The sequence below is a fragment of the Schistocerca gregaria genome, chromosome 5 (assembly GCF_023897955.1).
Source record: "Schistocerca gregaria isolate iqSchGreg1 chromosome 5, iqSchGreg1.2, whole genome shotgun sequence".
Lineage (NCBI taxonomy): Eukaryota > Metazoa > Arthropoda > Insecta > Orthoptera > Acrididae > Schistocerca > Schistocerca gregaria.
Window position 1 is genome coordinate 449,773,973 of NC_064924.1, and position 72,089 is coordinate 449,846,061.

The following is a 72,089-nucleotide window of genomic DNA, read 5'->3' on the forward strand; positions in this document are numbered from 1 at the left end:
AGGGCGTAACTGCTTACAACTAAAAAAGCTAAATATTCATTCCCACGAACAGTTCCTTATTCGGAAGTACTCACTTTATGATCCTGTGCCACTTGTACAATTCTGACCTTGAAAGACTGCGATACCCCTCATAAACAACGACTTATGGGTTGTGGTTTTTAGTCCGAAGATTGGCTTGATGTAGGTTTCCACACTATATCCTACACATGGTTACTGAAACCGTATCCATTCGAAGCTGCTTACTATGGTCAAGTCTTGAAGTCGCTCAATAATTTTTATCCCCCCCCCCCCCCCAACCCAATCTCTCACAGCACACGTGTTGTGAGAGATTATATTACCCAACTGACGATTACAAAGTGACCATATTCCATATACCCACAAATCCACGACATATTGAAAATGAACATTTAATCTGAAACGCTGGTATCGCTTACAGATTATGTACATAGTTGTGATAGTGAAGAAAAACAATATATCTTCAAGTCGAACAGACCACTACCGACACCGTACGTTCGACTGAACATTAATAAAACTGGAAAACTGCAGGGAAGGATTCCTGACTGGAAATGGAGGAAAAACGGTCCTAGAAACATCTATCCGGAAATGCATCGGTGCCCTGGTAGATGGCGCAATGACAGTACCTCTGGACACATGCCGTGTGTTTCTTGTGTGCTGCAGGGTGCGTAACTGCTGCAGCGTCAAGTGAGCAACATAATGGTCCGGTATTCATGTCGCGAATAAGCCGAGATAGTGTTTGTGTACGGTCGAGCAGACGGAAAATATCTAGAGGCAGCACGGCTACACCGAAACAAGTACCCTCACAGACATTAACAACGTCACACATGTCAAGCAATTTTTGGGCGTTTGTGTGATCACGGGTCCTCTCAGAAACACGAACGTATCGAGAGCCGGCGGAATCTGTGTTCCCCATATTTGGAGGACCGGGTTCTACAGGATCTGGAGACGAATCCTTGTAGAAGCTCCAGGCAAGTAGCCCACCAACATGATGTAAACCAAAATACGGTTATTTGTATTTTGCATGACAACCGCTACTCTTATCACCTGAAATCCAACGGAGACCACTTTGAACATCTGCTCTGACGTGGATGCGATGCAGCTCTGTACTGTGTTCCGGGACGGTATGTTGTCGTTGCACACACACCGTCCACTTCCGTACACATGTTCAAAAATGGTTCATACGGCTCTAATCACTATTGGACTTAACATCTGAGGTCATCAGTCCCCTAGACTTAGAACTGCTTAAACCTGACTAACCTAAGGACATCACACAGAGCCATGCCCGAGGCAGGATTCGAACCTGCGACCGTAGCAGTCGCACGGTTCCGGATTGAAGCGCCTAGAACCGTTCGGCCTCAGAGGCCGGCAGACATGTTCACAGAACCTTTTTCCTGCATTTCCAGTCAGGAATTCGTCCCTGGAGTTGGTCAATGTTATTGAAGTTTACCCTGTTTACTTGAACGAGCGACACGTAGCCGACCGGCGTGGCCGTGCGGTTCTAGGCGCTACAGTCTGGAGCCGAGCGACCGCTACGCTCGCAGGTTCGAATCCTGCCTCGGGCATGGATGTGTGTGATATCCTTAGGTTAGTTAGGTTCAAGCAGTTGTAGTTATAAGTTCTAGGGAACTAACGACCTCAGATGTTAAGTCCGATAGTGCTCAGAGCCATTTTCAATCATATCCAGGAACAGTCGAACGATAAACGGAGTCTCGATTGCCGCTATCGAATTCCGACACGTGGTGTTACACGTTTCTCCTACTTGGACGAGACGTAACACAGTCTTATCACATAAAACCAAAATTAAATCAAAATTTCTGAATGAGAAACTCGCTGCATTTTCTTTTCTTATGTACAACATGTTATGTAATGGTATACCAGTTTGACGTTTGTTGTACGCCGCCTACGTAATGGTATGTGACGGGGCTGTAGGATCACGCATGGCCGCCTTCGTAATGTTTACATGACCAGTATTGTACATACCTGTTTTGTAGTATCTTGGCATAAGGCACTGTTTGTAGGCAGGACTGGTCAGACAGCACTTCAGAGGCGTATGCACTCTAGCCTAGTGGTGCGAGCACACTTCTGGTCAGAGATGAGGGGGGGGGGGGGGGGGAGGAGGAGTAGGAAAGCTGCTCACACGGGCACGACTAGAGCAGTACAGAACTCGCACACAACCCACGAAAAGCGGAGTGCTTAGGGAACCTCGAGCATCAGCCAGACATGGCTGCGTACCTGGTGAGCTTGCAAAGGGGTCACTCAAACCTTCATCATCTTCTTCTTTATTGCCTCTACAGGTCATTGTGAGCCTTGGCCACTTGAACAATCTCAACTCGGCCCGTTGCTAGAGTTCTCCAATTTCTGTAACATATTTTTCGGATAGCCTAAAGGAGGCCATCCTCCCATCTGATTCTCTTCCGACCACGCCCTCTTTGTCCTCCTGGATTTCCTTGTAAAATCTTTTTGGTACTTCCACATCACTCGTCCGTGATACATGCCCAGCCTACCTCAGTATGAACGATTTCACTGTTCTTCTGACAGGAGTTGTAACAGACATGAGTGTATCTTTTCCCGCAATTTACTCTTACATAAACTGGGCCGAAGATTCTCCGAAATTTTTTTCTTTCGAATGTGTTCACCGTTTCGATGTCTTTAGCTGTTAGGGACCAAGTTTAGGGGACATATGTGATCATGTTGCCATTGTAAATTTCTAATAAAAGGTCAAACCTTTATTTGCAGAGCTTAAATCTACTGCACTAGTAAGTGTTTTGTAGATGGGTAACTTAGTGGTATGGTTCAGAAGTCTTGACCTGGTTTATAGAGATCCGTTAGGGTAGTAGCATGTATAGGGGACTTTCCCTTCATTCCATCTTCCGAGTGAGTTGAAAATCAATTTCATAACTTTAATCCTTGCCTCACTGAGGCTAAAGGTTAGTAAAATCGTATTTTTTTGTATCAGCAGAAAATCACAATTTCGTCTGCATAAAATTGAAACCAGTAACGTTAGGAACATCATTTTTGTCTGATTCCATAGAATTTTCTTGCCTTGAAGTTTTCTTCTTATCCCGTTCTTGCGAAAACTTATAAATTTAATGCTATTTAACATTTTTCAGAAACGCAGTGACGAGATGACACATTGAAAACTAGGATTTTTTGAACGTTTCTTCATAAATGATTGGAATGTATCGTTATTGGCATTGAAGCAAAGCGAAACGCTTCGCAGACTTCTTGTTTATCTGAGAAACAATTACACGAATCTGGAAATCTACCAAACCAAGAGAACCAAGCGTGTTTAAAGACGTGGAAGAGTCAAATTACTACTAATAGCAGCAGAAATGATGTCAATAGTAAAAATGAAATGTCGTGTGGCTAGGGCCTCCCGTCGGGTAGACCGCTCGCCGGGTGCAAGTCTTTCGAGTTGACGCCACTTCGGCGACTTGCGCATCGATGGGGATGAAATGATGATGATTAGGACAATAGTAATGTCAACGGTAATATTACCGCGAATGTCGTACAACGGAACATTGCATCAGTGACCTAGGCTTTTCTGAGATGGTTTATTATTCGACACACTCTGTATTACATACAAATGCATCGCTGTGCAATTGAAAACTACACTGACGATAAAGTTTGCAGGGCAGCACAAGAAAGTTCCATTGATAAGCCACATGTTCCAGATTTTGATTGCAGAATTGAAGAGAGTTGGCTGGAGGGAAGGAAAATCAAGACAAAAAGGACAACAAAAGACTCACGCAAAATAAAGAGATAGAGTAACAGAAAAGGAAAATATAATGAAGGGAAATTTTCAGAAACGACCACTAATAGATGGCGCTGTTGAGATTAAATCTGCAATCATTTTAAAATTTGTCTTTTGTTATTGCTAAAATAGTTCATTAATTGTCCGAGTAGTTCGCTTACAGTGAATCTTTAACGAAATTTCGTAAACATTAATACCTGAACCACTTCTACAGGTACATCTAGATCTACATAATTACCTACTCCACAATACAGTGCATATCGGAGGTACGCGTGTTTGACAGAAGTATGACCGCGAGAAATCGATGCTTGAACATAATGCAGTTGCTACCCACGATTACAGGTTGCGCTATTGTATCTGACAACAAACGGCAAATCTGTAACGTCCTCAATACGTTGCAAGTGTCAGTCGTGGTCAAAACAGTGTTCTGCATATCTATGTTTGCATTATGTCGGAGCTAAGTGAATTTGAAGGTGGACAAATTGTTGGTGCTCTTATAGTAGGTGCTTCCGTAACAGAGATAGAGCTTTCTTAACCAAGAGAGTCGAAGTGTTTAGTGTTTCGAGAGACAAAGTATTGATGATTTATTTCGCATACAGGAAAAGCGGAAAAATATCATCCACAAAGTCACAACAAGGACGAAAGTCCAGAATGAAATTTCACTCTGCACGGAGTGTGCGCTGATATGAAACTTCCTGGCAGATTAAAACTGTGTGCCGGACCGAGACTCGAACTCGGGACCTTTACCTTTCCTAGCCAAGTGCTCTACCACCTGAGCTACCCAAGTACGACTCACACCCTGTGCTCACAGCTTTAATTCTGCCAGACGAGGGTCTCCTACCTTCCTGACTTCACAGAAGCTCTCCTGCGAACCTTGCAGAACTAGCACTCCTGAAAGGTCCCTAGTTCGAGTCTCGGTCGGGCAGGAAGTTTCATATCAGCGCACACTCCACTGCAGAGTGAAAATCTCATTCTGGAAAGAAGGTCATCTGTGACCTTCCCGGAACATGTGTAAATACACTCCTGGAAATTGAAATAAGAACACCGTGAATTCATTGTCCCAGGAAGGGGAAACTTTATTGACACATTCTTGGGGTCAGATACATCACATGATCTCACTGACAGAACCGCAGGCACATAGACACAGGCAACAGAGCATGCACAATGTCGGCACTAGTACAGTGTATATCCACCTTTCGCAGCAATGCAGGCTGCTATTCTCCCATGGAGACGATCGTAGAGATGCTGCATGTAGTCCTGTGGAACGGCTTGCCATGCCATTTCCACCTGGCGCCTCAGTTGGACCAGCGTTCGTGCTGGACGTGCAGACTGCGTGAGACGACGCTTCATCCAGTCCCAAACATGCTCAATGGGGGACAGATCCGGAGATCTTGCTGGCCAGGGTAGTTGACTTACACCTTCTAGAGCACGTTGGGTGGCACGGGATACATGCGGACGTGCATTGTCCTGTTGGAACAGCAAGTTCCCTTGCCGGTCTAGGAATGGTAGAACGATGGGTTCGATGACGGTTTGGATGTACCGTGCACTATTCAGTGTCCCCTCGACGATCACCAGAGGTGTACGGCCAGTGTAGGAGATCGCTCCGCACACCATGATGCCGGGTGTTGGCCCTGTGTGCCTCGGTCGTATGCAGTCCTGATTGTGGCGCTCACCTGCACGGCGCCAAACACGCATACGACCATCATTGGCACCAAGGCAGAAGCGACTCTCATCGCTGAAGACGACACGTCTCCATTCGTCCCTCCATTCACGCCTGTCGCGACACCACTGGAGGCGGGCTGCACGATGTTGGGGCGTGAGCGGAAGACGGCCTAACAGTGTGCGGAACCGTAGCCCAGCTTCATGGAGACGGTTGCGAATGGTCCTCGCCGATACCCCAGGAGCAACAGTGTCCCTAATTTGCTGGGAAGTGGCGGTGCGGTCCCCTACGGCACTGCGTAGGATCCTACGGTCTTGGCGTGAATCCGTGCGTCGCTGCGGTCCGGTCCCAGGTCGACGGGCACGTGCACCTTCCGCCGACCACTGGCGACAACATCGATGTACTGTGGAGACCTCACGCCCCACGTGTTGAGCAATTCGGCGGTACGTCCACCCGGCCTCCCGCATGCCCACTATACGCCCTCGCTCAAAGTCCGTCAACTGCACATACGGTTCACGTCCACGCTGTCGCGGCATGCTACCAGTGTTAAAGACTGCGATGGAGCTCCGTATGCCACGGCAAACTGGCTGACACTGACGGCGGCGGTGCACAAATGCTGCGCAGCTAGCGCCATTTGACGGCCAACACCGCGGTTCCTGGTGTGTCCGCTGTGCCGTGCGTGTGATCATGGCTTGTACAGCCCTCTCGCAGTGTCCGGAGCAAGTATGGTGGGTCTGACACACCGGTGTCAATGTGTTCTTTTTTCCATTTTCAGGCGTGTAGCTTTTGATTTCCTCGGCTCCAGTCGGACGACACAGTGCAAGAGCGGGTGTGGTTGCAGATCTCTCAGCGGCCGACCGCGTTCTACGAAACAGGTATTGATCGTCTCGTCTCCCAGAGGAATAAATTTCTTATGGTGTGTGGTGATTACTTTTGAATGAAACCATTCCACGGTCCCGTTGCGCCCGGTATTCGATTTTCGTTTGACTGACCCTTATATTTGTAGCCTACAGTCATTTCCGAAAATTATTAATTTTCCTGAACTGTTTTCGTATGCTCATGTGTTCTTGAGGCGGGAACCATTTACTAAAACTGTTCCCTTTCAGTAGAATCGTTTTCCAGATAAGCTTCCGTTCTTTGCATACATTTTACAGCAAGTATAAGTAAAATTAGATGTGCTAATTTTGAATACATTCGGAGAAACTATTGTAGATCATGCTCACTGTGGGTAGGTAAACCATACAAAGGTAGGTTTTGCGCCATCACTGAACGTATCCTCTCGATAACGGAGGATGTAGACGTACTTTCAGGAATTAGATTTTGTTGATCGTAATGTTAAATTCACTTAAAACACAAGTGCGCCTTAAATTACTCGCACTAAAGTCTTTATTAATTCTGAGTATATCAATAAAATAGGAGTCAGATCGCGTTAATATGTGCCAAAATTTTGTATAAAAGGGGGAATATTTTCAGCGCATTTTCAGTTTAGTTAAAAAACGGAGTAGGAGTCTTTCAAAGTTTGTTTTCGATTATTTTGACAAGCCATCCCTTTCATTCTCTCACGCACCTCTACGACGATAAGATAAATGTGAGGGAAATTCAGTATTTTTCTCCGTCAAATACTCTTTTGCCATGCTGTATAATAGCTGGCTTTGCCATGATGAAGAATTTTGCGAATTTTGTATTTGTTTTTTTCTGATTTCGTGTACGACTTGTGGCAAACAAATTGCTGTATTCCATTCAGTATTAACTGTTCCTCGATCCTCTAAAGCAATCATTAGTCGCGACGCGTCTAGAGTAGGCTAAGAGACAAGCGATCATTTTCTTGGAAGAGATTGGCAAAGGAACCACTGTTATTGGTTGCGTCCACCTGAAACATATCCAGATCCTGAATGACATTTTCACTCTGGAGCGGAGTGTGCGCTGATGTGAAACTTCCTGGCAGATTAAAACTGTGTGCCGGACCGAGACTCGAACTCGGGACCTTCGCCTTTCGCGGGCAAGTGCTCTACCATCTGAGCTACCGAAGCACGACTCACGCCCGGTACTCACAGCTTTACTTCTGGCAGTATCTCGTCTCCTACCTTCCAAACTCTCCTGCGAACCTTGTAGAACTAGCACTCGGTCGGGCACACAGTTTTAATCTGCCAGGAAGTTTCATATCAGCGCACACTCCGCTGCAGAGTGAAAATCTCATTCTGGAAACATCCCCCAGGCTGTGGCTAAGCCATATCCTTTCTTTCAGGAGTGCTAGTTCTGCAAGGTTCGGAGGAGAGCTTCTGCAAAGTTTGGAAGGTAGGAGACGAGATACTGGCAGAAGTAAAGCTGTGAGTACCGGGCGTGAGTCGTGCTTCGGTAGCTCAGATTTGTCAACATTTCCGACCATTGTGCATGTCAGTGTTACCTCAACTTACAACGCCAGGAAATATACCGCGGGAAAGGCTACTGGAAATTGAATGTCAGCCTTCTGCAGGATGCCCAACTTGATGAGGAGATGAACATAACGTGGCAACAGCTCCAGTGACACCGACGTCGTTACGCTAGCGTTCTACAGTGGTGGATTCAGTGTGCTAAGCCTAAATTACGCCTCACCCTCATGATCTACGCCCGACAAAAAAGCTTTTGGCAGAAACAGACTATTGAGTTTTATTATCGCTGTTTGAGAGAACTGTACAGTCGCACCAACAATCCTTCTCGTGATATCGACGTAAAGATCAAACGATATAAAGCGAAAATCACGGCGATACAACGCCAACGAATGCATGGCATCATCGTGCGAGCCCACCCCAAGGACGTTGCCGCCGAAGAACGGGCCTCTCTGTACCACATCCTGAGAACGACGAAACGGTGTAAAGCCATGTTGATTGAAGCCGTCGTTGATGATGATGAGAATGCCATCACGAAGCAACATGACATCATCTCGCACGTCTACGACTATTATAGTCAACTTTCACGAAGCAACCTGTTGATGAACACTCGTGCGACGATTTTCTTAGGACCTTGAGCTGTCGCTTGTCACAACAGGATAATGCAAAGCTGGAATCTGTTTTCACAGAGGACGAAATCCGACTGGCGGTCCACAGTGCAAAGAAAGGGAAATCACCAGGACGCGATGGTCTCAGCGCTGAGTTTTACCAGCGATACTGGAACCTCCTCGGTCCGACACTCATCGAGATAGCGAATGAACTCTGGCACCTGGAAGTCATACCCAAGGCATTTACGGAAGGTATCATCCTGCCCTTACCGAAAAAAGGGAACAGCAGGAAGGTCGAAAACATGCGACCCATCACACTCTTGAATGCCGATTTCAAAATCATCACCAGATCGATTAAGCTAAGGATGCAAACCGTTATGTACAAGGTTTTAAGCAGTTACCAGTACAGTGCAGTGCAAGGCCGAAGTGCAATCTCAGCTGCCTGCGATTTGAGGGACATAATCTGTTCATATGCTGAAACCAAAGGACAGGGCGCTCTGATCTTTCTAGATTTTGAGAAGGGTTATGACCGTGTACGTCATGATTTCCTCTTTCAAAGCATGACGATACTAGGATTTGGACCACATCTCATAGAATTAATTCGCAAACTTACTACAAACGCCTCTTCACGGATTCTCATTAATGGCCATTTGACAAAAGAAGTTTCCATTGAGCAATTCATCCGCCAAGGATGTCCTCTGTCAATGATTTTGTACGCCATTGCAGTAGAGCCGCTACTGAACAATTTAGCACATAGCGGGATCGGGCTTAGCGTCGAATCTGTCACTATCCCATGCGTTGCGTATGCTGACGATATATGCGTAACTGTGTCATCATCGCAACAACTTCTGTCAGCAGAAACTCTTCTTCAAACGTTCGCGTTTCTTTCAGGAGCAATACTCAATAGAACTAAAACCACAGCTTTGCAGATTGGTGGGGGTATCGGAGACATATCCCATGTTACCTGGTGCAAGGTAAAGGATTATCATACAACCCTCATGTTACCTTTGAGGCCAAACCAAACAAATTCCCGACGAAGAACTGGTCACACATGCTTAATAAATTATGTGCTGCTTTGATACTTCACTCCGACCGTAACTTGAACATCCTACAGAAAGTTAAGACCATCGAGATCGCCATTACGAGCCAGACGAATTATTTGGAGCAAATTCTTCCAATCTCCGACCATCTAGCCAAGAGTATACAACAAGCGTTATGGTGGTTTCTTTTTAGGGGGCATATTTTCAAAGTTCAATTCGATACCTTAAACTTACCTTCGTCCAAAGGTGGCCTTAACCTCATTAAAGTACACAAAAAATGTGTCACCCTGCTCCTAAATTGCATCAGGAAGGAGTTTCGTACCCGGAGGACCAGTATCATCAGAAACCTCATTCAGCCGTGGAAGCCTCATAGCTTTGACCCATCCGTTAATATCGCCGGCATTTCACTTTCTTACCGACATGTGCGACTGTGCTACATGGAAATGAGCTACATTCGACACAACATCATCGATAACGGAAGCCTGACGAACGGGAAGCTTTATGACCTTCTCATGACAACAAACCACAGGAATCATCTCGAAGAAAAACATCCACATACACATTGCAGTATAGCATGGCGGAATGTGCACAGCGACATGTTACCATCACGCGTCATACCCGACTGGTATCTCACAGTCAACGATAAAGTAGCAACGAATGAAAAGCTACATAAAATAGGCCTTCATCCAACACCCAACTGTGACGCATGCGGAAGAGTCTATCCGCTTATCCATAGGTTCACGTGCGGACATGCAGAAGAAATTACAACATTTCTCCTTCAACGATTGTCAGTGATAGACCGTACGTCGCCCAGTGGTGTAGACCTTTTAGAGATCATTCAGCCGCAAAAATTGAGATATCCACGAGCAAAAAACAACGCTGCAACCTGGATCATGGGCCACACAGCATCGTTTATTATGCAGAATAGGCCTGCTACTTTCCTAGACTATTATTCTAACATAGAAATTGAACACTTTAAAATAAGCCAACATTGTGACTACAGGAGGATCTTTGGAAATATGCTGAAAATCATAATTAACGGTTAAATGCCTCAAATACAATATTTTGGATAGTAGAGGTTGCCAGTTACCTGTATGTAGGTATGTATGAATCCTATTTGCTTCCTGGGACTTCAGTTTTTGTCGGAATTTTAAGATACTATTCCGATGCTCACCAATGGAGAAGGCATTTTTTCTTTCCCATTTTCGTCTTAACATTTTCCTTCTATCCTTCAACAATAAAGTGATAGTCTTTCGTGCACCATAAAATTTTCTGTTTACTACTTGGCAAAAAAAAAAAAAAAAAATGGTAGAGCACATGCCCGCGAAAGGCAAACGTCCCGAGTTCGAGTCTTGGTCGCGCACACAGTTTTAATCTCCCAGGAAGTTTCATATCAGCGCACACTCCACTGCAGAGTGAAAATCTCATTCTGGAAACGTCCCCCAGGCTGTGGCTAAGCCATGTCTCCGCTATATCCTTTCTTTCAGGAGTGCTAGTTCTGCAAGGTTCGCAGGAGAGCTTCTGCAAAGTTTGGAAGGTAGGAGACGAGATACTGGCAGAAGTAAAGCTGTGAGTAATGCTGAGCGCTTTGAAGGCACTTTGCAGAAACTGCCACACACCATAAAGTCATAACGCCCAGAAATGTTGTCAGACAGAGTCATCCAGTTGTATGACAACGCCCACCCCCAAACTGCAACGTCCTCCGTACAACACGAATCCTTCACCATGTGATTTTCACACCTTTGATGACCCGAAGAAAGTTGTGCGTGGAAGTCGGTTTCAGTCGGACGAGGAAGTATAAGAATGGCTGCGGTTGTGGATCCGTCAGATGCTGACTGCGTTCTACGAAACAGGAATTGTTCGTCTCGTTCCTCAATACATGTGGTGGTTAATTTTGAATGAAACCATTCCATGGTCCCGTTGTGGCGGGTGTTCGGTTTTCATTTGACTACTCTTTATAATTAAAGATAAATTTAGAATAACTGCGTATCGTTATTCAATAAACAAGACAGAAACTACAGAAGCGAAGTTACATTTGTTTTCTAACGGACCACGTCGAGAATAATTCCATAAGTCACTTGAATGAGAACAGAAAGGAACTCCATACAATCTTAAATTCCCTTAGCAGTACAAAACAAGTGGGACAGTAACGTATACTATGACCTACAGTCACGGATGAATAAATGAAATACCGATATTGATCCTTGAACAGGGAACGAAGCCTCTTGCTTTGAACAGTGGATTTAACCACGTACACACGATGGACACGCCTCTAAAGCTGAAAACTCTGTGAGTGAAATGTTACACCAATGCCTGTTTGCATGCTACGATCTCGCCATAAATTCCTGTATGTTGCAGCATAGAAATGACCATCAAAATGGAACATCGCAAAAAGTCATCGAATTAGAGAGACCAGCGTCCTCGTAATGATTCTAACTGCTACTACCCCAGAAACACAAGTGTGCTTTGTCTGCGGTCTGCACAGGTACACTGCTCAAGAATTCAGCAATACTGACACTAGATTGGTCAGACAGCTATTCGTCTAAAATATAGCGTACTGAAATACCTTATCTATGCGGCCAAAGACTGCGGCACTTGTAGCAGATGAAATCCATGCATAATGTGTTTTTGCACCTCGCCAGCATCTAGTATCGGTAACTCACGTAAAGATAAATTATTTGAAAGGCGTTTTCCAGCCCAGTTCAAAAGTAATAGCAGTGTGCATAGCTATAACACCAGGAGAAAGGATGATCTTCACTATGCAGGGTTAAATCTGACTTTGGCACAGAATGGGGTAAATTATGCTGCCACAAAAGTCTTTGGTCACCTACCAAACAGAATCAAAAGCCTGACAGATAGTCAACCAACATTTAAAAATAAATTAAAAGAATTTCTAGATGACAACTCCTTCTACTCATTGGCTGAATTTTTAGATATAAATTAAGGGAGGGAAAAAAACTAACTTAAGCATTAGTGTCATGCAATATTTTGTGTAATGTAATATCTTGTACAGACATCTTTCATTAACCTGACACGTTCCACATCATTACGAAGTGTCGTATTCATGATCTATGGAACAAGTATTAATCTAATCCAATGGACGGCCTTTCACTATATTGTTGGGAACCAAACTTTTTGGGTTGGCTCTGAGCACCATGGGACTTAACTTCTGAGGCCATCAGTCCAAAGTTTTTGGGGTTGCTGGGTTAACTGATGACAGTCTTGATGACACTTAACCCCTCAAAGGATGGAGATGGCTATAGGAACAACTAAAGACTTACTCTGGAAGTTTTGATGCAATACCAGCCCAACTTGACATATACATCACTTCAAAAGCAGTCATCAATCAGAAGATTGTTTTGAACACCACGATGCTTTTCTACTCTTGGAGGTGGTTTATCGTTGCCTTCTTCAGACTTTTGAACTAACTTAGGGTGACCTATAGCTTAACATGAATTCCGAACCACCTTGCAACACGTGATTTTTCTCATTAATAAACTTTTCCAGAGGTGAAAGACGTGAAGACGTGATAAGCGACTCGAATCTTTGGATTTGTAGTACAGCACTTTAACATTTTTTCCCTTCTTCTTCGTCCTTTCGAGCTGTTCCTTCGTGGTTTTTTTTAACACTGATTAGATGCGTATGTCGCATGAATCTCTCAAATTCTATCGATGAAAAACTTCAGTCTCTTTTATAATAGAGGATGCCCAGTCTGGGGGCCGAACACAATAGTCCATCGAGACACTCGCAAATAACTTGGTATCTAGAAGAAATACTGCAGGTCTGGGACAACCCTGGCACTCCTAAGGATACGAGAGGGGGCGTCCGAAGGAATGTGATCATAGCTCAAGAAGAATTTGAGAAATTTCAAGCTTAGTACACATATGGTTACAATCTAGAAAACACTATATGGATGTAGGACATTCGTATCTACATCTTCACGTACATTTATACTCTTTAAACCACTGTGAGGTGGATGGCACAGGGGACGTCAAATTTTACGTTATTAGTGTTTCTTCGCGTTCCATTCACGTGTGGAGCGCGGGAAGAGTGATTTTTGAATGCCTCCGTGCAAGCAATTATTAATCTGATATTATCATTACGGTCCCTATGTGAGCGGTACGTAGGAGATTGTAGTACATTCCTAGAGTCATCATTTACAGCCGGTTCTTGAAACTATGTTAATAGATTTTTTCTGGATAGTTTACGTCTATCTTCAAGAGTCTTCTAGTTTAGTTCCTTCAGTGTCTCTGCGACACCCTCCCACGGATCAGGCAAACCTGTGACAGTTCGTGCTACCCTTCTCTGTATACATTTAATATCCGTGTTAGTCCTACTTAGAACGGCTTCCACACACTTGAGCAATGTTCTAGAACCGATTGCACGAGTGCTTTGTAAGCAATCTTCTTTGCAGACTGATTGCACTTCCTCAGTATTATACCAATAAACCGAAGTCTGCCAGCTGCTTTACTCACAACTGAGCCTATGTGAGCATTCTGTGACCGCTATTTAATAAGGTCAGTTGGTGGGGGTAAGTGACATATAATCATAACTCAAGCATTACTTGGAACTTACATGACTTACTAAAAGATTAATTTTAACACCTGTGGATTACAAAATGTTTCAAATGGCCCTGAGCACTATGGGACTCAACTTCTGAGGTCATCAGTACCCTAGAACTTAGAACTACGTAAACCTAACTAACCTAAGGACATCACACAAATCCATGCCCACGGCAGGATTCGAACCTGTGGATTACAGACACATCACGCACTTAAAGATGTACTCGTGTTGTCATGTGAACTTTAATTGAATTACTACTAGTAATACGTTTCTAAAGACACGCTCGAAAGCGGAGATATTTCGTCACGGGACTGAACTATTGACATGTAAGTGTTGAAGATTGTTTGTGTTTTTAGAGTGGGACTACACACTCAATTATCGATTTAAAAACACGATGGAGTGTCGGAAATCATCTCAGAATGGTGGGGGAACAACAATAAGAATTAGCCGGTAGCAGTCCCAATCAATGAGTAGGATTGATGTGAACTGTTAATTCAGTAAATAACGTATTCCTCTAACCTTTTTCATTTTAGAAAACGGATACTTGTTAAGTTGCAATATGAGCTGTCTAAATAGTACGCACAACCCAATGTAGGACAACACTGTTGTTTAATATGCAACCAGATGTGATCCACAATCAGCTAGGCTCTGCCGACCAGGCAGTCCGATCCTTCCTTGCAACGGTGTAATCAGTAAATCGAATGACAGGTTTACCATTAACATCTATAAATCTTCACTGTGTCACTTCCCAGCAATATCATGACCCTTCCAAATAGTGCTACCATTTACAGCCCTCCCATCAGTAGTTCCTAAAGGGGAAAAACTAGAACAGGTGTTGGACAAAAATATGGAAACACCAAAACTACAACACATTACCACGCCTAATATGGCGCAGGAAAATCGTTGGAATTCAAAACAGCTTCCAGTTGTGTCGATATGGATAAATACAGGTCCTGTATGGTTTCAATTGGATCTCATAAATTCTTTCTGCAGAATAGTGGGAAGTTTAGGTAACGATGATGGGTGTGGACAGCGATCACGCAGCCTTCCCTCCAAAGTAGATCACAAAGGCTCAAAAATACTGAGACCTGGCGACAGTGGTGGCCAGGAAGATGCGACACTTCATCCTCATCCTCACAGGACCAGTCCTCGAGAATGCGAGCTGTGTGAACAGGGGGCATCACCACGGGAAAGTAAACATTGTGTCATGGGCTGCACCAGGGAGTAATACGACGTTGCAGAGTACCCATGGGCTCATGGAATACGACCATATGACTGCCCATATCATCACAGAACCACCCCCCCCCCCCCCACCATGTTTTACTCTTACGACACAAAATCGGCCATAAGTGGGAAACAGTGGGAAACAGGACTCATCCAACCGAATGACATTCTTCATCGCTCCATAGCACTGGAATTATTGCTGCAGCTTTTACCGTCATTTGCATTACTGATGAGCTATTTTGGAATTCCAGTTCGCCCTGTAGTTAGCTGGCTACGGAGCTCCTTTCGTGTTGTTTTGGTGCTGACGAAGACTCGTGAGTGCTACATCCAGTTCTGCAGCGACTTTTGCAGCTGCCAAGTAAGCTAGTAGATACACATTCGATAGACTCATCCACGATTTCAGCTTTCAGCAGGTAAGACCGTGGTGACGATCAACTGAATTACAAAGTAGTGATGATTAATACACTGGCGAAGTTTCATCTACATATGTCAAAGTAAATTCAGCGGCCGGCTGCTGTGGCCGAGCGGTTCTAGGCGCTACAGTCTGGAACCGCCCGATCGCTACGGTCGCAGGTTCAAATCCTGCCTCGGGCATGGATGTGTGTGATGTTCTTAGGTTAGTTAGGTTTAAGTAGTTCTAAGTTCTGGGGGACTAACGACCACAGCAGTTGAGTCCCATAGTGCTCAGAGCCATTTGAACCATTTGAAAAAATGACATTAGCGAAATTTCGAAAGGTTCTTGACCAATTTGCTTCAAATGTTAACACGATATTCTAATAAACATTCATGTTGTACAAAATTTCTTGTGTTGCATATTACTGACCTGGTAAATAACATTAATGACAAACTGGGACATTTCGCAAATTATGCAGTTATCTTTAACGAAAAAGCTGCACATACATTCAATCAGACCTTTGTAAGATTTCGAATGGAGCAAAAATTAACAACTGTATTTAAATGTCGAGAAACGAGAAATTGTGCACGTCACATAACGAAAGAAATATAATATCCTACGACTACAGTATCAATGAGTCATTAGTAGAACTCGTCAGGGAAAACAAATATCTAGCAGTAACAGTTTTTGGGTTTATGAAATTGAACGATCTGTAGAGTCAATCGTAGGTGAAACATTTGACGAACTTCGGTACTCTGGTAGGATATTGGGAAAATGTAATCTACAAGGGATATAGCTACCAAACGCACGTGAAGCCTATGCCACATTACCACTGAAATCTATGGGATCCTCACCAAATGCCTACTTACAACGTTTGAAGGGCCAGCTTCATGTGAAGAATACAGGACTACACAACAACAACTTACATATCGCTTCTGTAGGGATTGCGAGGACAATATTAGACTAATTACATTGCGAACAGAAGCATTTAAGCAATCAGTCTTCCCGCGCTCAGTACGTTAACGGGACGAGAAGCAGCGTAATAACTGGTACAATGGGACGTACTCTCCGTCTTCCGCTTCGTAGTGGTTGCCAGAATACTGATGTAAATGTTAAGTGCAACAGGCGGACAATGGCATGGGTCACCAGTCTCCCGTAAGACAGTGCTTCAGTCTAGTAAGGCTCCAAAACACTTTGCCAATATCGGGCTTGAGACCATATGATTTTCATCTTTACAATACAATCTCGTTTATGAATTGCATACCAATACCTTATTTCTCAAGTGGTGGCGTGATATCCAACTAACTTGAAAATATCCTCTAGATGTGTTAACCACAGTTACTGCCCGAAATGGTGCTTCAGTCTATGTTCTCTTGGACGAAATTCAGTGGTCACAAGAAATATGTTTTACCCCGGCAACGTCTGCGGTGGCTAGATCCTAAACGAAACAAATACTACCTGCTTTACCTCGAAGAAAACTTTGCATCTTATGATTATAAGGAGTTTCGCCTTACTGGGATGCAGAGCCATGAATGTGCTGATAGAAGGACGTGACACCGGCTTTTAGGGATTACTTTAGAGCCTGACCGGTTAAAAGCATCACTTTTCGGAATAGTCAGGTAGCAGGCGACAGGACCTTACATCTGTAAGTTATAAGAACCTCCGAATGAGTCTGCAGCTCGTGGTCGGGTTCGATTCCTGGCGGGGTCAGGGTTGTGTGATGTCCTTAGGTTAGTTAGGTTTAAGTAGTTCTAAGTTCTAGGGGACTGATGAACCATTTTGAACCTCCGAATGAGCTGTAAGTTTCCTGATTTTTCCGCTGAGGTCATTTCGTGAGACGTATGTGGGAGGAAGTAATATGTTGCCTGACTCTTCATTGAACATGCGCTCTAGGAGCTGTAACAGTAAATCTGTCCAAGATGCACTATGCATCAGTGGTGGAGTCCACTACTGGAGTCTGTTGAGCATGCCCGTTCCGCTTTCGCCCTGAGGGAATACGTAACGTAAGGCTAAACTGTTTGATGTATCTTCGCTACGTCTTGTCTACGTCCAACCCGCCAAGGTGTCCCAGACTGACGAGGAGTAATCAAGAAGAGGTAGGCTTGTGTGTTGTAGGGCACTTCTCTCCCTAAAATTGCGGCTAGAATCTTATTTTCTTACAGTTAATTTTATGCCGACGTACCACTTTATGTCGCTTCGGAGAGTCCCCATAGACATTTATTTCCAATGATTAATCACCATGCTGTAATCGAACAGTAATGTATCCTTCCGGCTATCTGTGCACGATACGTTATAATTTCATAGAAACTACCACCACTTTACAGAATTACTTGATGGTCGCCTTTTGTACTCTATGCCCTAATGTTCTGCTAATGGCACCACGGACAGCTTGAAATTTGTGTACACTGTAAGGGGGAAAAAAAGAAAAAATACGACGCATCACGAAGGAGCTGTTCTGAATGTGACACGCTGCGGCGCAACTTCACCGCCTCGCTGGCAAGGAAAGTAAACAGGTGACATGACGATACCAGGAAATAATATCTTTGAGAATTTCATTCAGTGCACACAGTTGAACAGAAAATATGCCTCGTAGATAGGCACGTGAACAGCATACGCAGACGTCAGCATTTGAGAGAGACCATGTAGTTGGGCTCAAAGAAGCTGGTTGACGTAATCAGCGAATCGCTCGACATTTGAATGGGATCGATGCCACTATTCTATTCGACGATATTAGCAGAAATGGGTGAACCATCGGCGAACACGGTCCACCTTGTGAAGCGACAGAAGGTGAGGACCGAGCAATCGCCAGAGTGGCACTCACAGCCTCGGATTCATTATTATCATAGATCCAAATTGCAACTAGAGCCTCAGCCTTCACAAGGACCATTAATAGGCGGCTCAGAGAAAGGGGACTAAGCTTTTGGCCCCCCTTTCGCCGACTAAAATTGACGCCGAACCTCGCTGACTGGAGCAGAATTATCTTCAGTGATTCCCTCTTCGAATTGAGCCCCGATGACCAGTAAAGACGCGTCTGGAGACGCCCTGGACTGCGGTGGGATACCAACCTGACTGTCGTCCGCCATACAACCTGACAACCAGGAGTGAAGGTCTGCGGTGCCATTTATTTTGATAGTAGGACCCGTTCGGTTGTCATCCGCGACACCCTTCAGCACAGCGGTACGTCGACGATATTCTGCACCTTTTTCGTTGCCCTTCATGGCAAGCCACCTTAGGTTTATACACTCCTGGAAATGGAAAAAAGAACACATTGACACCGGTGTGTCAGACCCACCATACTTGCTCCGGACACTGCGAGAGGGCTGAACAAGCAATGATCACACGCACGGCACAGAGGACACACCAGGAACCGCGGTGTTGGCCGTCGACTGGCGCTAGCTGCGCAGCATTTGTGCACCGCCGCCGTCAGTGTCAGCCAGTTTGCCGTGGCATACGGAGCTCCATCGCAGTCTTTAACACTGGTAGCATGCCGCGACAGCGTGGACGTGAACCGTATGTGCAGTTGACGGACTTTGAGCGAGGGCGTATAGTGGGCATGCGGGAGGCCGGGTGGATGTACCGCCGAATTGCTCAACACGTGGGGCGTGAGGTCTCCACAGTACATCGATGTTGTCGCCAGTGGTCGTCGGAAGGTGCACGTGCCCGTCGACCTGGGACCGGACCGCAGCGACGCACGGATGCACGCCAAGACCGTAGGATCCTACGCAGTGCCGTAGGGGACCGCACCGCCACTTCCCAGCAAATTAGGGACACTGTTGCTCCTGGGGTATCGGCGAGGACCATTCGCAACCGTCTCCATGAAGCTGTGCTACGATCCCGCACACCGTTAGGCCGTCTTCCGCTCACGCCCCAACATCGTGCAGCCCGCCTCCAGTGGTGTCGCGACAGGCGTGAATGGAGGGACGAATGAAGACGTGTCGTCTTCAGCGATGAGAGTCGCATCTGCCTTGGTGCAAATGATGGTCGTATGCGTGTTTGGCGCCGTGCAGGTGAGCGCCACAATCAGGACTGCATACGACCGAGGCACACAAGGCCAACACCCGGCATCATGGTGTGCGGAGCGATCTCCTACACTGGCCGTACACCTCTGGTGATCGTCGAGGGGACACTGAATAGTGCACGGTACATCCAAACCGTCATCGAACCCATCGTTCTACCATTCCTAGACCGGCAAGGGAACTTGCTGTTCCAACAGGACAATGCACGTCCGCATGTATCCCGTGCCACCCAACGTGCTCTAGAAGGTGTAAGTCAACTACCCTGGCCAGCAAGATCTCCGGATCTGTCCCCCATTGAGCATGTTTGGGACTGGATGAAGCGTCGTCTCACGCGGTCTGCACTTCCAGCACGAACGCTGGTCCAACTGAGGCGCCAGGTGGAAATGGCATGGCAAGCCGTTCCACAGGACTACATGCAGCATCTCTACGATCGTCTCCATGGGAGAATAGCAGCCTGCATTGCTGCGAAAGGTGGATATACACTGTACTAGTGCCGACATTGTGCATGCTCTGTTGCCTGTGTCTATGTGCCTGTGGTTCTGTCAGTGTGATCATGTGATGTATCTGATCCCAGGAATGTGTCAATAAAGTTTCCGCTTCCTGGGACAATGAATTCACGGTGTTCTTATTTCAATTTCCAGGAGTGTATTTCAGCAAGATAGTGTCCGCCCGCACACGGTGAGAGTTTCTGCTGCTTGTCTTCGTGCTTGAGAAACCCTACCTTGGTAGTAAGAACGCTGGATCTCTCCCCAGTTGAGAAAGCTTGGAGCATTATGGGCCGGGTCCTCCAACGTGCTCGAAATTTTGACGATCTAATGCACCAGTCGATAGAATTTGGGGCGGTATCCCTCAGAAGGACATCCAGTAATTCTGTCAATGTCATTTAGAATAACTGCTCGGATATGAGCCATAGGTTATTGATTTGCTGAATTAATCTGTTGTGTCCGGCCGATCGGTTCTAGGCGCTTCAATCTGGAACCGCGCTGCTGCTACGGTCCCAGGTTCGAATCCTGCCTAGGGCATGGATGTGTATGATGTCCTTAGGTTAGTTAGGTTTAAGTAGTTCTAAGTCTAGGAGACTGATGACCTCAGGCATTAAGTTCCATAGTGCTTAGAGCCATTTGAACCATTATGTTGTGTCCGACTTCTTGGCACTGAGGTGGTTAGTAATAGTTCAGTTAATTAGAACGCTCTGAATAAGTAATACTTTATTAATTGTAATAAAACTTATCTTTACTCGCCAGCCTTGGCTGTAGCTACGAAACTGCACACTTGAACTTGAGGTTCGGAACACACTAACTGAGCTACTATTACTGAGTGGCGAACTGATGCAATTTCAGAATGTCCGTACCGTCGCTTAAGTACAGTCCCTAGAAGACTCGAGTTCGTAGACACTTGTGTACACAGTTCTGCTAGCGTTGGTGCCTAGGCATAGTTCACAAGAGACGGAAGTCTCTTCACTTCCCGACGCTTGCACGGGCTATGTCACGGCGCTTAGGCACCACGGCGACGTTACTCCGACAGGAACTTCCTGGAATTGGGCACGATCCGTCCTCGAACAGAACTGCCCTCCTGGCCTCTGGCGACGCTATTTCATGGCAGAGGCGCGGCGGTGACGTCTCGGAATTATGCGAGGCACGACTTCTTCCTAGCATCTCACTGGCGCTCCGTGATACCGCTTTGCCGTGTAGCATCTCTGCAGTGGTCGATACTTGTTGCGCCGCTCACGATACTCGAGTTTTCTGAAATTGTAATCACTGATTGTCTTTACATGTACATCGCATCTAGCGATTTCCACCTCATCTGGGTAATTCCTTCATGGTGTGTCGTTCTTTTCTTTGTCTTAAAGCGTATTTTACTTTCAGTATCAGAATCAAAATGAGAACTTATTGCACAGAATAGGTAAGAGATTTGAAAGACTTGTTCTGCAACTGAATGATCTAAAACAGCTTTTGATCTCACTGGATATTTCGAGGGAATCCAGTGAGATAAAAAATTGTTTCAGATATGTCTCCAAAACCTCTTTGACTTTGACTGTGATACTGAAAGCAAAACATAACAAATTCCAAGCTGTCCGTAGTACCATTAGCAGAACATTTGGCCACAGACTACAAAAAGATACAACTATGAAATTCTATAAAGTGCTGGCAGTTGCTGTGTTACGCTATGGAAGCGAAAGACGGTTACCACAAAAAAAGACAACAGAGGTGGTGTGTTTCTAACGAGGACGAAGGGCTGAAGGCAGAAAAGAAGATATTATAACGTAATTAAAATATTTTCAAAATGGATGAAAAAACTCAAAAGTGTCATGAAAATTGGAGACAGCAACCCACGAAAAAGCCAGGTCAAAGAATTTCGCAGAACATCCTGAGCTACAAGAGGAACGGGAAAAGAGATATTGGAAGACCCCGGAAAATATGGAAATGATTTTGTTTGTGAATTCGGAACAAGCAATACCCTAATGCTAGGAAGGGTGATGATACAGGATGGTGACGACGACGCTGCTGTGATTTACTTTAAGGATCAACTGCTAGTTGCTAAACAGACAGGTCTTCCCCGGTTTCGCTACAGTTTTCTGGCGTTGCAGCTTTCCTACAGCATCACCGGCGAGTAGCCTGACGCAACTCCAGACGTTATCTACCAATTAATTTACATATCTGATGAACAGTAATGTCCTGCAACACTACCTTAAGATTCTTTTGAAGCGACTTTTATGTCTAACAATTTCACCCCATTATGACCAAGTGTCGAGTTCTATCTGGCAGAAAGTCCCGAAAACAATCACACGACTAGTCCGGTATCGGCACACATGTGACAGCATGCGCTACCAGTATACTGCAAAGAGCCACGCACAAAAACGGAGCTCATACCTCGTGTTTTACTGGTGATAGAAAGGTAGGGTCACTTGTTTTCGATAGCCCTTGGACTAGGAACCATTTGAATACCCAACAGAACGATATTCTTGCTGAAACCATGTTACAGTATAAGGTCGAATTTGAACATTACACACTACTTCCATCTTAGGTAAATGGAGCCAATCAGTTATTTTTTCCATTAGATGTGGTCTACGGTGTGCCTTAAGGGGCTTATAGAGGAGCCATTTAGTCATGGGTGGTTCCTCAGGAAACCGTAAAAAACGCTTTTTACCATTTTTTTAGCCGTCAGCAGCGGGTATGTAGGAAACCAACCGCTCAAATATTAAGGGTATACTCTTTAGGCATTTATCTAGATTGTCATCTTCCCGTTTTCAAAAATCTGTATCCGTTATCGGGAAACACCCCAGAAACATGATTTTTGGGTACCAAAGCCGAGCGGCGAGTTCCAAGACGGCTATAGACAAAAAATCACTGAAAATTTTACGATATATTCCTAAGATCCTTATCTCGAATAATCCTGAAAACTTTCTTTATATACACTCCTGCAAATTGAAATAAGAACACCGTGAATTCATTGTCCCAGGAAGCGGAAACTTTATTGACACATTCCTGGGATCAGATACATCACATGATCACACTGACAGAACCACAGGCACATAGACACAGGCAACAGAGCATGTACAATGTCGGCACTAGTACAGTGTATATCCACCTTTCGCAGCAATGCAGGCTGCTATTCTCCCATGGAGACGATCGTAGAGATGCTGGATGTAGTCCTGTGGAACGGCTTGCCATGCCATTTCCACCTGGCGCCTCAGTTGGACCAGCGTTCGTGCTGGACGTGCAGACAGCGTGAGACGACGCTTCATCCAGTCCCAAACATGCTCAATGGGGGACAGATCCGGAGATCTTGCTGGCCAGGGTAGTTGACTTACACCTTCTAGAGCACGTTGGGTGGCACGGGATACATGCGGACGTGCATTGTCCTGTTGGAACAGCAAGTTCACTTGCCGGTCTAGGAATGGTAGAACAATGGGTTCGATGACGGTTTGGATGTACCGTGCACTATTCAGTGTCCCCTCGACGATCACCAGAGCTGTACGGCCAGTGTAGGAGATCGCTCCGCACAACATGATGCCGGGTGTTGGCCCTGTGTGCCTCGGTCGTATGTTGTCCTGATTGTGGCGCTCACCTGCACGGCGCCAAACACGCATACGACCATCATTGGCACCAAGGCAGAAGCGTCTCTCATCACTGAAGACGACACGTCTCCATTCGTCCCTCCATTCACGCCTGTCGCGACACCACTGGAGGCGGGCTGCACGATGTTGGGGCGTGAGCGGAAGACGGCCTAACGGTGTGCGGAACCGTAGCCCAGCTTCATGGAGACGGTTGCGAATGGTCCTCGCCGATACCACAGGAGCAACAGTGTCCCTAATTTGCTGGGAAGTGGTGGTGCGGTCCCCTACGGCACTGCGTAGGATCCTACGGTCTTGGCGTGCATCCGTGCGTCGCTGCGGCCCGGTCCCAGGTCGACGGGCACGTGCACCTTCCGCCGACCACTGGCGACAACATCGATGTACTGTGGAGACCTCACGCCCCACGTGTTGAGCAATTCGGCGGTACGTCCACCCGGCCTCCCGCATGCCCACTATACGCCCTCGCTCAAAGTCCGTCAACTGCACATACGGTTCACGCCCACGCTGTCGCGGCATGCTACCAGTGTTAGAGACTGCGATGGAGCTCCGTATGCCACGGCAAACTGGCTGACACTGACGGCGGATTCGACGGCCAACACCGCGGTTCCTGGTGTGTCCGCTGTGCCGTGCGTGTGATCATTGCTTGTACAGCCCTCTCGCAGTGTCCGGAGCAAGTATGGTGGGTCTGACACACCGGTGTCAATGTGTTCTTTTTTCCATTTCCAGGAGTGTATTTATTCGTTTCCGAGATACAGAGGTTCAAAATTATCCTACTTGTACACGTAAAACACGCACGTAAAATCCTGTGTGAGGCGAGAACGTAGTTTATAAAGTGACGTAGCGGGAAGAAATACGCTACAAAGTGTCTTCGTTATCATCTGAGCGATTGTGGGAACACCATGTTGCAGTACTGAAGCACATGAAATTGTCTGAGGTGTAAAATTAGTTTTGCCTTATTTTAATTTCACAGTAGTAATCTGTCAATATTTTTCTGACCCAGAAACGTGAGTGACACGCCCTGCTGTAGCAGGGAAAGGCGGAAAACGAGCGGAAAAATGCTCCTGTCGAAGCAAAAACAAGTGAATAAGCTCATGTTTAAAAGACTCTGACTGAAAAGTGGGTAGCAGCTGCCTCATTCTACCTTCCTCACCATCTTTAAAAATTCTGCGAATATATTCACGCTTTTTTGTGCTGAGAGAGAAGGAGGCAGTAGTAGTGGGAAGGATACTGAAAAATAATAAATACTGGAAGGTAACAGACTGCGGTTGTGGTATAGAAAGAGCGAATGAGATAATGTGAGTGTGAGAGAAAGAGAGGGAGACAGGCAGTGGCAGTGGAGCGTAGCTGACAGTGACAGAACGGTGCTAGGAAAAAAGTGAAGTGTACTGTGCTAGCGGGAGAGGAATAAAGAGAAGGAGGCAGAGGAAATGAGAGAGAGTAGTGAGAAAGAGAGACAGAGTCTATGATAATGACAATGAGGAAGAGAGAGACATTGACAAGAGATAGCAGCAGTGGGAAGGAATTAATGAGACAGTAAAAGTAAGAGCGAACAACAGAGAGACAGTGACAATAAGAGGAGACAGTAGTAGTAGTAGTAGTAGTAGTAGTACGAAGACAGTGATGCTTGGAGGGCCACAAACAGATAATGGCCATGAGTTGCGCCGAAAGAGTGACAGAGAGTAGGAAATTGGGAGCGGATGGCAATAAGAGTCTTACAGCAATTGGCTATTGAGTGCGAGCGAATTACCGTTAGAGCAGCTTGTGCGAGTGAGAGGTGAGCTGTATGTTAAACAGAGCGCGAATAAGTTCGCATACCAATATTTTTGTGATAATTTTAAAGGTGCTGAGGAAGGTTTAACGAGCCAGCTCTTACACCACTTTTCATTATGAGTCTGCTCGCTAAGCAACTCTCAGTGGGAAGTGAGGAAGTATTACAGGATTTGAAGAATGGAAAGAACAGTCTACTGAGCATAAAATATAAAATGAGAGTAAACCGAACAAAGACGAAAGTAATGAGGAGTAAAATAAATCAAATTAACGATAAACGCAATATCAGAATTGGGGGCTACTTTGCAGATGGAGCGAAAGAATTCCGGCACCTTGGAACGAAGGAGGATGTAAGAGGCAGACTACCATATGCAAAGATAGATTCCCTCGCTAACACAAGACTCCCAACATCAAACACAGGGCTTAGTCTGAGAAAGAAATATTTAAGAATGTACGTGTCGAGCTCAGTAGTGATTACACAGTGCACCAAATAAGGAATGAGACATCTAGCATTAGGTCTAAACTAAGTACTTTATTACAACTTCGCAGTTACATCGATTCAAAATAACCCACTAGCACCTCTGCACAACGTTTACATCGATCATACAAGTTACTGGAAGAACACTGTAAGTAATGTATCTCTTTCAGTCTGTCGGTGAAAACACGTTGGATGTCCTCAGTGTCACTAAAACGTACCAATTGTAAGGCGTATTTAATTTTCTGGAGTAAAAAGTCTGCAGGTGCAAAATCAGGCGAATAGGGTGGGTGTTTGAGCACGCAGATCTCGTTTGTTGGTAAAAACAGTTCTACAGGTAGTGCTCAGAGGGCCGGTTCCTTGTTATGCAGAAGAAGTCATTTCTTGCTTTGAAGCAGATGCGTCCCCACACTAAGCATGCAAGCAAAGAGTCGTTGCATGACTCCCAAGTGTCCGGTCACTGTTGTGAAGAACAAATTCACAATGGATCACTCAAGAAGCATCGAAAAAAAAGAGCGCCGTTGTCTTCACGCGTGATTTCTGCAACCTGAATTTGATCTGCCTCGGTGACGATATTCAGTGGCATTCCACACCCTGATGTTTTGTCTCTGGATCGAATTGAAAACACGAATTGGTTTGAACAGATTAGCACTCTCATCAAATTGGCGCAACATCCAGTTGTATTCTGTCTTTGCTCTTCTGAAAATAAGTATGGCACAACGTGGGCACAAATACTTCACTTGTGCAAGTCTTTCTCTAAAATGAACCTTGCCGTAACGTTACTGAGACCAAGTTTCACTTCAAGCATTCTGGGGGTAATTCTTGTATCAGTGACAAAATGCCCTTCGATTTCCCACATTTTTATACTCCCCAGCAGACACAGGGAGTCCACCGCGTGGTCCGTCGTGAAAGGATTCTCTTCCATTCTTAAATACTGAAAACCAGCAGAGAACTTGTACTGTACACGACTAAGACAGTTATCCCCGTAAGCACGTTGCATGCCTTTGAAACTTCTGACACCGTTTTTCCTAATTTACAGTAAAATTTTATCACAGTTCTTTGATTCATGATGCAACGTTTGACGGTCGTAAAATGTTATTTCCACTGCAGCTGTACATTCAAAGGCTGAGTCATCGACATACTGGAAGCGTCCGCATGTTCAGCAGAAAATACTAGTTTCGGGAATGGTAAGAATTAGAGAAGGACCCCGTCCCTCCTCATCTGAAATGTATAAACCGTATGCCAAACCCCAAAACCATGAACAGTTGCAAATGAAATATTAATCTTTAAAAAAATTAATCAGTAATCATCGTGGTAGCGGACACAGCGTATAAGATTTGCACCAAGATAAAAAAAATCGACGTCTACAAATTATTGCGAAAATCTATTGTCTGAAGGACAAACTGGTTTCAGAAAAGCAACATCCTGTCCTGATAATTTTCGGATACGTAAACAAATTCTATAACAACAAAGAGAGCTCAATATGGAAACAAACGTCGTATTTATAGACTTAGACAAAGCCTTCGGCAATGTAGCTAGGAAAATCCTATGAAACATATTACACAAGAACAGATATTCTCAGTAAATAACAGAAAACCTTTATAGAGGTATACAAATAAGAATAAAGGTTAACTGTGCTATATCAAAAGACATATCGATAAATTAAGATGTTCGACAAGGGTGTTGCTTATCACACATACTTTTTAATAAGTACATGACTGAAACATGAAAGCAACAAATTGATCCGGGTTTGAGATTATCGCATGACATATTTTTTAATTCGATGCGTTTTGCAGACGACCCTGCACTTGTATAGGACAGCGAGACTTCACTACAATGATCCATCTATGGACTGAACCAAATTTCTAAGGAATATAATTTGAAAAATCAATTCCACAAACAAAAGTAATGGCTTTCAAAGGGAAAAACCAATGAGGACTCAGATCGTAGTAGCACGTTAATCACTTCAGGTATCTTGAAAATATTATAAGCTACCAGAATGAACTTGACATTGACAACGAACTACAGAAATATCAGATCATATGCGGAACAATCAATGGGCACAAAAATCAAATTTTATAAGGTAATAACCACGCCACTTTGATATTTTAAATTGAAACTTGCACATTTACTAAAAAGCAAGAATGTAGAATCCAAGCCGCAGAAATTAAATTTCTAAGAGGAGTTATGGGCTGCACAAGATTAGATAGACCAAGAAACGAAGACGTAAGATCAGAGCTTGGGATTTATGCTGTAAATGAGACAATCAAGTCTAATCGACAAAGCTGGCTAGAAAATCTACAAGTGATGCCGGATTCAAAGATGCCAAAACAAGACTTAAATTTCAGAGCGTCAGGTACAAGATCCATAGGAAGGCCAACAAAAAGATGGCTGGATGCTGAGAAGACAAAACAGGTCCATGGCATAGACAAAAAAGAAAGAAGAAGAAGAATTGGTAACCATATTTGGTGCCTTTCTTGAAAGTGCATTTTTAGTTTTGGCAGGATATTTTCATAACTTTCCACTCAAAAACTTTCTCCTCCGCAAGACAAAATATTTCGTTGGTACCCATCTACATAGGGGAAATGATTATCATAACAAAGTAATAAAATGGAAATGAAGTCCTATGCTTCTTCACAGAGCGTAGGGGAACGATGTGGGAGACCTGCACCGCTTTACTAGGCAAGGTCCTAGTGGGGTACGCGCTTCGGCGGTACATATACTAAAATTGGAACGATACAGAGAAGATTAGCATGGCCCCTGCGTAAGGATGACACGCCAAATCGTGAAGCGTTCCACATTTAGTACTTGGATGGGTGACCGCCTGGGAACACCGGGTGCTGTTGCCTCTATCTCGTTTAGCCGGCACGGTAGCTCAGCGTGTTCGGTCAGAAGACTAGCTGCCCTCTGTAATAAAAAACTGAGTTAATGGATCAACAACGAACTGAAACGGGTGTCTTTCGACGTCCGCCCAGAGCAGATACAATGAACGAAAACGAACAAAATGAGATAATTAAAAAAAAAGTGGAGGTGGTTTGCCATAGCCGTCCTCCGACCGTGATGGGGATGAATGATGATGATGAAGACGACACGACATCTCGAGGCAGGAAAAAGCCCTGACCCCGCCGGGAATCGAACCCGAGACCCAGTGCTCGGGAAGCGAGAACGCTACCGTGAGACCACGAGCAGCGGACATCAAAGTTATAAAAAAATAAAGTAATCAGAGCTCAGAAAAAAATTATTTTTCGTTTTTCCTGTGCGCTTCTCGAGAGTGGGAACGTTAGAGAAACAGGCACTTAGCTGTGAATTGCAGAGTAATCATGTAAACGTAAAGCATTGACAGGAAGAATGGGCGGCATGATAGGACATGGGATGAGAGTGAGCCATAGATGGCAAAAACTATAGGAGAACACAGCGACTGGAATACATCCAATAAATAACCAGCGAAAAAATGCTCCAGTTAGAGTACAAAAAATGCGAATACGTTCCTGTTTATTTAAAAGAGCGATAGAAAAATGGGGTACCAGCTATCTCATTCTACTTTCCTCAGTACCTTTTTAAATTTTACCAAAAATTTTGGCGTCCCACTTTTCGCTCAATCTTTTAAATAAACGTGAATATATTCACATGTTTTATGCTCCGACAGAAGCATTTTTCCGCTGGTTCCCTTCGCTTCCCTGCTGCAACAGGGCATGTAACTCGTATAAGAAGAAATGTATTGATCAGTAAAACTGCAGCAGGGCATGTAACTCATATTAAAAGAAATGTATTGGTCAGTAAAATTTAGGTAGTTTACTTATGTGAAACTGAAGTTACACAAAAATAATTTTACACCTCAGGCCGGATTTTAATCGCAAAAATATTTTGCGTGTGCTTCAATACTGCACCATATGGTTTCCAAACTACTTTTTCGCCTCACACCGGATTTTACGTGTACAAGTAGGGTAACACTGAATCATTGTATCTCGGTAACAGATAAAGATACGAAGAAAATGTTCAAAGTTGTTACAGATCCGGATCGCAGGAACACTTCGTAAAAATTACAGCCATTCGCTGTGTGCAACCGTCATGAAATTAGCGTTCGGATTCCGGTTCCATAAAAACCAGCTTTTGGGGTGTTTCTCGGTAACGGATAAATATTTTTGGAAACGCGGAGATGGTTCTTCTAGACAAATCTCCAAAGAACATGCTTTTAAATTTGAGCAACTTGTTACGATTATTTGTTATTTATATTTCACCCCATACCGGATTTTGCGTGTAGAAGTATGGTAAATCGTTATCTTGAAAACGGATAAAAGTATCAAGAAAATTGTCAAGGTTGTTCGAGGTCGGGATCTTAGGAATACATCGTAAAAGTTTCAGCCATTTCCTGTGCAATCGTCTTGGAATCCTCAGCTGGATTTTGGCCTGCTAGTGACGGCGAAAATATGCTACAAAAAAACCTTTCTTTGAGGTTTTTTGAGGAACCGACTATGAAATAATGGTGCCTCCATAAATCCCAGCAAGCCCACGATAGACCATGTCAAATGCAAAAAGAACCAACCGATTTGCTCCTTTTGCCTAAGCAAGAGGCAATACTTTGTTCTATAGGATAGTGACGCTAAGACGATCCTTCTGTTGGGTTTACAGATGGTCCCTAGCGCAAGGGCTATCCCAAAACACCTGACCCTATCTTTTCATCACTAACAGAACCCGAGGTATGAGACCCGAAAAATCCCGTTTTTATGCACGGCATTTTGGAACGTACGAGGTACGCATGCTGTCGCATGTATGCAGATTGAGGAAATTAAGTATAAGTGCTACTTTGAGACGGAGAAATGGTCGTTGGAGAAGAAGACGTGCCGAACCACATAAAAAAAACGGTGATACGGGACCCTGTCGAATGTCTTCTGGAAGTTAAGGAATAAATTGTCCAGGTTGTCCCAGTTTGTTCTGGTGGTATCGCCAAAAGGTCTCCAGAGAGTAAGCAGAAGACTTGGAGGCTCGCTTAGAATGTGGGAACGTTGCGTGGCCCACGTGGAGGGATCGTTAGCAGAGCGGCACGCACTCTGAGCCGCCTCCCCCGTCCCCCCCTTGCGGGCGAGACGGCCCGTGAGCACAGGAAGGAGGTGAAAGCACCTGCCCCGCTATATAAGCCGGCGGACGATCGCAGAAGGCACTCCTCCTCCACCCACCGCGCCGGGAACCAACAACCAACTGCCGACATGAGGGCTCTCCTGGTAAGTTAGCACATCATTTCTCTTCCTCACCTTCTTAATCAAGTTCTGCAGCTTCCTCTCACAGCGGTTCTCTCTCAACTGCTTAGTTTCTACATTCTAAATCTTCAAGACCTACAAATTTTCTAATAGTCAAAACTAAGCGTAATGCTTCATTATTAATCGTGTAGAAATTTTTAGGGACGACCTCTGCTTGTCGGGGAGCTAGGCTTATTCTCACAAAATTTATAAACGCTCAGCAAGCTGCTGTCACGGCTTCGGTGTAGCTGTATTACTACAGAAGTGTGTAACCACTTTGTTTCCGACAATGGCTGTTGTTTGCAAGCAGTATATTCGCCTGGGGGAAATGATGTACTGGATTCGAAAAATCATGGATAAACTTGTGATCTAGCTAAGTCGTCTGACTGAGAAAACTGTTATATTCTCATGCAAAAGTTAAAACACTATAAAAAGAATTACAGGAGATTTATGATTTATATCTTTTTCTGTACTTTCCGAACTGACACGTACCACTTTGTGGCCCAACAAATGGCGGTAGGCATTCTAAATTTGATAGAACTGGTCATGGTGTACCACAGGACTCTGTCTTGGGTCCTCTGCTATTTCTAACATACATTAATTGATATTTCATTTGCATTGTTACAAAATACATTTTTTCCCTTTAGCAGATAATACAGCTACATGCATGAAAATGGTATTTAAAATGTTCAAATATGTGTGAATTCCTAAGGGACCAAACTGCTTACGTAATCGGTCCCTAGACTTACACGCATTCTTAAACATACACTCATGCCCGAGGAAGGACTCGAACCTCCAGTGGGAGGACCGCGCAGTCCGTGACATGACGCCTCAAACCGCGCGGCTTCTCCGCGCGGCAATAGTATTTATAGCTATCCTTATAGAGAAATTACTCTGACAATTGAAAACAGATAAATCACAGCAAATGTATATTACTTGTGATTAGACGCAAAACATGAATCTATGTAGGTGTCCTGGGGCAAATACTATAATCCGTCCAAGCTTCGAAATCCGAAAAGCTGATAGAATAGTATCTTTGGGATTACAGCTGGGTCATAAACTGACCTGAAAAACCCACATTCCATACTTAATGAACGTCTTCTGAGTACAAAACTGCGTTGTAAGTATTGCATCTGAGTTTCAACCCACAACTTTCTGAAGAGACCTGTTTGAAGATGTTAGCGTTTTGAAAGCTTTCTCTCAACGTATATAATCCTTAATATATATCTGTTACTATCAATATTTCTCTTTTCTTAAAAACCGACAAAAAACTTATACCAAGCGTTAAAGTGAACTCTTGCTTTGATTGGGGATACTAAATGTCTTGTAATGTAATGTAATGTAATGAAGTTCAACATCAAATAAAAAAGTGTGACATGGCCATATTCCTTTACTCCACTTAATAATATTGTTACAGGATTTTTTAATTCAAATCAGAAAATTTTATTACAGGCCTTTGGCATTAATCAAATTCATATTATTCCTTTTATACTGCAGCTTTTCATGCCTTCAGCGCTTTTGAGCTTAAATAAAATGAGCGTATTGCACTTCTCTCTATATTCTAGAGACTACTCTCTGTGGAATCAAATGGTTATCGATAATTTTATGTAAATCCGACATGCGAAAATAGCTAAAAAAATTGACATACTTCCAGTAGCGTCATAATTTGAAATTTGTGTCACAGTTACAGAAAAATCTGCAGAGTATTGGCTATTTACGTGTATATTCCGCTTAATTTTATTTACTGTCACTTAAAGAGTCAATGAATTTTATCACTTTCGCCAGTACTTCCACAAGTTAGCTTTCTCTGCCAGTTTTTGTGAAATATGACAGTCTCTTTCATGATTCTCTCGCTCATGTACAACTTTCTCGATTAGCCCGAAAAGAATAAGAGTACTGCTGCAATATAATTAAATCTCAAAAGACGTAACTGATTTTGTATCAGACTAAAGACTTATCATTCATGATGGAATCTTTACAACGATTTTTCAATATTTTGGCCTTAGGCTACGTTGAACATTTATATCTATTTTTCAATAAAAAGTTGTGATAGCTGTACAAAATAGGGATTATGGGATATTCAGATCCACTTAACAGCAAACAGAATTTTAATCATTCTCTTAATTACAAAAGGTTTCTGAACTAAATCGTGCTATCGAAATTATTAGCTTGTAACAGGTGCCCCACATGAAAGGTGTACGCCTCATGCCCGAGATTCATGTAACAATGAACTAACTAAAAAGGAATAGATAACAGTAACGTTAAAAACATTTATTTACCTGTTTATAAGAGATGCTGTAAGTAGTGGCCATGAGCATCCAGGTATCGCTGACTTCGTGTGTTGACGTTACCAGCAACACGCTATAATTCTGCAGGCGTGATGTTGTTAATTTATCTAGTAATATTCTGTAGATAGTCTATTGTGAGAGGATTGTAGGCATACACTTTGCTTTTTAATGTTGCCCATAAATAAAAGCACACGCTGTTGATTCCAGGGACTTCGAGGCCAGAGACCTCAACTGACAAGTCTGTCTGCAGGGAACACGTTGGTGATGTGGGTCATACTTTGATTGTACGTGTGAGTGGTGGCTCCATATTGTTAAAATAATGAATACAGATGTAATATTAGCTGTGCATAGAGAGAGTCAAAGATCTCTGGATATCTGGTACTGTTTAAGGTGTAATTAAAATACACACATAAAAAAAGTTTTGCATCACCCCGGTTCCCAGAACTCCTGGAAATAGAAGTTGACTGTGGATGTTGTCTCACAGACACAGTCTATTTGACTGTTCAGAGATGTCACTAAACGCGCCCAAAGATGTAAACACTCATACATGAGCAGCGCCTATTAGACGGAGGGAGTCCGACAGCCGATCAGTTCCAGTCATTCCAACACGAAGGTGGTACATGGGACGTGTCGTCTGTAGTTCAACCATGCCTAGACGGTCAATACCGCGGTTCGATCGCGTTCGCATTGTTACTTTGTGCCAGGCAGGGCTCTCAGAGAGGGAAGTGTCCAGGCGTCTCGGAGTGAACCAAAGCGATGTTGTTTGGACATGGAGGGGATTCAGAGAGACAGGAACTGTCGATGAGATGCCTCGCTCAGGCCGCCCAAGGACTACTACTGCACTGGATGATCGCCACTTACGGATTATGGCTCGGAGGACCTCTGACAGCAACGCCACCATGTTGAATAATGCTTTTCGTGCAGCCATAGGACATTGTGTTACGACTCAGAGTGTGCGCAATAGGCTGCATGATGCGCAACTTCACTCTGACGTCCATGGCGAGGTCCACCTTTGCAACCACGACACCATGCAGCGCGGTACAGATGGACCCAACAACATGCCGAATGGACTGTACAGGATTGGCACACACGTTCTCTTCACCGATGAGTGTCGCATGTGTCTTCAACCAGGCAATCTCTGGAAACGTGTTTGGAGGTAACCCGGTCAGGCTGAACGCCTTGGACGCACTGTCCAGCGTGTGTAGCAAGGTGGAGATTCCTTGCTGTTTTGGGGTGGCATTATGTGGGGTCGACGTACGCCATTGGCGATCATGGAAGGTGCTGTAACGGCTGTACGATACGTGAATGCCATCCTCCGACCGATAGAGCAACCATATCGGCAGCATACTGACGAGGCATTCGTCTTCCTGGACGACAAATCGCGCCCCCATCGTGCACATCTTGTGAATGACTTCCTTCTGGATAACGACATCGCTCGACTAGAGTGGCCAGCAAGTTCTCCAATCATGAACCCTATCTAACATAACTGAAATAGATTGAAAAGGGCTGTTTATGGACGACGTGACCCACCAACAAGTCTGAGGAGTCTATGCCGATTCGCCGTTGAGTAGTGGGACCATCTGGACCAACAGCGCCTGGATGAATTTGTTGATAGTATGCCACGACGAATAGAGGCATGCATCAATGCAAGAGGACCTGCTACTGGGTATTAGAGGTACCGATGTGTACAGAAGTCAGGACCACCACCGCTGAAGGTTCTGCTGTATGGTGGTACAACATGCAATGTGTGGTTTTCATTAGCAATAAAAAGGACGGAAATGATGTTTATGTTGATCTCTATTCCAATTTTCTGTACAGGTTCCGGAACTCTCGGAACAGAGGTGATGCAAAACTTTTTTCGATAGGTGTGTAGCGGGCCAATAATGCCCATGCCGGACAGTGCATACCAAATACGTATCATCTCTGACTGCTGATGTTGTTCATCCAGAAGATGTGGGTTGTCCTGCTACCAGTTTCTGTAATTCCGAGAGTTTACGTAATTTGACAAATGAAATCAGGCCTCATCTGACATGAAGTAAATCACACGGTCGAAGAAACCGTTAGCAGTTGATGTTAACAGCTAGATACAGTTATGAACTCTTTTTTCCTGATCCTCAAATTTCAATTCATGCACGGCACTCGCACGATAGGCTTTTAATTTCATTTCTTTTAGTACACGCAACACGATGCGAGTGAGACATCAACCTACTGGTTTAACATCCTTACCGATTTGCAGGGACTCTCGTACTGTCCATGCAACATCTCTCTGTAGTTTCAGGAGTTGCTCTGGACATTGTGAACTGATTCTACAGCCCTCCATTTCGTCTACAAATCTTAAACATTGCTGGTCGTGGGGAGTTTCCTACAAGGATACTTCGCTTGAAATATTTCTTTACAGTGCTTGCTGGAGCCTGTCTTTATGTAACTCCCGACAATTTCAATTAGTTGTTCCAATGCAAACTTCCCCTTTTCTGTAACAACTCAACAATTCGAGCTTCCCACAACAACTGATGCGCCAACACACAGTTGTACTCAGCTTTCCGATTAAATGTAGTGTAACCAAGTTTCGAGACAGTGTTGCCACTTCACAACCAAATTGTCTGGAGATGATTAACTGGTACGTGAGGCCTACCTGTTCTGTGTGGGACACCCTATATAAGAATAATCATTCTGCCAGAATAAAAATTTGAATCAGATTGTGCAAGATGCTCAGATGGCTCAGTTGGTGAAGAGTTCCACATGAAAGCCTAACTCTAGAGTAACGCCCCAGTATGGTGCACAATTTTAATCAGTCGAGAAAATTTGTTACAACCTATTCTTAGATTAAGAGTGAATGATTAGTTCGCAGCCTGCATCTGGTAAGTTTACTATAAAACGATCTGTTTCATTATGTTGCTTAAAAAGTTATTGCATAGAAATTTTTTGCGTAACAGCTTTCTCGTATCGTCACGACCTTCGTCGGGCAGCTGTTTCCAACTTTCAGCATAGTAAAGTTAGCCTCCTGAGCTGGGTGGTAATGTGCTTGCCTCCCATGCAAGCGGCCAGCCATGTTGGAGGTTTCCTCCGCTCGTGGACTGGGTGTTGTGTTGTCCTCTTCATCATTTTATCCTCATCACCGGCGCTCAAGTCGCCCGATGTGTCGTCGAATGAAATAAGACTTGCACTTGGCGGCCGAACTTCCCCGAATGGGGCCTCCCAGCTAACGATGCCATACGCTCATTTCACTTTTCAGCATAGTAAAAAGAATGGGACACTTCTTTACGAGAAGCTCTTTGCCCGCAGCTTGTGACTCTGTTGGCGGCAGCCGCCATCGCCGCAGAGCAGACGACGAGCGGGCAGCCTGCGGAGGAGACCGGCAAGAAGCAGGACAAGAGGGGCCTCCTGGGCCTCGGCTACGGGGGCGGCTACGGGGGTGGCTACGGACTGGGAGGCGGCTACGGCCTCGGAGGCGGATACGGCCTCGGAGGCGGCATCGGAGGTGGCTTTGGGGGCGTCGGAGTAGCAGCCGCCGCTGGACCAGCCATCAACGTGCAGACTGTAAGTGTCTAGCAGGTCTGCTCTGTCTCACGCAAGCGGTGGACAGGTGCTTCAGCTCGCCCCTTGCCTGTTGGCGATTTATTTGCACAGTCTCCTCGAGAGAGGTTCTCCAGCAGTTGACACACTAGGCCGATACCGCTACTCGTCATAATCATCAGCCTCCTGGCATTCACTGCTCCCCCTCGAGACTTCTCCACAAATTGCAGACTTCAACCATAGACCTCCATGCTGTTGTTGCAAGTTTTCTTGTGCCATCTACTTATTTTCAGTTACACCGCCAACTAGGTCCTTCATTATCAATTGCAACCAGACAGGGACACTACTTTATCATCCACCATTCATTCATCTGGCTATATGCCCCGTACTCTTACATTTAATTTTCGCTACAGTCGCAATTGTGTCTTTTGTATCTCCCGTTCGCCGGCCGCGGTGGCCACGCGGTTCTAGGCGCTGCAGTACGGAACCGCGCGACTGCTACGGTCCCAGGTTCGAATCCTGCCTCGGGCATGGATGTGTGTGATGTGCTTAGGTTAGTTAGGTTTAAGTAGTTCTAAGTTCTATGGGACTGATGACCTCAGATGTTAAGTCCCATAGTGCTCAGAGCCATTTGTACCTCCCGTTAATTTCAAATACAGATTTCTCTATCTCTTACTAAGCAGTCAGGTAGTTGGATCAAACTTCCTGGCAGATTAAAACTGTGTGCCGGACCGCGACTCAAAGTCGGGACCCTTGCCTTTCGCGGGCAAGTGCTCTACCAACTGAGCTACCGAAGCACGACTCACGCCAGGTTCTCAAAGTTTTACTTCTGCCAGTATCTCGTCTCCTACCTTTCGAGTCTCGGTCGGGCACACAGTTTTAATCTGCCAGGAAGTTTCATATCAGAGCACACTTCACTGCAGAGTGAAAATCTCATTCTGTAAACATCCCCCAGGCTGTGGCTAAGCCATGTCTCCGCTATATCCTTTCTTTCAGGAGTGCTAGTTCTGCAAGGTTCGCAGGAGAGCTTCTCTAAAGTTTGTAAGGTAGGAAACAAGATACTGGCAGAAGTAAAGCTGTGAGTAGCGGTCATGAGTCGCGCTTCGGTAGCTCAGTTGGTAGAGCACTTGCCCGCGAAAGACAAAGATCCCAAGTTCGAGTCTCGGTCCGGCACACAGTTTTAATCTGCCAGGAAGTTTCATATCAGCGCACACACAGCTGCAGAGTGAAAATCTCATTCAGGTATTTGGATGGGTTCCCACATTAAGAGTCCATAACTCAAAACTCACAACTTTTACAAACTTCGTGCTATTTACATTATCAAGAACATTAGAGGGCATTTTTATTCTTCGGTTTATTTTCATCCCAGCAAACCAATCGCTGCATTCAGCTGTTTTAAATGCAAGATCTCCCAAGATATTTCATTGTCCTCGTTATTAGTTGTACCTAGTAACATTGACAAAGTGTCATCAACATTTATTTTCTGTTCTACTCCCAAACTTGCTATATTACATTATTCTACTCCTTATTGAAGTTTATCTACTCTAGAGGAGAACAGTACGAAGCCATCGTCCAAACTATGGAGTACATTTGTTTATTTAGCAGACATACCCTTTTTGTTTTCCCAGTTTAAAGATCTACAGCCTCGAAACTTCGTCAGACTTAGGAGAACCTTGGAAAAGATAATTCTGGATTCCCGGACGAAGATTCGAGCTGCATTTCCTTCGCTATGCGCCCCGTTCTCGCAGCCAACCAGCGGAGGTGATCCAGCCCGTTTGGTGCGTGTTCTAGAGCCGTGTGACGTACCGGACGTGCGCGTGACGTTGGCACGCCTGCTTGCAGGTGGCGCGGCCAGTGGCGGTGCCCGTACCGCAGCCAGTGGAGGTGACGCGGCCGGTCCCGGTGCCGGTGCCGCAGGCGGTGCCCGTGTCGGTGCCCCGCGCTGTTCCTGTGCCGGTGCCTCAGCCCGTGCCCGTGCCGGTAGCCCGGCCCTACCCCGTGTCCGTGCCCAGGCCGGTCGCCGTGCCCGTCCCTCAGCCCTACCCCGTCACCGTCCCGCACCCCGTGCCCGTCGTCGTAGGAGGCGGCTACGGCGGCGGCTTCGGGGGCGGCTACGGCGGCGGCTACGGCGGCGGCTTCGGAGGCGGTTACGGGGGCGGCTACGGAGGAGGCTACGGAGGAGGTTTCTACGGCAAGCACTAACTGCACTCTGTGGTAAGCCATCCACTTTGCATCAGATTCTTTACTGTCTTCCTAGATTCACACTTTGCAAATACACTAAGCGACATTAAAATCGCTACACCAAGAAGAGATGCAGATGATAAACAGGGATTCATTGGACAAATATATTATACTACAATTGACGTGTGATTACATTCTCACGTAGTTTGGGTGCATAGGTCCTGAGAAATCAGTACCCAGAACAACCACCTCTGGCCGTAATAACGGCCTTGATACGCCTGGGCATTGAGTCAAACAGAGCTTGAATGGCGTGTACAGGTACAGCTGCCCATGCAGCTTCAACACGATACCACAGTTCATTAAGAGTAGTGACTGGTGTATTGTGACGAGCCAGTTGCTCGGCCACCATTGACCAGACTTTCTCAATTGGTGAGAGATCAGGAGAATATGCTGGCCAGGGCAGCAGTCGAACATTTTCTGTATCCAGAAAGGTCCATACAGGAGCTGCAACATGCGGTCGTGCATTATCCTGCTGAAATGTAGGGTTTCGCAGGGATCGAATGAAGGGTAGAGCCACAGGTCGTATCACATTTGAAATGTAACGTCCATTATTCAAAGTGTCGTCGATGCGAACAAGAGGTGACCGAGACGTGTAACCAATGACACCCCATACCATCACGCTGGGTGATACGCCAGTATGGCGATGACGAATACATGCTTCCAATGTGCGTTCACCGCGATGTCGCCAAACACGGATGCGACCATCATCATGCTGTAAACAGAACCTCGATTCATCCGAAATAATGACGTTTTACCGTTCGTGCACCCAGGTTCGTCGTTGAGTACACCATCGCAGGCGTTCCTGTCTGTGATGCAGCGTCAAGGGTAACCGCATCCATGGTCTCCAAGCTGCTAGTCCATGCTGCTGCAAACGTCGTCGAACTGTTCGTGCAGATGTTTGTTGTCTTGCAAACGTGCTCATTTGTTGACTCAGGTATCGAGACGTGGCTGCACGATCCGGTACTGCCATGCGGATAAGATGCCTGTCATCTCGACTGCTGGTGATACGAGGCCGTTGGGATCCAGCACGGCGTTCCGGATAACCCTCCTGAACCCACCGATTCCATATTCTGCTAACAGACATTGGATCTCGACCAACGCGAGCAGCGATGTCGCTATACAATAAACTGCAATCCCGATAGGCTACAATCCGACCTTTATCAAAGTCGGAAACTTGATGGTACGCATTTCTCCTCCTTACACGAGGCATCACAACAACGTTTCACCAGGCAACGCCGGTCAACTGCTGTTTGTGTCAAGAGAAATCGGTTGGAAACTTTCCTCGTGTCAGCACGTTGTAGGTATCGCCACCGGCGCCAATCTTGTGTGAATGCTCTGAAATGCTAATCATTTGCATATCACAGAATCTTCTTCTTGTCGGTTAAATTTCGCGTCTGTAGCACGTCACCTTCGTGATGTAGCAATTTCAATGGCCAGTAGTGTACCTCTAAACTATACTCGTGCTCATAAATTAATGATAATTTCACAATGTGGTGCCACACAACGTGGCACTACACAAAACTGGAGCTAACAGCATAGGCACATAGGGAACACATACGACACAGATCTGTAAGTCCACGGTATTGGTGATAAGTTGAGAAAACCGTCCCGAAACACATGTGCTACAAAACGCCACTGTTTCCTGGACATGTACCCCGACATCAATATGGGATATGATCACTATGCACACGTACACAGGCCGCACAATGGGTTGGCATACTCTGGATCAGGTGGTCGAGCAGCCGCTGACGTATAGCCTTCCATTCTTGCACCAGTGACTGTCGGAGTTCCTGAAGTGTCCTAGGGGTATGAAGACGTGCAGCGATACGTCGACCTTGAGCATCCCAGACGTGCTCGATGGGGTTTAGGTCTGGAGAACAGGCAGGCCACTCCATTCACCTGATATCTGAGCAGCCGTTTCGGTTGTTCGCAGATGACGCTGTCGTTTATCGACTAATAAAGCCATCATAAGATCAAAACAAAATGCAAAACGATTTAGAAGAAATATCGGAATGGTGCGAAAAGTGGCAGTTGACCTTAAATAACGAAAAGTGTGAGGTCATCCACATGAGTGCTAAAAGGAACGCGTTAAACATGGGTTACACGATAAATCAGTCTAATCTAAAATCCGTAAATTCTACTAAATACCTAGGTATTACAATTACGAACAATTTATATTGGAAGGAACACACAGAAAATGTTGTGATGAAGGCTAACCAAAGACTGCGTTTTATTGGCAGGACACTTAGAAAATGTAACAGACCTACTAAGGAGACTGTCTATACTACGCTTGTCCGTCCTCTTTTAGAATATTGTTGCGCGGTGTGACATCCTTACCAGGTAGGACTGACTGAGTACATCGAAATAGTTAAAAGAAAGGCAGCACATTGTATTAACGCGAAATATGGGAGAGAGTGTTGCAGAAATGATACAGGGTTTGGGATGGACATCATTAAAAGAAAGGCGTTTTTCCTTGCAAGGGAATCTTCTCACGAAATTCCAATCACCAACTTTCTCCTCCGAATGCGAAAACATTTTGTTGTACCGACTTACATATGGAGGAAGGATCACCAAGATAAAATAAGGGAAATTAGAGCTCGTACGGAAAGATATAGGTGTTCATTCTTCCGGCGCGCAATACGAGATTGGAATAATAAAGAATTGTGAAGATGGTTCGATGAACCCTCTGCCAGGCAATTAAATGTGATTTGCAGAGTATCCATGTAGATGTTGCTGTAGATGTTTCAAGGTACTCCTCCACGATGGCAGCCCACTCAGCTCAGTGGGCCCGTATGTTATCATCCATCAGGAGGAAGGTGGGACCCACTGCACTCCTGTGACCAGGGGTCAGTGGAATGCACCTTGCAGGTCTCCGGGCGTATAAACCGTGTCTGTTCAGTCGTCTGTAGACTGTTTGTCTGGAGACAACTGTTCCAATGGCTGCAGTAAGGTCCCGAACATGGCTACGTGCAGTACTCCGTGGCTGTCTGCAGGCACTGATGGTGAGATACCGGTCTTCTTGTGGTGTTGTACACTGTGGACGTTCCGTACTGTAATGCCTGGACACGTTTCCTGTCTGCTGGAATCGTTGCCGTAATCTTGAGATCACACTTTGTGGAACACAGAGGGCCCATGCTACGACATGCTTTGTTTGACCAGTCTCCAGTCGCCCTAGTATTCTACCCCTCATAACGTCATCAATATATGTTCTTCGAGCCATTTTCAACACACAGTCACCATTAGCCCTTCTGAAAACGTCTGCACACTTGCTCGTTGCACCGTACTCTGACGTGCACCAACACACCTCTGCGTATGTGGACTGCTGTCAGCGCCACCGTGCGACGACCGCATGGTCATACCCCGAGGTGATTTAAACCTGCAAACCGCCCACCAGAGCTCTGTTTTACCATGTATCAGCATTATCCTTAATTTATGAGCATGAGTGTACATGGGAGAAAGGACACACTCACCAGCATCTTCAATTTGTTCTTGCCTTACCGTTAACGAAACATGTACTCACCTCCGTTACTGGGGTCATAACGTTCGTAGCCTAGTAGCGCTCGACTCTCGCGTAGCCAGTTCGTATCGTGAAAATGAAAGTAAGTTTTCACCGCCAGTATTTGGCCATCAAGGGGAGCAGACTTTGCACCAGTCTCCTTGATTACATTCCTCTCTCTGCAGATTCTTATGGATTGAGGGCCGTTGATGATTATCTAGCCACGTTCATGGGTTGTAGAAAATAAACTAACGCTAAATCACAGTAAAACTAAGTTTTTACAGTTTCTAACACATAATTCAACATAACCAGACGTTTTAATTTCACAGAATGGGCATATGATTAGTAAAAGTGAACAGTTCAAATTTTTAGGTATTCAGATAGATACTAAACTGTCGTGGAAAGCCCTCTTTCAGGATATTATTTAAAAACTTAATGCTGCCATTGTTACTGTTCAGGCGGTATCTGAAGTAAGTGATAGTTCGACACGAACAGTAGCCTATTTTGCTTATTTTCATTCGCTTCTGACGTATGGCATTATATTTTGGGGTAATTCTTCCCAATCCCATAGCATATTTTTGGCTCAGAAATGGGCAGTTCAGGCAATAAGTGGTCCAAGTTCGCGAACCTATTGTCGACCCCTGTTCACTAGTTCGGGTGTTCTGATATGGCCGCTCAATATCTATACTTTTTACGGTCATTTCTTGTTAACCACATCAGCTTATTCCCAATAATTAGCAGCGTTCACTCAGATAATACTAGGCAGAAAATCAGTCTGCATTTGGATCGCACTTACTTTACTCCTGTGCAGAAAGGTGTGCAATATACTGCTGCCCCCAATTTCAATAAGCTACCACAAGAATTAAAAATTCTTAGCAGTAATCCACGCGCTTTCAAATCGAAACTGAAGGGTTTCCCCTTCTATTCCTCCGAGAAGTTCCTTGAAAAATTGAACTGATTCCTTGAATGCGTTTACATAAACTTATGGCTTGTCTCTTTTTGGGTTCATAAACATTTTATTTTATGTGATATTACTCTTATGTTGTAATTTCATGTACCGACACGTCAATGACCTTTGAGATTTGCTCCTCGATTTGGTCCTGCGGATGTAGACCTATAAAATGAAGAATAAAATAGAAGACACACTATTAGCCCTGCACCATCAGCCCCCCCCCCCCTCCCTCCACACACACACAGGAAAAATTATCTTCACAGAGCAAATTCACATCCTTCCCTACCAAAACGGATGTACCAATTCAGTATAAGTTTGATGATTTGAGGAACATGTAATAAATACTGAGTAGTGGCGAGAGTACCAAGAACCACCTATCGTAAAATTTTAAAAGACTTCCACCATTCTTCACAAAACTGAGTTGTCTCCCCACCCTGTAGATCAGATCACACGTACGCTCTTGCTTGGCTCTGTTTTAGACACGAAGGCTACATACTGGAGCCAGGTTTCACCCTCTGCCTTCATTCATCTCCATAAAACACAAATATGGCACGAAAGTATACACGTACCCGTTATAGTCACCAGCATCCTGCAGACACAGCTAAGAAGTGGAAAGGTGTCGTTGTTCGCGGAAGAAGAAATTTTTTTGGGATTAGTTGGTTCAATAGTCCTTCGATGTCTCCCAGCTGACAACGCCATACAGTCTGTCTTTACAAACAACGTGTGAGAACAGTGTCTCAGAGTTCATCTCCATGAATTTATCATTGGATATTAACGAGGCGTATGAACGATGACAAGGTGTAAAGTTCTCTGGGTAATATCGACATCAAGTTCTCTTAGTTGGTAAACGTTGCACAGAAACATAAGTTGTGAATCTGATCTGCGGAATAGTTTTTCTCTCTGTAACGTTGGTACGTGTTACGCAGTAACGTAACTGAAGTGTGAACAAGATCTGTGAGATTTATTTTTATTTTTTCTTTATACGTTGTCTTGAAGTAGACGCACTGCGTGTGATTCGTTCTAATGTAAAAGCTCGAATACCGAGTCGTCAGAGTAGCCTTTGTTTCGGACTAGTTATTTCTAATGAAAATCGATTCAAAGTTAGTTTTTTTCGCTAATTAGTCTGCTCATTCACTTTAATTAAGAAATGGACGACTAAATTCAACGTTTTTGTACTTTCATTGAAGATGATCCGCATGGAGGATGACCAAAAGCCTCACCAGCAGACGGAAGCATCAGGAAAAGTTACAATGTTGTGTGGAACAATCAGGTGCGAAAAGCGTGTGAAACAGCTGACAGCAAAGGCATAGCAGAGGGAATATGGTGCGTTAGGACGAAGAATTAGTTCTGAGAAATCTTTGTCCAAGGTGCGTTCCTTGTTGAATACTAATGAGAAGTTAATAACAATAGAAATTTCTCAAAAATGTGTGGACTGTTTAAGAAATGAATCTAGCTGATTTTATGAATCAAGCTGTTACTATAGATGAGATACATGTCTTCGTCTTCACTCCTGAAACGCAAAATCAATCGAAGTATTCTTTGCATGCCGATGACCTTGAAAAAAAACCATCGATTTTATGAAATGTTATGACCTGTATTTTCGAAGATACAATAGACATTCTTTTCAGTGTTACCTTGCATAGGACAAAAGGGTAACTCGCAAACTCTATGCATGTGTTCTCGACCGAAAGCATGAAAAAAATGTGTCAGTATGTTCCGACTGGGTTTCGAAAAACAAAAGGTTCGTAAGACTGTACCTGTCTTTAAAGTTGCAATGCAGTGGGATAACCAAAGAATATGAAGAAAGAGTAGTCAGAAAATTCACGTCGAATCAGTTTTTACAATTTCTATTTCTTCCGAAAGAAATTTCTGACCTGGAAAGATTTTCAGTTCAGTGAAGAAGATGGTTGTTTCACTTTACTTCCCAGTCACACTTTATGGATTGAACCCACTCACTGGAGTAACGGCAAAGAACTGACTTAAAGGGAAAAAAGGAAAAGGTCGTTTTCAAATACAAACCACTTTGCCAAGAAATTATGTAGAAGGAAGTAGTAATTTTTTTGTCTCGTCATAGAACGTCAACACTCGAAATCTTTAGAGTAAGCCTTCGAGTGACGCACTCCGAATCACTCTAACGTCTTCCACTGCACATATTTAAACGTTTCTGTAATACTATCGCATTGACTAAACAAGTGTGTAAAGATTTACAAAGCTCATCTTAGTGTTTTCTTTATATTTTCCGTTAAATGACGTTATTAGTTTTCCCAGGCAGATGAAAATTACTCAAGAACCTTTCGGACGACACTTATTACCGACTTCTTTGGTGGATGAATTATACTTTCTTAATTTACTTCCTATGAGTCCCATTGCGTCTGGCATGTGCGTTTTGCTGAACTGTATGGTCATTTCTTGTTAAACCGTTCCAAGTGGACGCCCCTACGATTCAGGCAGTTCTGTTTGACACTAGTGATTGTTCAGTTATAATCCATTCAAACAGTTTTATGTTGTCCTCTATTTACGTGCGTTACATTATATCTCACTGTATTGGTGGTAAGCTTTTAATCTTTTCATCAAACGTTGGCGTTACATAAATATTCTACCACTTTTCAGCGTTTCTCGCGATGAGGCATCAAGAAGTAGTTGATTAACGGCCTCGGAGACGACAGTTTTAATTATCATACACCACACAGTTATGTTTAAAACTTTAAAATTATTATAAATGCTAGCAACTCTCTCTATCTTATTAAAGAGCGAAGCAAGGAAAGAATGCTTACATATTTGTATATAGGTACTACATTGGGAACAGCGTTAGTTTACCGTGTTTCATAGCCAATCAGATAACAGACAACTCAAAACTTAAAACATAATAACAAAGAGGAAGCACTTCCTTCATCTTGTGCAAGTTAGCATAATACCAACAAAGTTTTCTGCTACCCTCTGGCGGCCCCTTGTACCTTATACCTTTCATCTGGAGTGCTTTCAACTACTTGTCATCTTCACTCTTGAGTCTTCCAACTGAACTTTCCTCAACCCAAACAAATGTATGACCATATCCATACCCTAGATTTGTATTCGATGTCTCCTGTCAATGCCCTTACCATATACATACATACATACATACCACGTACATTCTACAAACAGGAGTAGTATCCCAGTACAGCTCTTTCTCGAATGATATTGATTTAACGTATTTGGCCGTTGTGTTTCGCAACCCCATGGTTCACTCAACTTGTGAGTCGTTAGCCCCTTATTCAGAGACTACTACATTCTTACCTTAAATGAACATTATAAGACTGCATTTCTCAACATCCAGAGGCAGATGAGAGTCTTCACAACAAGATGGAACATTATTGTAATATGACTGTGACGCTGTGTGCTTTCGATAACACTTCATGTTACCGCATCCTCAACGAAACGTTTCGGATCACAACACACAAAGTGCTGCAAACCATTCATCTGCAACATGCTCTACCGTTATCGAACCACGAAAGGTTAAAGGTGCGGAAGGAAGGGTCCTGTCAACTGATGTAACAAAAAGAACTAGTGTTTACCGTATCATTAAGACTCGTTACAGTTATGCCTATTATACTGTGGAGGTGTTCCAAACAGTCATACTTTCAAGGTATTTGCGTTAAAAGTACCAAATAGAAACAATAGAAAGGCAAAATCAAGACAGGCAATGTGTGTTAAACGGGGTGTAAAATATGTTTTCTGTACATCACGACTGCACTTTAACTGGTACGCTGATGACGAAATGAAGTAAAAATTTCCAAATGCGAATAAAAAATATAAAAGAAAATCTACCAGTTCTGAGATACACAGACGATACTACAGAATTTTTTAAGCAGAATGCGCATGCGCCTTATCTCTTAAAATCTACGCCCGAAGCACGGCACTAGGTGGAAGTGACACAGCAACGGTGGGAAACTGGGAAAACAAAAGAGTCTTAAAATTAAATCTGATGCTAGAGAAGCTTGTTGAAAATTTAGTGTATACATAAAGTACCAAACGAAGAAAGAAGTAGTATTTGTACCATTTATGATAAGGAATTTAGGCACAATTAACTTAATACTGAAGGAGCAGCAGAGAGTAAAAATTATGAAAGCCACCATGTAATACAGAAACTGAAAGTGGTGAGCTTAGTAGCAATCTTTATGCGATAGCACTGACCCAAGTCATATCCAGATGAAACACAAAATCGGGTCAACCAAAATACCGATGACTATTCAAAAAAGAAGCTTTTAGAGCTTCTCCTATTTGTAATCCGATTTACATATACGTATTTACATGTAGAAATCAGAAAGAATTACACTGAAATGTTTATTCGTAGATAAATAAAATGTTAGCCGAGTTGTTAATCAATTATTGACACTGTATTCCATTTGCATAATGCTGCATTTTGCAGGTGAATATCGGGAAACTTACATTTATGAAAGCTTCAAATGCACATCGACTACTAATAATAAAAATTGTTTATCTTGTAAAACAGTAAATGAAACTAATATTCATTGTAGTTTACTCAGTTGTAATAGTCGTATTAATTTACGTATTAATGAAAGTATTAATTTATGTATTAATTTACGTTCCAGGCTGTATCCTGAGATTTCTACGCTCTCATTTTTCATCATCACCTCGCTGCCTCGTAAAAGGGCAACGGCGCACTGAAAACCTACCATTTTCTTCAGTTGTTAGCGCCAATGTAATTTTGTACCTTTTTCTTTTATACAAATTGCAATAAAGCACAATGAAAAATTATTACATGTGGTTTCCTATATAATGTATGTGATAATGCAAATCTGTATGCTGAAATGGTAACAGGTTCCAGATCACCCAAGCAATTTGAACCTCTCACATATAATCAACGCAGTAAATAGTGCTTCGAATACATGACTATTCCACGTTGTTTTCTACTTACAGCTCGTTAGTGTATTGTCAGTTAAGGACTGCCTAAAATTTGCCCCTACGGACCTTAAATATATGATCACACAGTAGCAAATAGCTATTAAAAAAGTCGTTGCATATGAACTCGTCTGTCGATGATTTAGCTCTGATGAAAATCGAGACTGTTATATTCGCTACGACAATTGAAAATGCTGTAAATACTTGGTCTGTCACTGTGGAATGGAGTAGAATGTTATTCCGAGTCATTGCCATAGCTGCTGCTGTGGAGTCCTGCGCGAGACTATCTTGAATCGACGAAGAAACAAACAGTCGTGGTTTCAGGGCTGTAGTTATTGTTTATTTACTAATGAAGCGTTTCGCCTCCTTCAGGCAACTTCAGATTGGTTGATATTTTATGGAGCTAGATAGATGGGGTACCGAGCATACGAAATGTCCCAGGAAATAATTACCCTCGTCAAACGTTCGGAAACATGGCGCGTTGCAACGTATCCCAGTGAATACAAAACAGAATCAGGCCAACATGGATCATAACCCAATATGAGCAACTACCTACAACATGTTTGCATGGTGACAGGTCTGTGTAGGCTTGATCCTGTTTTGTATTCACTGGACTACGTTGCATGCTTCAACAAGGACAACACACAATGTTTCATGCTCGGTACCTGAATCAGGCAAAACGAATCATTGGTAAGTAATAAATGCGAACCAACAACGAAGACTGTTTCTTCATCATATAATAGTGGTTGCTGTACCATCCCCGGCTTTGAGATGGAAAAAGTATCCTGAATCGACAAAGGATTGGAGGCTTTCCCCACGAGCCGTGAACCATTAATCATTTCAGACTACAAGCAAACAGTATTTGAAGTTATGTTTTCCGTGCTGCAGAGCATATTATTGCTTTGACATTGGCACTATCGCAAATTGGACACTGGTGTCCAAAATTAAAGCAACAAACCGCTGTTTCCCCGGCCTGTGTTTAATTCACTATATAATCATGCAAAGAGTCAACAGACGTCCGTACGATCGTGCTCTGCACAGCAAATGGCATTTCGGTCAGTGGAAAACCACACCAACGATGACGTCAGGGCACCTATCAGACAGAGTAGTTACAATGAAATGAACACACATAGCTGCTTACAGGCGTTGACATGCGTCAACGGGGACAGATGAAAATGTGTGCCCCGACTGGAACTCGAACCCGTCATCTCCTGCTTACATGGCAGACGCTCTATCCATCTGAGCCACCGAGGGCACACAGGACAGCCTCCTGCGAAACCCACATTCTCAACGTATTGTTTGTTCCTCACTACATTCGTAAAGCCCCCGCCTATTATACTCATTACTCGCGGCGCGTTGCCGATTCCCGTAAGACTTCGGGCACTGTTTGTGCATTAGTATGTAAACAGAGTAGTGTTTATCGGGTAGTCCCACATCACAAGCGCTGAGTAAACAGTCGCAGACGGTGCAGTATGGTACACATGAGGCGCCTACCGGATTCTCTGTGGTGGAGGGCCATAGAAAGAATGGAAGCAAGACAGTCGTAAACTCATGTGGCCCGATGGCTTAGCGTGAGTCATTCTGTTGTTTCTCGGATATGGCGACAGTACATAGAGATCGAAACTGTATCCCGAAGATCAGGGCAGGGCCGATCAGGTGTGACACCAGAAAGAGAGGGCCGTTATTTGGCTCTAAGGGCACGACGGTGCGGTCTTAGTACTGCGTGGCAACTGACTTCGGATCTTACAGCATACACTGGATGTGTTGTATCGAGGCAAACGGTGTAGAGAAGGCTTCGACAGAGTGGCCCTTATGGTCGGAGACCTGCTGCATGTGTGCCTCTGACGCTTCTTCACCAAAGGGAACGTCTAGAGTGGAGTCGACGACATGCCACCTGTACAGTCGAAGAGTGGGACAATGTTCTTTTCACAGATGAGTCCCGATTTGGACTGGGGAGTGGTTCTCGACGGGTTCGCATCAGAAGAGAATGCGGAACACGATTTCGAGACCTGAACATTGTAGAAAGAGACCTATAGCGATGATCGCTAATCGTGTTGCAGGGATTATTCTGATCGCTCGAACACCTCTTCATGACATTATACTGGTGAATTGGAATGGTTTAACTGCTGCCAGATACCGTGACGAGGTGTTGGGACTTCATGTACGGTTTTTGCGAGGTGCCATGCGCCCAGACTTCGTATTGATGGACAATAATGCTCCACCTCATAGAGCACGAGTGGTTGATGTTTTCTCGGAAACGGAAGATACATCACACAGGGCGTGGCCTGCTCGCTCTCCCGATTTGAATCCTATATAGTATGCCTGGGATGCACTAGGGAGAGGGATTGCATCATGTCAACATCCACCAACCACTCTCCAAGACTTGCGAGCAGCTTCGAGGGAAGAATAGGCGGTATTGCCTCAACGTGCCATTGATGACGTTATTCACGGAAGCAGTTGTCGGGAAGTGTGTTCAAATTTGTTAAGTTTCAAAAAACAAAGAACATTTTCATCTACTGTTCTGCATGTTGCAGTTGTTTACGTTCTGTATTCTTTACGTTCTGTCTACTTTGCTACCACCCGTTTATATTATTTTGAGGCAAAATAAACCCAGCCTCGTAAAATTTCCGTTCATTGCTTTACTTTTGGTCACCAGTGTACTACACTACCGGCCATTAAAATTGCTACACCAAGAAGAGATGCAGATGATAAATGGGTATTCATTGTACAAATATATTATACTAGAACTCACATGTTATTACATTTTCACGCAATTTGGGTGCATAGATCCCGAGAAATCAGTACCCAGAACAACCACCTATGGCCGTAATAACGACCTTTATACTCCTGGGCATTGAGTCAAACAGAACTTGCAGGGCGTGTACAGGTACAGCTGCCCATGCAGCTTCAACACGATACCACAGTTCATCAAGAGTAGTGACTGGCGTATTGTGACGAGCCAGTTGCTCGGCCACCATTGACCATCGTTGAGTACACCTTCGTTGGCGCTTCTGTCTGTGATGCAGCATAAAGGGTAATCGCAGCCATGGTCTCCGAGCTGATAGTCCATGCTGCTGCAAACGTCGTCGAACAGTACGTGGAGATGGTTGTTGTCTTGCAAACGTCCCCATCTGTTGACTCAGGGATCGAGACGTGGCTTCACGACCCGCTACGGATAAGATGCCTGTCATCTCGACTGCTAGTGATACGAGGCCGTTGGGATCCAGCAAGGCGTTCCGTATTACCCTCCTGAACCCACCGATTCCATATTCTGCTAACAGACATTGGATCCCAACCAACGCGAGCAGCAATGTCGCGATACGATAAACCGCAATCGTGATAGGCTACAGTCCGACCATTATCAAAGTCGGAAACGTGATGGTACGCATTTCTCCTCCTTACACGAGGCATCACAACAACGTTTCACCAGGCAACGCCGGTCAACTGCCGTTTGTGTATGAGAAATCGATTGGAAACTGTCCTCATGTCAGCACGTTGTATGTGTCGCCACCTGCGCCAACCTTGTGTGAATGCTCTGAAAAGCTGATCATTTGCATATCACAGCATCTTCTTCCTGTCGGTAAAATTTCGCGTCTGTAGCACGTTATCTTCGTGGTGTTGCGATTTTAATGGCCAGTAGTGTAATTCAATTCATATTGAAAGTGTCTCCAGCAAGTGACTGTGTAAACAGATGTACCATATTTAATCAGAAATGGTCTCAACCCTTTTTCAATGCGCAGCGTTTAAAGTGCGAGCAATAGATTCCTCGTTTTTTTTCTCTCTCTTAGACTTCAACCTTTGACCTGCCCAACAGACAATAATCTCGTGGAGGAAATTCGAGTGACCAAGGTGGTCTTACAACAATACCCACATGACAGATTCAACCTCAGAATATGTTTGGGTTGAGGTACTATAACGTGCTACTTGAGAGGTGACAGTGATCTGCTATCTACCTGACCATGCTCAGTCACCACTACTTCAGTTGCATAGTTAAATCAGTAGAGTAAGAGAAGGAATAATGGTGGAGCCGGCCGCAGTGGCCATGCGGTTCTAGGCGGTTCAGTCTGGAACCGCGCGACCGCTACGGTCGCAGGTTCGAATCCTGCCTCGGGCTTGGATGAGTGTGATGTCCTTAGGTTAGTTAGGTTTAATTAGTTCTAAGTTCTACGGGACTGATGACATCTGATGTTAAGTTCCATAGTGCTCAGAGCCATTTGAGCAATTTTTTTTAATGGTCGAACATATCTTTATCATATAAACTGATGTCAGTTCTTTTGGACATGTCAGAAAGAACACACGCCACACACTTTTAATTAATGCGAGGTCGGCCAGTGATCTCTTCAGAGCGGATGCACACCAATTTAGAACTATTACGGGAATCAGCGATATGCCGCGAGTAACGAGGATAATGGCAATGTAACGCGTGGACAGGTTGAGAATTTAGGTCTGACAGGAGGTGTGTAGGGTATTCCATGCAGTTGCAATGACCACTTTGTCAGCATGTTGCACTGATCAGCACGTATGCTCAATAAGCAGGAGACGCAGGTTCGAATCCAGGTCTGACAGAAATTTTCAATTTTCCCCATTGATGTAAATCAATGCAAATTCGCAGCCAATATCTGTAATATTATTGTTGTGTGCTTTATTTAATATGAGACTTTTGGTGCAAACTGCAGCGTTGTCTGACCTTTGGACGGGTAGACATTTAAATTTTAATGGGGTGAATTCGCCGCGGCATTCGGCGACCGGGTAGAACCATTGTAACGCAAAAAGCCGTTGAAGGCCCAGCAGCGTTCTAGTCTTGGCGGACGGATACGACGGGAAAAGGATAAAGTTAAGATGCAATTTGCGGGGCAGAAACCCCTTAACAACAAGCAGTAGGACTCGTCTTCAGTCCTGAAACCAGAGAAGGAGTAGCAGTCCACCTAGAAATACAAATTTTTACGAAGTTAGCGTTATTGTAAAATTATTTCAAGAAATTTTACGAAAAGGGTGCCACTGGAGGAACCAGTGTAGGACGAGTCACAGTCGGTGGAAAACTTGTAAATAGGGTTCACAAACCATTGGGCAGGGACAACACGTCAGGTGTCGTCTGAGACAGGACCCGCAGCTGATGAAGAGTCCCACCTCAGTTGTGCAATAATTGTTCATTTTATGTTGACGAAGTCTGAATATAAACAGTAGCGTAGGCAGTGACTTTCGTTGGTGTTGTGGAGTTATACTTTTCATTTTGACAATACCTAAAGGCTTAGATGTTGGTAACGTAAATGGGCAAAGGTTAGGTCGCGTCGTTACGTCATCTCTTGCCTTGCTGCTGACAAGCTGAATGAAGCTTATTATCTGCTGGACAATTTTCTCAGTGTTGCATAAATGCTTCGCTGATGACCTTCTGGTCACAACTGTGTGGGTTAATTTTGTCGGATTGGAGAGTATAGTATGTCCTTTTTGCCACACAGATTCAGAATTGTCTAGGCATTCGTTTTCCAGTCCTGCGTGGCAGCTTTATTAGTGTGATCTTAAACGAGAATCGCTAGTGAGTTGATTTAAAAATGTTCTTGTCCATCTGAATTAGCATCTACCGTCGAGTATCGATGAGTTCTGGTGTGTGCCGGCAAGAGTGGCCGAGCGGTTGTAGGCGCTACAGTTTGGAGCTGCGCGACCGCTACGGTCGCAGGTTCGAATCCTGCCTCGGGCATGGATGTGTGTGATGTCCTTAAGTTGGTTAGGTTTAAGTAGTTCTAAGTTCTAGGTGACTGATGACCTCAAATGTTAAGGCCCATAGTGCTCAGAGCCATTTGAGCCATTTTTTGAGTTCTGGTGTGAGGCGTTTGGATGTTTGCGTTCTCCTTGTTGCTAATATACACCAAACTAATCGGAGGACATAGCGCCACAAAAATACATGTTTTCCAGGTCTACAAATCCTATGAGTGTATCCTGATTAACTGCGCCGGGGTAGCCGCGCCGTCTAGGGGGGCCTTGTTGCGATTCGCGCGGCTCCACCTGTCGGGGGTTCGAGTCCTCCCTCGGGCACGCTGTGTGTGTTGTCCTTAGCGTAAGTTAGTTTAAGTTGGATTAAGTAGTATGTAAGACTAGGGACCGATGATCTCAGCATTTTGGTCCCATAGTAACTTACCACAAATTTCCAATTTGTATTTTGATTTTTCTTCAGTAGTGCTGCCATTATCATCCACAACGTGCCTCTCTTGTGTCTTTGCCTTCCCTAAAGTCAAACTGATCGTCATCCAACAGATCCTCACTTTTATTTACAATTCTTCTGTATATTCTTCTCGTCAGAAACTTGGATGTATGAGCTTTTAAGAGGATTGTGTGATAATTCTCGTATTTGTCGGCTCTTGCTATTTCCGTAATTGTGTGGACGATGCTTTTTTCCTATAGTCTCGTGTTATATCGCCAGACTCATACATTCTACACACCAACGTGAATAGTTATTTTTCTCTGCCACTTCCCCCAGTGATTTTAGAAACTCCCGTGGTGTGTTATCTAACCTTTCTGCCTTATTTGAACTTGAGTCGTCCAAAGCTCTTTTAAATTCTTATTTTAATGCTGGATAGCCTATCTCTTCCCTGCCGATTCCTATTTCTTCTTCTACCACGTCATCAGACAACACCTCTCCCTCATAGAGGTCTTCAATACACTCTTCCAACTATTCGCTCTCTCCTCTACAATTAGCAGTGGAATTCGACTCTAAATGTTACGCACCTGCTTTTAATTTCGCAGAAGGTTGTTTTGAGTTTTATACGTCTGAGTCGGTCCTCTCGGCACTCATTTCTCTTTCGGTAACTTCCTGCAGCAATTTCACATTAGCTTCCCTGCACTTTCTGTTTGTTTCGTTACTGAATGGCTTGTATTTCTGTATTCCTGAATTTCCCTGAACATTTTTTTTTTTTTACTTCTTTCTTTCGTCGATTAATCGAACTATTTCTTCTGTTACCCATGGTTCCTTTGCAGTTACGTTCCTTGTACCTATGTTTCTCTTTTCCACTTCTGTGTTGGCTATTTTAGAAATGTCTATTCCTCTTCAGATTAACTGCCTATTGAGCTGTTCATTATTGCATAATCAACAGCCTCAGAGAACTTCAAGCGTATCTCTTCAGTCCTTAGTACTTTTGTTATCTCATTTCTTTGCATATTGATTCTTCCCGACTAGTCTCTTTAAATTCAGCCAACTCTTCATCATTACTGAATTGTACTTTCAGTGTAAATCTACTCCTACGTACATCTTACAGCACAACATCTGTTTCTGGTATCTGTGCCTGACGATGATGTAATCTAACTGGAATCTTCCCGTATCTCCTTGTCTTTTCCAAGTGTACCTCCTCCTCTTATGATTCTTGAACAAAGTATTTTCTATTACTAGCTGGGATTTATTGCATTAGTCTTTCTCCTTTCTCATTCCTGCTACCATACTCATATTCTCCCGTCACCCTGTTTTCTACTCCTTTCCCTACAATAGCATTTCAATCCCCCGCGGTTATTAGGTTTCATCTCCATTTATGAACTGAGTTACTCGTTCAATATCCTCATATACTTTCTCTATCTCTTCGACTTCCGCTTTCGACATCAGCATGTGTACCTGCACTACTGTTGTTGATGTTGGATTGCTGTCGATTGTGGCGAGAACAACACTATCACTGAACCGTTCACAGTAACTCACTCTCTACCCTAGCTCCCTATTCATAACGAATCCTACCCCTGTTATACCACTGTCTGCTGCTGTTGGTATTACACTATACACGTCTGACCAGAAATCCTTTTCTTCTTTCCATTTCACTTCACTGATCCCCACTAGATTTAGACTGAGGCTGTGCATTTCACATTCCAGATTTTCTAGCTTCCCTACCATGTTCGAAGTTCTCACATCCTACTACTTGACTCGTGGAACCTTACCCTTTCGGTAGTTATTCAATCTTTTTGTCATGGTCACCCCCCCTATTGGCTGCAGATCCGAATGGAGGACTGTTCTGGATCTTTTGCCAATGGAGATATCATCTTAACCCTTTTCCAATTACAGGTCACATGTTCCTGTGGATACAAATGTAAGAGTTTTTAATACATTAGTTTACATTCCCTCTTGGATCCTCATGCCGTTGATCATTACTGATTCTTCCGCCTTTTAGAAGCTGTTTCCCACTCAAAGAGCAAGAGAGTACCCTGAACTTCTGTCTGCTCCACTTCCCTCTTTGATAAGCCGTTGGTAGAATGAGGGTGACTTCTTGTGCCGAAAGTCTTTGTCTGCCATTGCTGATGATTTTTGTTCAGAATTTAAGCAGTGCTGAAGTTCGGACCCAGAACCCAGCACATTTTGATTACTAGTCAAAGACGCTATCCATAGTCCATATTTCATGGCAGTGATGCATTGGTTATTTTTTTTCAATTTGCTTGTGTCCCTGCAAGTTTAATTAAGGCAAATCCACTCTTTTTTATATAAACATAAGTGGTATTTAGGCTTCATCAACAGTTTTCTGTATTGACTTTTGTATTGTGTTGCACAAGAAGTTCTGCGAAGCGTGAGATGTTTGGAAGGTTCAAAAGAATGGCAGCTGATTTTGTGTTTTATGCACTGTCCATTGTTATTTCAGTGATTTTAAACTTGATGTTGTATTTGGTAGTGACAGTCTGTACCCAATTTCAAATATTTCCTGCACTGTGTCTTTCTGCAGATTGTTCTAACTTTAGAAAGTACAAATTTAATTGATTGTGGTACGTAAGTACATAGAAACTAATATTATTCATAAGTGTCCTCCATCTGTTGCTTTTAGAATGGTCATCTCATTTTTTAATTTTATCAAATAACTGAATATTGGAGAGTTCGTGAAAATTTTCAAATTGGTAAATTGTAACTTGGGGAAGGCATAATTAAGAATTTTTCTTAGATATTTTGTATATAGTGTCATAATTTTATTTAATGTGATCTGCTTTATAACATTGTCGGATTTGCTTATGGGTTTTTGCAAACGAAAACTGGGTGAAGGTTTTACATGAAGAAAATAAATTAGGATCTGGTTGGCACACAAGTAAAACGGGCTGGATACAGATTGAGACTCACTTTATTTTCCTGGAAAGAAAAGTTCATCTAAAGGTAAAAAGACATCAATGAGAACGACTTGTAAGAAATATTTTCTCGAATTTCTGCAGTACAGTCAAAGGTTGATTGCAATCTTGATTGGCTTCCTGACCCATACCGTTCCAGAGGTACTATTGAGTACTTGGACCTTAGACATCTCGTCAGGTCTGATGAGGATACTGCAAAACAGGAAGTTATCTGCGAAGAGTAAAGGCATTTTCGTTTTTTACCCAGTTTTGTAAAATGGTACTATTATCACTTGAAGCTCTTTTACAAGCAGGTAATGTGTTTGACGTATGTCTTGCAGCATTGAAAAACATGTAGTATGAAAAAATTAAAATCCATGTTTTAAAAATGCAGTCTTTAAATAGTAAAAACTTAAAATGAGAACAAATATACATACAGCATATTCTATAATATATAAATGCGTAGTGGCCGCGCGATTTGAGGCGTCACGTCACGGACTGCCCGGCCCCTCCCCCCGGAGGTTCGACTCCTCCCTCAGGCATGGGTGTATGTGTTGTTCTTAGCTTAAGTTAGTTTAAGTAGTGTGTAAGAATCAGCAGATTTGTTCCTTAGGAATTCACACACATTTGTACTTTTTTTATATAAGTGCACTTCAATAATTTGTAGAGGGTGTTCCAATTATCTTGGCCACCCTAAATAACTGTTTGTCCAGATGCAAATTACAAAATGTTTCAAGCAAATGTTCTTTAGCCGTTACGGGGACATCAATCAGCATGATTGCTTTCGTTGTAGCTTTGTTTTTTTACAAAGACATAGACAACGATATGTCTTTTTTAAATGGCGCCCTGTATTTTTTATTCGGTAATTCATTTCCTCTCCTAAAGACATATTCAAAAATGTATCACAGTGTACCACTCACTGAAACACAACGTTATTAATTAGATAACACAACACTGACGTTGACGCTCCCAGCGCTTAGTGCAGGTACTCGCGATAATGGAACACATCCATGTGCTGATGTTGACAGAGGACAAATGTAAACATAAGTAGAATGCACACCCATCATTCTGTCAACCATCGTCAGTTGAAGAGTTGTATGAGTAGAATGTACACCAACGAAGAGAAGGTAGAAATGCTACTCATCTATGGGGAATGTAAGTCAGCAGAACATTAATCCAATACTGTTTTCTTACGTACAGGTACATTTAGTTCAATAATTTAGTCCTTTTAAATACTGTTGTGTAGAGTAGGCATACAGTAAAGGCTGTATCTCCTACAAACTGCAACGACATAACGTTTCTTTTATTGTTGTTGTTGTTAAAGGTAGGTGAAATGCTACGCAGGCAGCGAAACTGTACAGCGAAAGATGTCCTGACAAGTACCCACCTTCCCGGTTGATATTTTCTTGTCTTGTTGCGACGCTTCAGGAAACAGGAAGTTTCAATCCACGACAACGCAATCGTCGTAGCACCTACTCCTGGCAGTGGTACAGGAGAGTCAAAGTCAATTTTGTGTTGTGTTTTTACTTGGTTTTCATTTGTTTTCCGACAACTCCAGCAAGTGGAGGAGTATTTGAGCCTGGGCTCAAAGTCAATGTTGTGTTATGTAATTAATAACGTTGTGTTTTGTGAATGGTACACTGTGATACATTTTTGAAAAGGTATTTAGGAGAGGAAATGAGTTACTGAATAAAAAATACAGGGTGCCATTTAAAAAAGTCATACTGTTGTTTATATTTTTGTAAAAAAACAAATCTACAATGAAGGCAATCATGTTGATTGATGTCCCCCTCATGGCTAAAGAACATTTGCTTGAAACATCTTGTAATTTTCATCTGGACAAACAGTTATTTAGGGTGGTCAAGATAAATGGGACACCGTTTATTATAATGAAAAATATCCAAACCGAGACTTACCTGAATGACAGGCGATGAGTCAAGAACTAATCAAGTCAAATTGGGAGCTGAAGCAGTGAACAAGCCAAGAGTGCTGTGACCTGAATCAGCGAGTGAGAAAATTGTGCAAAGAGCTGGATGACTCCTAAGTCGCTTTCCTGTACACTGTGTGTGGAGTCAGGAACAATGGGGAACAGTGAATGGTAGAGGAGCAGTGATCAGAGACTGATTGCTGGGAACTGAATCAGTGAGTGAGCCAAGAGTGCAGAGTGGGGTGACTCCTGAGTCAGGATCAGTGAGTCATTTCCTTGCAGCTCACTCGCCCCCAAATGAGCTGCTGAGCACTTCCATTCTGCAGACCATTGTCTCTTACGGTGAAGCATCTGAATGATCTGGCAGAGCAGCTCATAGCATGCTATCTTTCCAAACTGAAAGCAGAAACGAAAGGCAAGAAATTATTTTCTGTTTCAATGCAGTGTTCTAAAGAACTTAAATTTGTTTGCTTTCTATTCTTTTCTGTAGTGACAAATGCTGCTCGGAACTGTGAGGTATATTAACAACTACATACACAATGTCTATAGCAAATATTCCTGCAGTGTGGATGGTCTATGCTGTGATGTCCGGAATTAAAAAAAAAAAAAAAAGGTGAATAAAGGTGAAGGGAAGTGGTTCTATTTTTACTGGAATGAACTTATTGATGGACATCACAAAAATTTATTTTACCTATATTTTTTTTTTTTTACTCATCGAAGAAGACAACACAACACATATAAAAGAAATCATCACACTAATATTATCCACAGAATGATCGTTTCACAAGACACTTTCTAGCTCGACTGACTCTTAAGACTGAACAAGACTCGACTGACTCTACTCTCTCTCTGGACCACAGCCTCTTCACGTCCCTCTGGACCAGAGATTTCAACTGTGATTAGCACGCCGATTATTTAATTAATCGTACAGCCGCTGGGCGCGCGCTTGGCGCGTCATTTAAATGGGGTTAAACGCACACCGCGAGAGGCGTGGGCTAGCGGTGTCTTACAGGTATCGCCACAATGCCATAACGCCTAATTCAGTATGTTGTATAGGGCACCGCTGCAACAGCCTGCAACTCCGTAGAGTGATCTATCCCTTTGAATTGGTTCACTGGTGGATCGCCCAACTCTAAGTAATACTACTTCCATCAGTGTTGAGACACCAAATGCCATTGGTGGAGCTCCATCTGCTAGTGACTGGTCATCTACTGGTGATAAAATATCGGTCGCAAGCAACTGGGAATTTTGAAACAGAATTACTACCTCATTCAGCCCAGTTTCTGTGTTTAAAATTTCGGGACTCACTACTTTTTAGCCCCTTCTGTTTCTATGAAGTGACCTGTTACAGCACTGTCTGCATGCGTAAATGTAACACTGACAAAAATCCTGGATATGTTTTCCAGTTTCTTGTTAATGGCCTTTATTCGATCATGTCTCTAAGGGATACTGATAACAAAGAAGTTTCCTTGCCCTGTTTTACGCTAAGTTGCATTCAGAGCTCTCACCGCAGATTTCTCATCATTTCTCTACGCTTCGTTTTCACTATGAATTCCAAAAAAATCGAAGCCAAGTATTAACGATCACTCGCAGTCAGTGACAACCAGTGATCGTGTGGGTACATGCTATAGTACATCGTAAATATCTCACTAATATTATGCCAATTCTCTTATAATACAAGCCAGAAATTGCGCTAAAATCACACAATTTCTCTTTGAATGTGAGCTAGAACGCAAACAAAATGGATGAAAACATATTTTGAAGCGCTCTCTCTGCGATAACTAGAAACCACAGTGTCAAGTGTTGAAAAGATTTCATCAGCATACAATCTATTCAGAAAAGGGACACAACTGTCTGCAATGTTTCCATGAGGTTAGGTTCAACAGCCAACAAGCATATCATAAAATGCATTCTAAATATCAGCTGTTTATTTGTCCCATTAGTCAACTATCGGTTTCAGTTACTAACCATCATCCGGCATGTAGGATACAACAGATTAGTTCAAAACGTCCACATTCCTTTGAAGCTAAAAAATATCGGAGTTATCCAGTGAACTGTACAAACACCTGAATACTGACAGTCAAATTTCATGTCAAATAGACAGACATCTCAGGAAAAACAAGACGGGCAATTACAGCACACTGTTTATATCTCACTAAAAATATGCCTCTTCTCTTTGAATGCAAGCCAGAAATTGCACTAAAATCACACAATTTCCCTTTGAATATGAGCTAGTTATTCATCTTGTTTTTCATGTACTGTTTGTCTATTTGACATGAGATATGACTGACAGCATTCTAAGACAAATTTTGTCAGGAGTTTGTACAATTTAACTGGATAATTTCGATATTGTTGAGCATCAAAGGGATATAGGATGCTTTTAACTAATCTTCTGTAGCCTATATCCTGGACGATGTTAATAACAGTGACCGGTAGATGACTAGCAGGACAAATAAACAGTTGATTATTAAAATGCATTTTATAAGACAGCTGTCTGCATTCGTCTGTGCATGCTGTGATATGATTTCATCGCTGCTGGCACTTACGGTGAAGCCTACTCCAGATTTCATGAAAATCAAAAGTCATAGATGGTGGTAAAAAGTGCTAGTATATCGGGGAATTTAGTATGAAAGTGCTTGAAAACAGCTGAACTGCAGGAATGATGTTCATTTTTCACTGTTTGGTTTCCATGTTTTTATTCAGGAAAAGTAATGCATGGGGTACATGGGGAGTGGGAGAGCTAGGACATACTAATGCATTTTTAAAAAAACCTAGCAGAAATCATAAAAAAATAAAAAAAAACATAATGATGTCAGGACATTAGGTAGAATTAATATCGCAACGATATTAAGTTGCGCCTATCATGACGACATAATGTAACACAATCAGAAAGTAGAAAAAAAAGAAAGACAAAACACAGGTATGTGCTCTCAAGAATTATTGATTGTACAAAATTATGTGGCACTTACGGTGAAGTCTTAAGTAGGCCTACTCCAGATTTCATGAAAATCAAAAGTCATAGATGGTGGTAAAAAGTGCTAGTATATCGGGGAATTTAGTATGAAAGTGCTTGAAAACAGCTGAACTGCAGGAATGATGTTCATTTTTCACTGTTTGGTTTCCATGTTTTTATTCGGGAAAAGTAATGCATGGGGTACATGGGGAGTGGAAGAGCTAGGACATACTAATGCATTAAAAAAAAACGTAGCAGAAATCATAAAACAATAAAAAAACATACTGATGTCAGGGCATTAGGTAGAATTAATATCGCAACGATATTAAGTCGCGCCTATCACGACGACATAATGTAACACAATCAGAAAGTAGAAAAAAAAAGAAAGACAAAACACAGGTATGTGCTCTCAAGAATTATTGATTGTACAAAATTATGTGGTGCTTTCGAACTGACTCTGAGAATGCATGATTAAACAGAAACATCGAAAAATCCAGATCTCTTTTTTGTTTTTGATAAGATTTCATTTCTGTACAGAGTGCAGCGAAGCAACATGTAAAAGGTAATCTGGCTTTAAGGGGGACTTCAAACTGCATCCAAAATGAGCTTGTGGTCTGTATGTTGGAAACTTGCCCTTATATTACGAGCAGACTGCCTTTGCTACTATAATGGCAGGTGAAACAACAGATGTCTCCGAATAGAAGAGCCACAATCGACGGCACAGATACTGTAGTACCGTAACAGCAACAGCCACCTCTCAAAGCAAGCATCAGAAAATAAATTGAAACATCCCCTTAGAAAAATTAAGAATGACCGTGCTGGAAAACCTCCACGTTATTTGATTTTCAAACAGCTGGGCAAAACTGAGCGTACTTAGATATTTCTCTCTTTACTTATTCTGATCAACACTGAAGTGACACATAATATTTTTTTTTTTAGCGCAACGCAATCTGACTTTCAATAATCCCTACAAAAGAATGGCCCTGACTAACAATAACATATACCTTTCATGAATCACTTACCACACAAAAATCTTCGTTACTCGAACTACTGCAATACAGCAAGCGCCAATACTGCCAGCTAAATAAAAGATTCTAACTACTTAAGGCATTAAACTACTAATAGGCATAGTTTGCAAATGAAAGATTTTGGTAGAGAACAAACAATGTATTTACCCTAATAGTGTTCCTAAGTCATAATATATGTATATATCAGTTCATGACATCCAGCCTTACAAATTTCCTTTTTCTGACCGACACACGTCCAGATCGTCCTCTCTCAGAACTGTGCCATCTCTCTCCCCACATCCACCACAGCTGGCGGCTCGCATCCAACTGAGCAACGCTATACGCTGTTCACATCCAGCTGTCCAACACTACAATAGCGAATATTCCAATAATGCCAACCAGCCACAGATTGCACACAGCACAGTAGCGATTTTCATACAAAGCGCTAAGAGGCATTACCGACATAAAAACCTAAACAACCTACTTACAAAATCTTTGCCAACGTTCCGATCCAAAAGAATCTACGATAGAATTAGCAGAGAATCTCATGAGCTTTTCCAAGCCCTAGATCATCCAGAAGCAGCTTTGCTGTTGGATTCCTCAAACTTTGAAGAATACTCATGACGTTTCCCAGAGAGAGAACTGAATGTTCCTGTCCAGGCTTACACCATATTGGAGAAGCGAAAGTTAACTACCAGACTTCAGGAATATTGCAGGAGCTGTAGCATACTCCAGTTCATTATGAACAACAAACTACAGCACACCTTCTCTCAGATTACAAAATTTGTGAATGCAGTAATGACAATGCTGATGACAACTACTGAAAGCGAAAGATGTTTTCCATACCTGAAGCAGACCAAGACTTTTTTTCAAAAAACCGTCAGAGCGACTATGTAATTACCTTGTCATGTTGTCCTCTGGGAAGAATAGCGTAACAAATGCTGAGGGTTTCAGCTCCAAAGTAATACATAAATTCTGCAACAGGAAACAGCGACATACGAACTTCATTTTTCGTCACAGAGTGTGATTTTTATTTTAATATATTTATTATGAATTTGTTCTGTATTTAGTATTGTAATACTGTAGCACATTGGTAAAATTTTGTACTGGCTGCCACTGCTCACAGTCTGTTTCCTTGATAGTAGGAGCTCCAATCTTGGTGATACCGACGATTTTGAAATTTGGTTCGATATTTGGCGTAATTGCTGTGAGCTTCGTTCATGGATATGTAATGAAATAGTTATTCCACAGTTCTTTTTCGTTCTATTTTTCGCCTGAACTTTGTTTTGAAACACTTTGGAATTTAATACAGTCTGTTGACGTACACGCGGAATTTTTATATAAAGATCAGTTGCTTATAATTTCTTTCAAAACAAGAATTTGATATTTATTACTTGTGGCCAACTGTGAGAATGACTTCATTAATCAAGGCCTTTTCTTAGTTCTTAAATAATGGTCACTTAAAACATCGTCACATTCCATATTTTCGTCACAAAGTATAACTAATGCTTCTTAAATTCCTTGGACGTTCGTTTACTCACTTATGTGATCCTGAGGAAGCGAATTTACAGCAGATTCTTCACGATCTTCTCACTACATTACTGCAGCGATTTCTCGATGATTTCAGTGAGTTTAACACAGCCTTTGTCGTCAGTGCCAAATAAATTTACATATCACACATGGTATATCCATACACGTAATACAGAACAGTCTTGTCTTGTATACATTGTTTGACATGAAATGTACTTTATACTAATGAAATTATGGATTTCGAATAAGTGCTTCACTATCACACCTGTTCACAATGCCATCTCGGTTCACTTCAAGCGTTCTGAGGCCTCCTTGTGTGTGTGTTTTAAAGTATAGAAACGAAGATAAATAAGCTATTTTAGCTCTGAATGCAACTTTACGCAAAACTCTCGGACTGAACTTTTTTATTGTCAGCCTTCCCTCAGAAACAGATCAGCACGTTCTGGACGATAGCTTAATGCTATTATTGTTGACTGCTCGCACACACACTGCACCACAAAGTTGTTCCCTAGCAACATCAGGAGCAACGCTTAATGAATCAATGACGGGCAGAATGCCAGCAATAGAAAAACGCTGATCAAGTAGGAGTGAACAGGGAAACTATTGCGGCACTTCGAATTGGCATAGCGCTCAAGCTAGCGAACACATCACAGTGACATCATAGCAACAGAAGGATACCATTACAATGGTGACTGAGCAGAATGCCACAAGAAATCCCAGATATATTCGTGAGAGTAACTATTCAGTTACCCATGCAACAGAAAAGATCGTTGAAACATGGTAGTCAGCAAGGGAAGGCAGCATTCGGTTACGGTTGTGGGCAGGGCCGTAATCAGTTACTATTGGTTGCCTTTTACAGTTACATTTATTTTTAAAACAGTAATTCCAGACTCAACAAGAAATAAATCACCATAAAATACAGATACAGATAATGTTTTTTAAAAAAAGCCACTGTGGTACGGCTGAAAGCCTTCCACGCCAAGAATAGCAATAAATTAAGAATGTTCAAGAACTCGCTGCAATTACAACTTACTGGTATTGAAATATTAAAAAGTAAGTGGCCACAAACACCGCAGAAGTATCAGATGCTGGAATGTCAGTCAATTAGGTTTTGAGGCTTCCTGCTAAAATACAAACATCGAATTATTTTTTCAAAGCAAATGACCAAACTCGTGGCTGAAGGGCTCACACGCCACGCACGGCCATTGTATAAAAAATTTAGAAACCTACTGTAAAACAGCAAATACAAGAGCAAAGGTTCATTAAAAAAAAAAAAAAAAACAAGCAACTGATCACCAAACTTTCTAAACAAGGGTGCGCCAGGAATCGACTCTGAGAAGGTCCGGCAACACTTCTGTGAGCGATGAGATAGGCAGCTAAGAGTTGCACTCACTTCACAAGATGGTAACTCAGATTAGTGGCAGTCTAACGAATGGCTGATGATAATCTTGCTGAAGCTACCTGACGTCTAATAAACCAAATGCGAGATTGGAACAACACGCCAAAGCCGGAACCGGTGGACTGTACTACTCCCCCAGAATACTGTTCTTAGAGCGCCTGGAACGAGAAAGGAATCACTACCTCCAGAGTAGAAGAATCACAAACGGCCTACAATCAAGAAAGCTTTCAAAACTACACGCCTTTCCGGACAGCAACGGCAAGGCAAGGAAGCGTACATTGCCGTTACAAACACTAACTCCCAGGGCAGGTAACTGGGGCGTTAGCGGCCACCCGGCAGGATAAATACCGCTCGTTCAACTTAACAAATTGCAACAAGCTGAACGCAGTAAGTAGTAATAAGAAGCTAATCAGATCCGCTTTCCCCAAGCACTCCACTCTCCACTGTTCGCCTTGGTGACGCTACCAGCAGGAACAAGAACCCAAATCACTGGAGAATCGTGAGATGTCACAATGGTGGAGGTTCCTCTACTTGAATTGGAAAGCACTTATCTTAAAGCCTACAGGATCTGGTTTACGATGAGGCCGTGCACCCTCGTGACCACACCTCTTCCATCCGGCAGTCCAAGCACTCCGCCAACGGTCCTAGCGTGTTCTCGCACTGGCTTCTCCTGAACCCCCAACCTAACTCCACACTCACACGACACGGAAAAACAACGACGTCGCCCTAAAGATAGGGCAACAGTTACTACATATCGATAACCTCCGCTGCTGCCACTAGCGGACAGGCAAGCTTGCGAAATGAGTTGCATCAGTCAAGATGAGAAGAAGACAAACAATCGCAACTATGCCAACTAAAGGATACGGTCTGGACTCCAACAGAGGGCGGAAACCTACAAACAGCACCAATGCGAGCCGCAGCATGGCTCACGCGCTTGAAAGGTGAAATAGAGAAATCATGAAACGACCAGGAGAGCTAGCCAAATGGGAAAACCAGGATGCACGATGTCATTATTGCCTCACCGTATCAGAGCACACGAGTGTGCCCATTATAAATTCTACTCCTGTCCTTGTGCATTTTTTTTCAGTTGCAGAGTTCCTGCCTCCCAAGGGGAGGCTTAGTCCAGTCGACCTTCTTCTCACTTGTTTATGAATTTCCATGGAGCACCAAGTCCTGCTGCAGCGACATAGCTGCTGTGAACTGCAGCACTTACTATCGAGCTGAGGCTGACGGGTACTGTGACTGTCACCATCCATCTGACCTTCCAGAGGCCTAAGGAGCAGACCCCAAGAGCAGATCGTCGACCCTCACTGTGAGGGTGAGCCAACACTTGTTCTATTTCCTGCAGCAGGTGCTGATGCTGCCAGCGTCTCTCTGCTAACAGGAAGCCGTAGCCTTTACCTGCATGGCATCACAAATGCCCATCCAGGATAGTGTTCCTCTCATGAAGATTGATTTTCAGCATCAACAAGAACACTCTGGAGATCAGTTAACAGAGTTGTGGACCACCGTCCCACACTGTCTGCGTTGTTGGCGCCACCAGCCTCATCATCTGCCTATGACATAGCAACCTGTTAATGTGAGAAATTGCTGCCACTCCAAGACAGCAAAGTGTGCAAATGGCAGCATCCGTTGGCCTGGTGTGTGCTCCACCAGCTCGCCTATGCTGCTTCTGTCTTGGGGAAGACAACTTGTGATTAACAAATATACGACTCACAGGAACGTTTCCTTAACACTTTCTACTGTCTGACATAGCCTCACAACTGCATCCTTCATGACACAATCCTGATGACTGTAGGGGCCACAGAGCAGCCAAGTATATCTGGTGTCAATAAGTGGTTTCCAGAGGGAGAGACATGTGTGTCTGGTACTACACCCACAAGTCTACAACATAATTAGCCACTACCAACTGTTCAGCTCCTCCTCAAGTTCAGGTGGTACAACAAATTCCAGTTCAGCACTAAATGGTGTGGTGAGTGACTCTCTTTTCTTGCATTTTTTTGTGTCTCTGCAGTTGCGGCCGTGTTGAGTCATAGGGACATCCACAGTACTTTAAAAGTGTTATTTGTTAAACTGCAGGAATCTGCAGACCTGTCGCAGTTCTGTGGAAAATGTAGGGAAGTTTACCTGAGTCCAGTGAGGTGTCCATATTATAATTTGTCTGGGCATGGGCCACAGTCTATTGAATTGGTGTCGGCTGTATGTAATATACACATAGAAGGTTTGGCCATGAGGCACAGCAATGCACAGAATCCTGTTGGGTCATGATACAGCTCAATTATCAATATAGTTTATTTTTTGTTTGTGTCCTATGAGTACAATTTCCCTATCTTTCCTTGTGGAACGGTAAATGCATGTTACACGAATACCAGACAGACATGCAGTGACTTTGCATGAGACAGCAGAAACCTTGAAAAAGCAAATAGCTGCATTGTTGAAAACTACGACGAAACAGAAATGGATCTATGCTGCATTTACAAACGGAAGTACAAGCTTTGCAAGCTGCTGGTGGGCAAGCATCATATGATTCTGCAGGGATCAAAGCTTTGTTGAATATGACCATCCCTTCCATTGCCTTCATAGCAGCTAACCTCATAGCTTCTTCTTCAGGCAAACCAAAACCTAAAAAGCCAAAATTACAAATACATAAAACATAAAATAATAAGAACCAAAATCAAACAAGAAAGGAAAAATAATAAACTCCAAATAAAACTAACAATAAAGCAAGGATGTAGTTGTTTTCATTAATGATGTGAGAGTTGCCGTCAAAGTTGGGAAGTGATCAGATGAAACTTACTTCAATTTGGCTGGGTTACGATTAGTTGGTGATTCAAAGACTTATACTATGTACCATGAGACCCTGGTTATGGTGAAGATATTTGAGATTTGAGGAGCTGCCTGATGGACTTGTTACCATAAACAAAGCACCACAATATTTTTCGGAAAAATCTCAGTGAGGTGTCACAGAGACGTGACGAATCGGTGGATTACTTCTCATACATAATTAGAAAGATCAATGTGTGGACATATGAGCTAACACAAAATGCAGAGACTGACGAAGTTATCTTGTGTGAGATGAAGAACAAGGCCTTATACCTATTTATGATGGTATTTCTGCTGACATATCCAGAATAACCAGGGTGCACAATCCAAGAGATTTGTCTGCTGCTCTTAGGATGGCCATACAACTGCAATAAATCGACATTGTTAATCGTAAACAGAATGATTGCAATGTTTTCTCCCCTGCAGCAAAACATTACAGGTGTGGGCGCACAGACCACATAAGGAAGTAAAGCCGCCAGGCAGAATGTTACAAGTGTGGAGTAGAACACAAGGTGTGTGATTGCCACAGAAAAAACAGGATAAGCAATGTCCAAATAATCTTTCGCTGAAAGTGATAGTGGGTGCTTCACCCATTGGAAGGCATTTCCAATAGAGCAGAGGACTGCAAGAACGTATGCAGAGATGGAATGCCTCTTGTCAGCACAGTAAACAGCAGTGAACATAAAGTTCTGGTGGACACATGTGCTCATGTGTCGGTCGTTGTTGTGGGAATACTGGGCAGACAGGGACTTACGTCCCAATAGTATAAGTTATTTTGGGTCAGTGGTAATGACGTGATGTCGTACATGACAACACTGGTCAGCTTTAGCATGAGAACTAAGAGTTTGGCCGTATGTTGGTCAGGGGTTCAGCATGATCCTGTCAATAGATTTTCTTGATTCAGTTGAAGTTGGTGCAACATCGTTTCCACTATGGGAAACAACTGCAAGAATTACAATGTCACAAGGTTCACCTATAATGAAGTTGGTATTAAAAAACTGCAGACACATGCACTAAAGACTGATTTGCATGAAAGCTTATTGGGGAATTGTTCTGGGTTAGTAACGGCAAAGACTTACTGAAGGAAGTATTATCTGTTGTAAAGCCACTGGCAAGTAATGAGGAACTGGATAATTTACACTGTTTTGTACACGGAAGCGTAGTATGCATCAGTGAAACAGATGGAGATTTTATGATTCCTGTCACTCTTGTTAATTTTGGCATGGGTAAGGTGATTCTGTCAACAGGTATAATGAGTGCTAATTTGGATGTCGAAGACAGTTGAATAGGTCAAATCAAACTGTCGATACATATGTATTATATGAGAAAGTAGAGCACTAAGAAGGAAATGTCAGGAAGTGAACAGAAGCCTTGTTACTGCAGTTTATGGATTTATTAAATCAAAATGGTATATTACCAGTGATGCCAGTCACGCAGCACAGGATATCAACAGGCAACAATGCTCCAGTATACAGAAAACCACACTGGGTCCTAAGATGTATGCAGCGATGTATGGAAGCTAATGGGATTATGAATACAGCGACAGTCCAATGGAAGTACCGCGCACCGTGATCCCAAAAAAAGTCACCAAATGGTACTAAGAAATACGAATTTGCTGTGATTGCCAATACCTCAACTCAAGAAGTATCATCGATGTATGGCCTGTACTGAACATAATGCAGATTCTGGACCACTTGGATCACTGCAAATCTATTTTGACAATGGATTTGAAGAGCGGATATCACTAGACGACCGGTCTAAGATCGCTTTTACTGTCACTTGGAGCCATTCTCAGCATCGTTGAATGCCTTCAGACTGCGCCAGAATATGCCAGCTATGTTTCAAAGACAGTTGGATAGGGTGCTTAGAAGCTTAAAGACAAAATGACACATAGTCTCTCTGGATGACATAATACTATTATCGAGAGACATGGAAGAACATGTATGAACACTGGAGAAGGTGATTAAGACTCTGAGACAAGGCCATCTAGCACTGAATATTGATACACGTTACCTTGTAGTGACAGAACTAAACTATCTTGACGCATGTGACGAGTAAGGGAGGAGCAGAAACCGATCTATGGTGAGTGTCAGAAGTCCTGAAACTTCCACCAATTATTTTCAGGCCTCTGTAATGATTATCGAAAATTCGTGAAGAACTTTGCCTTTGAACCATTGGTTAAAAAAAGGGGCGAAATTTGAGTTATCTACTGAATATCAAACAACATCTGATACTTTGAAACAGGTGCTGACGTTGGATCCAGTTTTAGGTTTCCCAATTTCAAAAACGAATTTATTTGTTAGCAGTTGGGTGCATTCGTAGCCAGAATATCGACAACACGGCAAAACTCGTAGCATACGCGTCCAGAAAACTGAATAAAGCAGAACGAAGTTACTTCACTACAGAGAAGGAGAGGTTAGCAATTACTAATGCCATTTCTTGTTTTTGCTGTTCTTTGTATGGACAAAAGTTTAAAGCAGTGGTGGATAACACAAAGTAAAAGCGGTTTTAGTATTAAAACCCCTTCAAGTACATTGACAAGATGGGAGCTAAGGTTGAAAGAATTTGACTCTGAAATGCTAAAAGCAAATTAATGCTGGTAGTGTTAAGAGGAAAATTGCAGTTCTACAAGCACTGGGCTAGAGCACTGCAGACTGGCAAAGGCCCAGCCAGCCGACAGTCACTGTCAGGCATTCAAGTCACAGTCACAGCGTGTGATGCAAGACAGCGTATTGTGCAGAACAACAAACTGCAGACCATGCAAGGTGGACTCCACAGTGTTCTAGGACCAAATTTTGAAACAACCACATGACCAT

At 43.4% G+C, this 72,089-nt stretch overlaps 1 protein-coding gene and 1 non-coding gene across 2 annotated transcripts; both read left to right on the plus strand.

Annotated features, from left to right (window-relative positions):
• The first annotated feature begins 28,658 nt into the window (after positions 1 to 28,658).
• LOC126274936 (U6 spliceosomal RNA) lies at positions 28,659 to 28,765 on the plus strand. Its single transcript, XR_007550480.1, has one exon. It is a non-coding gene; the product is annotated as a U6 spliceosomal RNA (small nuclear RNA).
• A 2,335-nt stretch (positions 28,766 to 31,100) lies between these two features.
• On the plus strand, positions 31,101 to 48,439 carry LOC126271936 (larval cuticle protein F1-like). Its single transcript, XM_049974357.1, has 4 exons — positions 31,101 to 31,179; positions 36,765 to 37,019; positions 38,838 to 39,209; positions 48,274 to 48,439. The coding sequence occupies exons 1-3, from the start codon at positions 31,165 to 31,167 to the stop codon at positions 39,195 to 39,197; spliced, it is 630 nt and encodes a 209-aa protein (XP_049830314.1). The 5' UTR covers positions 31,101 to 31,164; the 3' UTR covers positions 39,198 to 39,209; positions 48,274 to 48,439.
• Positions 48,440 to 72,089: the final 23,650 nt, after the last annotated feature.

Coding starts and splice junctions, on each gene's coding strand:
- LOC126271936 (XM_049974357.1), top strand. Junction 37,020..38,837: donor CAGCCATCAACGTGCAGACT/GTAAGTGTCTAG, acceptor GCCTGCTTGCAG/GTGGCGCGGCCAGTGGCGGT.